This window comes from Coffea arabica, chromosome 1e (genome assembly GCF_036785885.1).
Source record: "Coffea arabica cultivar ET-39 chromosome 1e, Coffea Arabica ET-39 HiFi, whole genome shotgun sequence".
In the NCBI taxonomy this organism is placed as follows: Eukaryota; Viridiplantae; Streptophyta; class Magnoliopsida; order Gentianales; family Rubiaceae; genus Coffea; species Coffea arabica.
Window position 1 is genome coordinate 12,577,441 of NC_092311.1, and position 60,948 is coordinate 12,638,388.

The window sequence follows — 60,948 nt, forward strand, 5'->3', positions numbered from 1 at the left end:
GGAGAGCATCTGGTCCACTTCCCCTTCCCCTTGGTTGCTTGTTTTTGTTGCTACATGTTTAATTGCTTTATTAGGCTCTGACATCTAGTCGAGCATGCTAAGTGCTATGTGCTATGTGTTTACGAGTGTTTTGGCATGTCTACTTGCTTTCATAACCATGAATGAATGGAATTGATGAATGTACGTCACCACACTAGTCCAACGCTAGTTGTGGCTCATTATTTCATTAGGAATTCATAGAAAGGGCTAGTCCAACACTAGACCCAATAGGATTTTTCCTTTGTTTTTCATTAATGCATTATTTGCCTGTTCACTACATATCAAGCATTTCCCTTAGTTTTATCATTTGGCATGCTCCTCGACTCCCTTTCCCCTCATTTTAGGTTTTGCATCCCATACTAGCTATAGGGTTCATTTTGCTTGAGTGTCCCCTTCTGATAAGGGAAACGAGCGAGTGTGGCTACCCGATGGCCTTAGCACGCTAGTTTTGCCTTCTAATCAAAGGGTAAATCAAAGTCGAAAAGTTAGGAGTCAACCCCCGTACCCGACTTGTTGCATTCCTCTAGGATCATGCTTTCATTTTTTATCACCTACATACTCTTTTAATCACATTTTTTCACATTTCTCAAACCATACCTTTTTACTACATGTTACCTATCACTTGCTTATTTTCACTTCACAAATGAAATTCCACTTTACCTTCTATTTCTATTATTCTATTTTCATACACTTGCACACGAAAATACTTGAACTTTATACCATTTCACACGAGCACCTTTATACAATTTCACACAAGCACTTGCACTTACACTTCTTTCATACACCTTCACACTTGCGCACTTGAATCTCATTTGCATTAACCGACCTCTATGAGGTTTTCCTTTGTTGGCCGCCACAATTCATGTGGTTTGGGACCAAAAGCCTCACGAGAGACATCGTAGCATCTAGGATTGCATTTTCCTTTCCGTTTTGCATTCATATAGTCATATCCAACGTGCGAACATACATTGGGTAGAAAACTAGGAAAGGTAAGGTTAAGTCGCGCAACTAGCCTTAGCTAGGTCAAAGGGGTGCCTTGGATTCTATCCTTGCCTTCCCCTTTGTCAAACGTGACTCCCGAACCTTTTCCTTTGGCTTACGTAGACTAGGAGTCGTTTTAAAAAGGGTTTATTACTACTTGACTTTAAAACTCATTTTTGGGTGACTTGGTACACCCTAAACCATTACCAAGTGGCGACTCCAAACTTTTCATTTCAAAACCCTTTTTAAAACTATTTTTTGGCCAAATCGTCGCTTTCCAAAGTCCCATGGCCTTTACTTTTATTTTGCACACGTTCACACCACACTTCACACACACATCACACAATTCATCCACATATTCATTCGAAAAGTGGGGCGCGACAGTCTAACAGCGACACTGCCAGCATGATGGTTAGAGGCAGCCATGCCTGTTGCCTTATTTTTGTTAGGAAAGTAGAATGAAGAAGAAAAAAATATGAGGAACATTTTTTTCTTTTTTTTCCTGCGATCTTTTGATTTTTCCTCTAAAGTTTGTAAGGCATGAACTACATCTGATTTTTCTCCAATAAGAATAATATTAAAAATGAGTCAAAAAATGTACATTTTTCTTATAGGAAGGATGTAAAAGGTACAAATTAATACTTAAGTAACTATTTGTATGATTTTCATTTGGCATAAAAATGTTAATGACTCGACCCAAATGATTGTACTAAGTTTTTTTCTGTAAAAAATGATCATACTAAACCGTTGTCATCCTCACTTTTTTGCCGCCAAGGAACTGTACCATGTCCGCTAACAAACTCCATGTGTCACATCCTAAAGGCATGTTGCCACCTACAAAAATAGACAAAAGACATCTCCCCTACTTTCATGGATGAACGAGGTATTCGTACAATTCCAAAAGACAAATTCCTCCTCATAAAACACTGTAATAATCATTAAACTCTCCTCAAACGATGAGTGTTTCTGGTAATTCATATAAATTACTTTTGTTTTAAATGTAGTAAATCACATAAATTACGGAGACAATTAAACTGACATTTGGATTTGTCTTTTGTCTTATGTTTTCATCTTTATTTTTTTCTTTTTCTGCTTGCTAAGTAGAATAGCTTTTCTTTTCTCTAGATCGAATGCGACACCTGAAGGACTCGCAGAAAAGTGCTTTAGCAATGAACTCTCGTCGTGAGCAGTGTCTCCGCTGGCAATTTCGAAATATTCTTTGCTTTCGATTCTCCCCTCAAAGTTCAAAACCTTCCACTCTAATTCAGTGTGCTTCTTTTTCAAAGTGTATTACTATGAGAAAAGAAAAGGGTTGACAAATTCCATCTCGGCTGAAAAGAAAAATGGTAGTTTACAGAGCAGTCAGTTCCTTTCTCATCCTTGGACTAATTTTCTTGGTGATTTCTACACCTCTTGCTCATAGCTTCCATCTAAAACCAAAAGCCGTTCCACAAGAACGGGAAAATTTTGTCAAAGCTTCAACACAATGGTACAATCTTTTTTTCTTGCCTTTCCCAATTTCTTATTTTTTTTTTGGGATGTAGGAAGATTTTTAAAAGGGATTCTTTTCCATGATATATCCGGTGTAGAATGTAGTCAAAGATTTGATTTTTGTTTTTGGGAATTTTGTTTGAATGTGTAAAAAGGGTTGTTAAGAGCAACAATAGCCAGATGCAATAGTAGAAAAGCAAAATGATGAGTGAAAGTTTTGGTAATGTGGACAACTCTACAAGAGAAGTTCCAAAAGGACCTAACCCTCTACACTAAAGGAAGGGCCCCATTGGCCCATGAAAAATATCTCTTCTTTTTCACACTATGACGTCAAATTTTTCAACCATCCCAACCATCATTTTCCTCAGGGAAGCCATTCAAGAGTTGGCCTTTTTTTTTCTTTCTTTTATGGTATGTAGTTCATCATGAGTATGGCAGTTTATAGAGTATAGAAGGTTATATGAATTCTTTTCTATTTGTTCTTCGTATACTATCAGTTGATGATTGAATTTTATAACAATATATCTATGTATATATAGAGGAATCAGCATGCTATTATTGAAACATGTATGAGTTTTTTGTGTATCATAATTTACTCTTTTGCTAGCATAGCTTTGAAATTTTACATTGAAATTGAGAATGGTATTGGATTTATCGAAATTGTGGTCCAAGGGTGTTTTGATCAAATAAGCCTTTGATTCTTTTTTTTTTAACTCTTTTTGTCTTTTCTGAATAGAGGAAGTTGAATATGATTATATATATGTATATATATATATATATGCCATTTGTATTCTGGAAGTATGTTGAGAAGGGATGTGAGTCATTTATACAAAATAAAATTTTTAAGAAAAAGAGAGAGAAGGGTTAATAACTCCAGCATCCCTTGAGATTTGGCCAAACTATCAATCATACCCTATATTTTGAGTGTCTTATATCTACCAACTCTCTGTGTTGGCGCCTAAACCGAAATAATAAATGTACCAAAATGAGGAAGTGCTTGATTTAAAATATATGAAAATAGAATCTTTCGAGCTAGAAACTCTCTCTCTCTCTCTCTCTCTCTCTCTCTCTCTTCTTGACATTTGTATAGTTTTATTGTTTTGCAACCTAACTAGGGCTAGAAACATCTTTTTATTTTATGAGGTTTTTATAATAATTGAGCCATAATTGTAGGTAGTAGTTTTTGTAGGTTCTCACTGTTTGGCTATGCTATGGCTGCGAGGGTTCTAGACTTCCAGTGTTTAAATGATGGATCAAAAGGGGAAGAAAAAGAAAGAGGAAGAGAAAAGGGAGATAAAGGTTCAATCATCAACGGGGAGTTTAGGGGTTATCATCACTTATGTGGTGTACATGTCAAATTTTTCTTTGAAGGTGTTATTACATCCTCGTTTAAAATTGTACTAGATATTTGATGGCATATCAAGCCAAATTTTTGGCATTCTATGTAACTTGTTATAAAAACCATAAAGAATGATGAATGAGGTTGAGGGATAAAAAAGACAAAGAAAGTGAAACTTAATAGGATGGGAGTATTCAGCTTTCTCAGAATTTTAGCCACTTCTTTATTTGTATGAGCAAGGTATTTATGGAATGAAAACTAATGGGATTTAATTCACATATCGACCCAATTGAACTCAGCCACTTCAATAATCATTCTTCCAACTCTCGTTGCAGTAAAATTTCAATCAAAGTTATTCCAATTATTAGATAACAATTTTGAAGAAACTAGAAAGAATAATGGTTGTTTACATGCATATCCTATTAAAGATAAATTTGCACAACAATAAGTACTTCATAAACGTTTATAGTGATAAAGTTATATTCTTGCTTTAAAAAAAATAGAAAGGGGTCCCAAGTAGTAACTTGTTATGTTCAAATAGTACAATTTCTCCGAGTCTTTAGATTTGACTTTCATATTTTTCTCCATGCATATAACAAGTTTAGGATACAAGTTTTTCTCTCTTTTTTTAATATTCAAGGGGAGATTCTAAGCCTAAAAGCGGGTTCGAAAGTCAAACCAAAAACCTTTTGATCACTAGACTAATATTCCTACCAATTAAATTAAGTCTAGGGAACAGCAGACACAATTTAAATTGAATTGAATCACATTTTAGAGCTTTCCTGGATTGCAACACCCCAAAGATGCAGCAGAAGCCCAATACTTGTATCTTCAGCTTTTCATTTTGGATGCCAGATGTCCTTAGAATATAAACCTACGAGTTGGGCCTCTAAAATATCTATAAAAATTGGATTAATATCAAGAATTATTGGGCCTAAGAACCTGATTATCCATTATGATATCTTTACAAGTGACTAGTTGGTGTGCCATTTTCTAGATTTTCCTTTCTACCCCTCTCTTCCCCCTTTTCTGCTACCCACTCCCACCTTTTGCTCACAATGACTAACATTATTAGTGTAACCAATTTTCTTTAAAATTAATTTTGAACTTATCTAATTACATGTTTCCAATACAACAACCCATAAATAGTATATTTATCAAACCAACCATAATCTTATAGGGGAATTTGTCAAAATTTATATATAAATAAAAATAATTTATACATAAATATATTTTTTAAATTGTGCACATGTCGAATGTTCCTTAACACTAGCTATAATTATATACATGCCATAAAAACTACAGTTATAGTTTATCTATCACAATAATAAGCGGGCCAGATGATATTTATTTTCACAGAAGGGTAAATTTGTATTTTTTGATGAAAGTGTTACAACTTAGGGGTGATTATTCTGAAGTTTTAATAGTGATCCCATATTCTTTTTTAATGTGTTTATCTTATGTACTCTAAATGGAAAAAACTGAAAAGTGCTTTTTGTATGTATTAACTGAGATGAAAATTTTTATTTGAGATTGTTAAGTCACTTTTCATCTCATAAAAAGTAATGTTGAAGGACAAATAAAAATAGAATGATTTGCACCAAACCTTGCCAATCAGTTGCTTCCATTAGATGCGTACCAATTTTTCTTTTCTTTTTTAGGGGGCTAAATGCTGTACCAATTACTATACATTGTAAAACTAATTTGATAATCATGACTAAATCCTATGACTTAAGAAAAAGGGAAAATGATTAATTTCATCCCTGAACATTTTTACTAAAGCCAATTTAGTCCCTAAACTTTAATTCTGACTAATGTGATCCTTAAATTTGATTTTTACATCTAATTAAATCCCTCCACAGTGGTGTCACCGCCTAAAATCAATCATACTCCTACTTTATCAGCTAAAAAGGATATTTTAAAACTTCAAGCGGCTTCGTATGATTCAGGGCAATTTCTAAAATTTTAGGGTATTTTTAAAATTTTATAAATTATTTTTCACCCCACCTCCTACTTTAATCCTTCCTACCAGCCCTCTCCTCCCATCCCATCTCCACCATCTCATCTTCTCTGCACTTTCTCCATTTCCCACTACCATCTTGTTGCCCACACCATACTCACCATCCTCTTCACTCCTCTACCACCGCCCACCGCCCCTCCCTTCCCCCTTCTTCTCCCCCACCAACCACCACTGCCACACTCTCCTCCCTTCCTTTCCCTCCCTTCCTTCCTTCCCCATTTTACCGTGCTATACTCGTAACTGGCAGTAGTAGAATATACAGGTAAATTCTTCAAACTTTCTTTGATTAGAGTTCAATTCATTGGTAGTTAAACATACATGGGAACTTATTAATTTTTCAATCAATATACATCCTAAAGATGATTTGATTCTTAAACAGGCTTGTGTATATATTGGATGCAGATCAAGGGGTACAAGTTGCTATAGTTCATAGGGTATGTCGTTGCATACAGTAAAGCGATTGTTATACGAGCACGCCGTGGAATTTGGAAGAAACCAAAAACCAGCCATCTCCTTCAATGGTGGAGCAGGCATTTTGAGAACTTCCATGTTCATAAGGGATAAGACCGTATAGAAAACTCCAACAGCCACTAGAAAACTCCAACTTACAATCACGTAGCTAATCTTTGAAATTTATACTCCAGCTGGTCTGAGAAACTTCCCTCATGGTATTTTTTTTTCTCAGATTTTCTCCACCAATGCAAAAGAAAAAGAGTTCAAACATGGTCAAAATTTCATCTATAAAAACCTCAACACCTTCACCATCAGAACTTAACCAATCTTCTCAACAACAAAAATCCAGCTAGTGGAATCACTAGGCGATCAAAACTTATCTTTGGAAGAAAAAATTGTCGATACCGGAGAAGATTAAGATCAATTATTCTGTTATCTCATTTCGTAGCTCAACCGCCGGTAGTGAGCTCAGCTCAAATTCTAGCAAGTTTCACCTGAACCTGGGGTACCTCCTACAAGCCGACAATGAGATGTGCCTTGCTCCCACTGTCTCCGCAACCCAAGCCAAAAAAAACAAAAATATAAACATTTTTTGTGGAACTCATGACGACGTTAATAATGGGCTAGGGAACATAACTGGGTTTGAGAGAGTTACCAAGACACGACTCGTTTGATTCGGGGCTCCACGAGCGAGTCACTAATGAGAATAATTATGAGTGCCAATGGTAACTAAAATTTCGTGAATGTTGTTGGGTTGTTCAATTGTTTGATTGTTCGCTTGAGCTTGGTGCCGATGACAGAGAATTTGTGACTGATGAGAAGATCGACAAGAATCCTCTCCACTTGCCCATGAAGATGGTCTGAAGGCGCGGTCGGATGAGGAGGTGGTAGGCAAAAATGGGAGGTAGTGATGGCCGGAGTTGAGAATCAATTGGGAGAAGAATAAGAAATAGAAATGCAGCAGTGACGTTCGGTTTAGCTGCAGAAGATGATATACTCTTATTATTAAAAATTGCAATTTTGGTCCCCCTAGCTTTTTCCTTGTGTTGTGTTTTGGCAATTGACTTGTAATTCCTAATTTCCTATAATATCCTTAACATGGTTGTGACTTTTGTAGTTTCTAATTTGTGGTGCTGTCTAGAGGCGTCAATCTTAAACTAATTATATTGATCGTTCAAATCGCCTAACAATAATCTATCCATTAATTTTGAATGGGTTTAAATGGGTGTCTAATTAAATTTATTTAATTGATGGGTAGTGATTCGACTAGACTCACTTTTTTATATTTATTTAAAAATAATTATACATTTAAACTCAACTTTTAATAAGTGTTAAGTAAATAAATTTAATTTTTTTATCAATTTAATAACAATAAAATATTATTATTTCTTATCAAACAATATGTGAAAAAATAGAAAAAAATAAGTAAAATTTTAAGTGACTCATAAAGGGTAATTTGGTATTACCTATACCTATATTCATTAATTAAATGGATATAAATATGTTGATTCAATTATATCCATTACCTAATTATGATCGGTACAAATCCATCAAATCACCTATTTTGACACTTCTAGTGCCGCCATAAAAGGATGAAATTGGCTAGTAAATTTAAGTTTAGGGGCTAAAAATATCCAAATAAAAAAAATAACGAAATTGGTTTAAGTAGAAAAGTTGAAGGATTAAAATGACCATTTATCCTAAGAAAATTCTCATTAATCATGCCTCTCAAATGACAGCTAGGAGAGGCGTTGAATATTGGCCGTGATTTAATTAATCAGCTGTCAAGTTGATAAAGTAGGACAAACCAGAGAAAAAGATGAGGTTGCTGACGTCAATCACTACGTGGACAAATGTAGAACTAGTATTTTAACGAAATGTCGATGCGCAATCATAAAGAAATTATTTGATCGAGTAGGAGTGCATTAATTGCGGATAATCTGGCCCTTCCACCTCAATAATTTGCTAGCTGCCTCTGAGTTATCCTCAAAACGCACAAGACGGCAAGTTCAAATGGTTATGTGAGAAAATTGTAGCAATTGATAACGTTTACAATAAATTTCATTAGTTTTTTCTAATAGGTGCCCGATGCTGCACTTGTTAACACAATTAAATTTCATTTAACTTACAATATATATAGAATATAGACATACTAACAAGTATTACTTTTCTTTTTTTGTATTTATATAAGTTTTTAACTAATTTTACTTTTTTAAAAATTTAACACTTGAAATACATTTTAATGGATGCTCGTTAGGCAGGCCCAATTTCATTTAGTACTTTATTGGTTTACTTGTCTTGTAATGTTTCCCAATTAGCCAAGGTGCGCCAATTTGGCTTCGTTTGATTCACCTGTTTTAGGAGGACAACAAGAAAAAATGTTAGCATCTTTGTACTTGGGAATTTTTACGATGCAGATTTAGAATCTTTATCATGCCTTGGTAATAAACCAAGTAGCTTAACCAAGCTGATAAAAGGAGAACATTTGAAACTCTCCCTTGGCAGTGAAAAGTTCGAATTCTTACCCTAGGTGCCACTTAAGTATAAAAAATGTAAAAATTGCAATAGTTTAGACTAAAAGTGAGGTTTGGCTCGTCTAGTTTTCCTTTCATGGAAAATTCTATTGGGATATTATAGAAATATGTTAAGAGTTGGACTATTGCTGATAAAAACGTAAAGGGGTTCGACAAACAAGTGTTTAATGGACATTCGTTAATAAGAGTTTTAAATATTAATTTTTTGAAAAAATATAATTAATTTGAAAAATATATAAGTACAAAAGCATCCATTAATTGTGAATGTGTGTATCAATATGATAAGTTGGATGTAAATTAAATATCTATACTATATATAATGGGAGGGGAGGGGTTTGGGGCAAACAATTATTGTCACTTTATAAACTCCCATTTTTACCCTTATAAAAACTACTTTTTCTTTAAGTACCTATACACATGTTGTCAAAATAATTATCCATGAGCATTTTTCACCTTTAACTATTTAAGCCTATATTTTCAACATAACCACCTCTAAGTATTATGACTACCAATATAAAATTATTTTGTCAAAGAAATTTAAACAACCTAATAAAACTTTTTAATAACTGTCCATTATTTTTCTTATATATATATATATATATATATATATATATATATATATATTAATTTGCATACGCATAGGGTGTGCATTGAACACTAGTGTTAGTAAATACCTATTGGACAATCGTTAAAAATATCCAAAGTGAAAATACTAAATATGTTGAAATTAAAGAAGAAAAAGAAACTATAGTGGAATGAGGCCATATTGTCTAAGAAACTATTATAATTGCAACTTTTACCTTGAAGAACGAATTTGCCACTTTAGCAATCATTTCTTTTAGAGCATACTAAACTTTTGTAATCGTTGAGTATATGCTATTAAATTATTAAAAGTCTAATTTTGATCATTTAAATGTCAAAAATTAAGATTCGAAACCACTCCGTTAGATTTAATCGTTAAGTATGTCAAATCTGACTATCCACGCATTCCTAGGACAAAACAAAATGGCAATTTAGGAAGTTGCACAAACAATTTATTTTGTCCATTTTTTAAGCCAACACTGTACCCACACCTTCCACCGGACCTGGCGCACTCATTGCATATACTAGTATCCGCTTTCCATCTGATGTCGAACCCTTGCCGGAGGACTTGATCCGAGCCAGTAAAATTAACGGATCCTCCATTACCCGTTTGAAGGACCGGATATACCACAAGGGCCCTCAATTTCCAGGACCAACTTCTCCAGGCAAGACAGGCATTATTGCTTCCATTGCTCCCACAGGAAAGAACGTTGGGTAAATTGACTAGGCAGCCATAGAGAGGCGTGATGTTTATATAACTCGCGGAGTAATCAAACAAGGTGTAATCTGGACACGTCTTCTCTAGCAACTCTCAAAGTCTGGGTGGTTGGATGGATATCCAAGACCCAATATGTCATGTTCTTGATCTCAAGTCTTGTAACATTACTGCTCTGATCGCATCTTAACTCTAGCCCCGGATAGCAACAGTATGCCGGATCTTCGTATCCCCGGAAAGGATATCCTATTCCAGTGATGCTGCCGCAGCTGAATAAATTCCCACAGGTCTCATAAAATTCTGCCAGATTACTTGAAACAGGATGAAGTTGAAGAAGTATAGAGGCGAGAAAACAGAGAACAGTGGGGAACGACTGTAAAGGGCTGTGGGATTTCATTTATTTTGGAGGAGAAGATATCATGAAGAGAACAGATTTATTTTGCAAAGAAAATCGCTAGCCACCGATGTAGTTGTTGGAGGGAGGAAATTTAAGAGAGGATAAAGACAAAATAAATTGTTTGTCGGACTTCCTAAATTGTCCATTTGTTTTGTCTTGATAATTGCACAAGCAGTTGACATATTTAACTATTAAATCTAACAGAATGATCTCGAATATTAACTTCTGATATTTTAATATTTAAAACTAAATTTTTAATAATTTAATGGTCAAAAATTGACTATTATAAAAATTTAACAGTCATTCCAATAATTTGCTCTTTCTTTTAACCCCAGACACTGAAGTTCAACAGGTAGTATAATGATGCATCTAGAATAAGCCCCAAATTTACAATTATTAGTAGCTATGTTTGTAAACTACTCGACCTTCGTTCTCATCCCATAGGCCAGTGTTCAAAATCAACAACATATCATTTTTTGTCTCTCTCCCTCTCTCTCTCTCAGTTAAGAATTTTAATGGAGAAAGCCGAAAAGGAAAACATTGTAATGTTCCCTTTTATGGCACAAGGTCATATACTACCCTTTCTAGCCTTAGCCCTCCAGCTCGAACAAAAAGGTCACAGCATAACCTACATAAGCACCCCTCTCAACGTCAAGAAACTGGAATCATCAATCCCTCCAAGCTCCTCCATTCGCCTTGTTGAAATCCCCTTCAACAGCTCAGATCACGGTCTCCCTCCAGATGCCGAAAACAACGATGATCTTCCTTATAATCTTGTCATTCGCCTTTTAGAAGTCTCCCCATGTCTTGAACCTTCATTCAGGAAGCTACTTGCTGATCTTATCGATCAGCAAAAAGGTGTAAAGCCACTTTGCATCATAGGAGACTTTTTCTTTGGATGGTCTGCTGATGTAGCGCACGAATTTGGGGTATTTCATGCTATTTTCAGTGGAGCTGGAGGGTTTGGCTTGGCATGTTACTACTCAATTTGGTTGAACTTGCCTCACAGACATAACAATGATGAGAAAGGTGAGTTTATGTTGCCTGATTTTCCTGAAGCTGGAAAGTTTCATGTGACTCAGCTTTCCTCTAGTGTACTTATAGCAGATGGTTCTGATCCTTCTTCAATCTTCCAAAGAAAATGCCTTCCATCATGGGTGAATTCAGATGGATTTTTGTTCAACACAGTGGAAGAGCTAGACAAGATTGGATTAACATATTTTCGACGAAAGTTAGGCATACCTGTTTGGGCGGTTGGACCAATATTGTTACCAGTGGATGGAAGAGCTAAAGCTAGTAAAACATCAGGGATTACTCCTGAAGAATGCATAGAATGGCTCAATTCAAAATCACCAAATTCAGTACTATACATCTCATTTGGTTCTGAAACTACAATTTCAGCATCACAAATGATGCAATTAGCAAAAGCCTTGGATGCTGGAGAGACAAGCTTCATATGGGTGGTTAGGCCTCCTATAGGTTTTGACACGAACACGGAATTTATAGCAGAAGAATGGCTGCCAGAAGGCTTTCTGCAGAGAATCACAGATCAGAACAAGGGCTTAATAGTTGAAAAATGGGCACCCCAGTTGGAAATTTTGTGTCACAAAGCTGTGGCTGCATTTTTGTGTCACTGTGGATGGAATTCAGTACTGGAATCTCTCATCAACGGTGTGGCCTTAATTGGTTGGCCTATTGCAGGTGACCAATTTTACAATGCTAAACTTTTGGTTGAATTGGTTGGAGTTTGTGTAGAGGTGGCTAGAGGAATCAGTTTTGAGGTTAGGCATGAAGATATAAAATACAAAATAGAGTTGGTCATGGGTGAAAATGATGAAAATGACAAAGGGAAAGAAATAAGAAGGAAAGCTGTTGAAGTTAAGAACATGATTAAGGAAACAATTATGGAAAATGATGGGTTCAAGGGATCATCTATCAAAGCCATGGAAGAGTTCCTCAACGCAGCACTGCTTATGAAGGAAGGAAGAAGCAGAGCTGATGGAACAGAGTAATTAGTTTTCTTTATTAGTTATTTTGCTTTTGGAATTACATGAATCCAAATCAGGTATATCGACTTTCTACAGAAGCATTTTGCAAATAAAGTTTGTGTTAATAGAATTGGCTGTAGAGAATGTTGAAGATCTATACAAATGTATAGGCAATTCTTTTTGATGTAGAATTGGTGCTCTCCTATAGTTTTGAAAGAGTTCAAACAAAAAGTTTTGGACTAATTTCACTTTACACTTTGAAATTATCACATATTATTCAATTTACTGTCACAATTAGCACATCATAATGATGTATTAACTCCATATTTGACTCATGGAAGAAATGGAGATTTATCCCTATTCCAAAATGTTATTGATGTTTTCCTTTGTTTTTTTTTTTTTTGGTTCTTTCTCTGGGTGGGGAGGGAAGTGATGAACAATCAAGTGTGGACTTAGGAAATTTGAAAGCTCGAGCAAACTAACAACCATTTTTGGTCTTATCTTAATCCATAACATGTAATCTGTTGAATAAAATGCCAAGAAAGATATGCTTTGCTGCCTGCAATTGCAAGCACCATATAGCTTGTTTGAATATTATGACTTCTAATCGATTCCCCTCAAACTTGTTTTCCTTGAAATTTCCACCTTGTGAGTCTCACCACCAAGGTATATTTATCACAATAAAAAAATTCTATATAGAGAAGCCAGAGAGAGAGAGAGAGAGAGAGTGCTAATAAACGTGCGCCCATGCACCACCATTATTGGTGGTGGTCCTGAGATTGGTGTCGGTTGTTGTTGCTTATTTTACGAAGCAAGCTGATACCATCAAGCATCCAATGTCTTCCTTGGCATTCCAAGTGTGCATGCAATTTGTTCATGTATTTGTTTATGATATACATAGACTAGTCAGGGAAAGGATTCCTATTGATTCGATATCTGTAATTTTTACCGTTAAAGGATCCTGCATTTTGGGTTCTGTTTCAAACCCAATCTACAGACAAAACCATAAATACCTTCAGGTCAAAGTTGGAACTTTCTCCTAATGGCTTTTGAAAACTACAGTAGTTTCCCTGTAGTTCTTTTTAGTCCGTAAACGACCTGGTAAGGATAATTAGAGGGTTTAGATATTCTTGATCCAGAGATAAAATGAAAAATCACCAGCTAAAAGATCTCCCAATGTCAGTGACCGCTCACTAGAGTGCTTTTGTCTCAAGCGTACCCAATCATTTCGCATTTAACTGCTGCATTGAAGTTTACCAATTAAACAATTGGTTTCCAGCTTTGGCAGTTTCCATCTCTTCACCAGTATTCACAGAAATAGGAAATTCATATAGCTATAGAGGATATGGCGATATGCTACTTGATAAGCAATATGACAAATAGTTGCAAGATTCATTGCAAGTTATTATCAACTAACTGAAGATTAGCAAGTCATTGGAGCATTAACAACAGACAAGATTAGACAGCATAAACAAATACCCTAACCAGCAGACAGCTATCACGAACCAGATATGCATTGACAAATGCCTAAAAGTTACATCCTGTTTTACCAAAGCTTAAATGAATCTTTAAGGACAATGTGTGGACCTTGCTAGAAGCTGCAGAAAACCCACCTTCAAATAACAGCTTCAAAATGGTTTTCCATTATTCATCAATATTGCTTTCATAGACTTCGAACCAGCGGCAAAGCTGCATCCAACAATTACTCCAAAGAGAAATTTGACTTAAAATTCAAAGCTGAGAATGCCAGAATTACCTAATTCCTGCAATTCCAAGAGACAGGCATAACAGGAACAAACAATTTATATCCACCTTTTGAAAGCTTAGTAATGCCGCACTGAAAAATTCATACTCTATGTCAATTACTTTCCACCTATTCCTTTCTCTTTTCCTTTGCAATGCATCAGTGAAGAGACTCTAGGCTAACGCTGAACAGTTGATTAGGTGTTCAAGAAAGGGTTGTGATATGAGAATATCCAATCTCACTAGCAGATGGTTCAGGGATGTATGAAACTACCAGTTTTTAAGCACTGCTTTACAGCCTCAGACAACCAGCTTTTCCTCATCTAATTCGGGAACCACAACATCTTCCCTCATTACACCATTGTAACTCTCTCCAACTTTTGCTCCAGCTTGTGCAAACAATTCCACCACAGCAGGCAACTTTCCATAGTACCTCTTCAAAGCATCTACAAGTACAACAGGATGATGATCTCGAACATGCCAAACATATACTGGAGGAACAACATCATCAATTGTTGACTCTTGCCAAGCATGTTGTCCATCACGCATCTGATGCTTGAACGCCTGACATTGCCTCACTCTATGACCATTGGGCCCAACTTGGACCTCAGAACAATATCCGCATGTTTGAACCGCATATTTCTGCATTAATTTTATGGCTCCTGAACGCATTTTCTCCCATGCTTCCATGCCTTTCTCTGCAAAACCTGCAAAATGTTTCTGCTTTAAATTCAGCATGCATGCAGCGGACCTGATAGCTATTAAACTTCTGCAATAAAAGTGGAAACAGTATTGCTGGAACTCAATTTATAAATTTCATCAAGACAGGGAAATCAACCGATTCATTACAACTTTTCCAACAAGAGAATCTGGAATACTTAGTGTACTTATCTCTATATCATAAATGGCATAAGGATTTTTTTCTGTACATAAACACTAGAGGAAGCACCCTGGAAGGGAAAACACAATAAAACTCAAACCTTTTATATCATCAGAAAGCAAATCCAAATTTTTCTCAACTCCACCAGACTTTAATGGAGTATCCCAAAATCCAAAGGCACTGATGTCCTTTCCAGATGAATAATCCTTTGGGAATCTCTTTTCGAAATCAATCAACCTGCCAGCAACACGATAAATAGGATACTCTCTCCTCCTTGTCGGGTGCTCGGGGATGTCCACTCCAGCCTGAATACATAACTCAACTATTGCAGGAATCCGATCCACTTGAAGCCGCTCATCATGAGAAACAGCTCTCCCCGATCTGTCATATAAATGAAAAGAGTCTACTACAGGTAGTAGATGTTCGACTTTCCCTCTCTCCCAAGTGTGCTCTTTAGTGCTCTGACTGCCACTTACATCACATGTTCTAATCATATGAGGAGTACCACCTACATGAACTTCGCCACATAAGCTGCAAGAACAGAGTCGTGCAAATTATCAGCATATAGTTACTCAATTTCCTACCGGCTGTCATTCCAGAAAGAATTCTTTTATCCAATGATCAATACTTTCATCCAACTTTCTAGTAATCTGCTAAAAAGGAAAAGAAAAAAGACTTTCTACTAGTCTTGATCACAATTTTGAATGCATTAAGAGATTACCAAATGATGCTAGACACTAGACAGGAGCAAACTATTGCAGATTCTCACATACATTTGTTTGAAAGCGGTGATGATAGAAATGACTCAGAAACAGAAGAAATCTTATATTCAATACGTGGTATGCAAAAAGCAATTCCTCATTGGTCAAGCACTCTAAAATTGCTGAATTATATAATCACTGAGTACTACACTCCTATTCAGCTTCTCATTTACACTATAATTTGATATTCCAATTCATGTAGCCTTCTTTTGATCACTATGTCTAAATTTTCCAAAAATACTCCACTTGCACTGGATCCTATCTCAAAAACTACCTGGTGATAAAGGAAAATTTATGTGGTCCAGATCATTATTCTCATAGCCATTATTTCAGACGTCACAAATATTTTGATTCTTTTTTAGTCAACTTAACCAACAGAATGTTATTATACACCAACTTTGCTGACCAAATTGACACAAAAGGCTTAGCTTCTTCCCTTTTTGCTTTTGTGCAAACCAATGTTCTACTTTTTGCATTCAGTTTCAAATAAAAACAGGGAAGCAAACTCTTAATCTCTACATAATTCAATTATTGCAATTTAGGAATGAGACACCATTAGCATTATGACATATATATCCTTCTAAGAGTACCACAAAGCAAAACCGATTGTTCACATTAAAATGACCAATGCAGCTCTCAAGAACAAAATACTAAGTCAAAATTATTGAGGAAATCCTGTTATTGATTTACCTGCAGAAATAAATAGGAATACTATCAGCAACTCTCCTAGCACAAGCCAATAATTCAGCTTTAGCAGATAAAACATGATGAGCGACTGGAACTAGTGATTTAACCAATAAACCATTTTCAGGAGCATTAAGAGTAACCTCTTGGACAAGCCTCCTTTGTTGCTTTTCCAACCTGGCTCTTTGCTTAAGTTCATTAACATTCGTCACCAATGGTTTTCGCTCAGATTTCTTCAGTTTTCTAGGTAGCTCTGTAAAGCCACTCTCACTCGAGTACAGTTTGAAGCACCCATTGCAATATTTTACCATCATCCCATGATAAGGATTAAAAAATTCTTGGGCCTCTTTACGAAACATTTAATCCTGCAATCAGATGTGGAGGGACTTAAATCGTTTTTCCTTTTTGGCAATGGTCTATCGCTTGGGCATTTTAACAAACATGTGGCATGCAGACAAATGACTAGAAGAACAATTGCTCACAGAAATTGCTAAAGTGCAAAAGTGGGTTACAAATTTGAACACCAACGCTTGAACTAAGTTTTGTGAGCGAAAACGAATGGAGGAGAGTTCAGGAATCGCAAATTCTGGGAAAAACTATAAGGTTTTTGGGAAGCGTTGGCCGTTGGGGCAGTTGGGGCGGCCTGGCAGGTGGTCGGGAAATTTGAATTCAGTTGCATTTCTTGTTTTATTTGCTTTTATTCTTGGGACAAATATCAGAAGCCCCCCTGAGGTTTTTCTTAATATCACTTAGCGCTCCTGAGATTTTAAAAATACTACTTACCTCCCCTAATAATTGCAAAATGATTATATTAATCCTCATTTGGTACATAATTCACATATCAAATAAATAGAGTTCATAACATTAAAGAAAAAGAAACAAAAATCACTTTCTTTTCTTTTTTCTTTCTTCAGCATTCCCTTTTACTCATTTTTTTGGATGACTATGTAATTTTTTATTTGCAAATTATAATAAAAAAATTAAATTTTGTTTATCTTTTTCTTTTTGTGATTCTAATAAGATGCGGTATGATTTCTTTATTTAATTTGAGTTGACTTTTATAATGATTTAGTACAATTTAAAGGTTTAGGCCAGAGGTTGAGAAAAGGTTGGGCAAAAAAATATGGTTCATAAGAAATTTGTTTTAAGTATATAAAGTTGAATTGGTGCTAATATATTTCTTTGCAAATATCTTTTTATTTTATATTTTTATGGACTATAGTTCTGTGATGTAGTTAGTGGTGGCAATAAGTCCCAAGTGTGAGGACCCGAAAAATTTTCTTATTTTTATTTTATTTTACTGGTTTATTTAATTATTTGTTCACCCGTTTACCCTAAATAATTTATTTCACCCGTTTTAAGTCTATTTCTATGCAAAAATGTCCCTTTTATATTTTTAAAACGTTCCGTTAGCAAAATTAATTTTTCAACGGCTCGTTTAACGAGAAATAGCGAATACACATTTTTCGAGATAAATTCGATCCGAAAGTACATTAGTTTTGGAGAACTAAAGATGATTAAGAATAGACTAAGAAAAGTTAATTGATGGATTAGATGTGAGTGAGTTAAAAAAATTAAGCTTTTACCACGCGCATCAATAATTTCCCGAAAGTCGCGCCAGTACGACTAATTGAAGATTTGAGGAATTAATCCTAAACTACTAAGGGTGAATAATAATTACCATATTAAAGGAGTTACATTGGAGGTTTAGTGCACAAGTGTATCAAACCCGAGAGAAAGTGGTAGTACAAAACCCCATTTAGGCACTATTAAGAGTTGACTTTTTACCCAATACTTATGGCTACTATTTCATTCTTTCTCTCCAAGTTTCCATCACACAAAAACCCTCATCTCTGTCTCCTCACTCCCTCAATTTTTGGCCAGACCAAGAGACAAGAAAAGGAAGAAGAAAAAACTCCATTGTTAGCTTCAAATCACTCACCAAACCTCCACCAAATCACCCACAACTTGGAGTACCACTCTAACTTGAAGGGAAGAGAGGGCCGGCTGGTTAAGGGTTGTTTTAACGAGTTTCTCACAACAAAAATATAGAGTTTCATCTTGAGTTCTGAAGGTATAAACATCTCCACCAAAGCTTTTACTTTCTTGTTTCATTTCTTGGTTTTGAAGCTTGTAGCTTCCTTATTGTTGTTGTTGCTTGGAGTTGGTTGGATGAAGTGGGCTCTATGAACTCCCACCTTGGTTATATAAGGGCTGCCATGATGTTTATGTGTGTGTTAGTGTGTTTGTGATGAGTTTTACTAGAAGAAACTAGAAGAGGAAAAAGAAAGAGAGAAAACCGTGAGAGGAAGTAAGCTGGCTGAATCTGTCCTGTTATTGCCTTGCCTATATTTCAAATTTTTGATGCTCAAATGACTGTGAAACTGATGTATATATGTGGTATATTGTATGTGCAAAATGCCTTCCGAAAATCATGTCATTTGGTTGATTAAAACTAGAATTTTCGAAACTGCAAGAAATCTAGAAATGGTCATCCGAAGGCCTGAATAGTGTATCTTTGATTGAACATAACTCTTTGTACAAAAGTCGAAATCGAGTGCCGTTTGAGGCATTTGAAACTAGACATTCTTTAGCTTTAAAACGGTGTAAATCACTGTCTAGTTCGTTTTGTGTGAACTGCAATGAACTGATAAAGTCAGCTGGTCTGTTCAGCCTGTTCATTCAAATGGAAATGAGAAGCTGTAACTTGTGGCTTGAATTTGAACTACTTGTGAACTGATTTTGGAAATGATTTCTTCTGATAAAATGTAGCTTTCGGAACCTAGATTCCAACGCCACCAATAATTAGTAATTTTAACTTGTATTGAGTGAGATATGGCCTGATTTTGAAAGTACGATAAAGCTGGAAAACTGGAAAGTTTCTTCCCTCTTGCTGGCCGAATGGTCAAACTTGTTTTGGAATGTTTTGTTTCGAAAAATTTGATGTCAATTACCTCTAAATTGCTTATTGGATGTTTATGGAACCTTAGTTTCAACATTTGAGCTAGTTGGGGTTGATTGTGTGGGACAAAACGTTTGAAAAGGAAAGAGAACCACGGACGGCAGATTTGCTTTGAAATTTTCCCGAACTTTGACTATTTTGTTAACTGTCTTCCCACGTGAGTTTTTACGTGAAATTTGGTAGATATACATTTCACATATGGAAGATTTAGTGTACCAAATTTGGTATATTTTCAATGCCATTTCGATGGCTAAATGATACTTCAAAGATAGCTTTTCAAATCTGGAAAATGACTGAACAGTTTGCAAAACGCAACCAACTTTGAACTGATTTATCTCGACACTCAAAACGCTGAATTTAGTTTCATTTGTTGTGTTTGAAACCTTGTTTAGAACTCTTGTTGTGTTATCAATTTCAAGGGCTGATTCACTTTCTGTGAATTATGCCGAATTTCCAAAATTTGCTGAAAAACCAAGACTGGTTCAAACCTGTCTTCTTGGAACTGAAACTTTGAGCTAAATTTTGAATGCTTTCTAGTTAGAATCGTGGAAAAGTGTCTTCTGAGAACTTTTAGTACTCTGAATTTAGTTTTCAACGGTATAAAGTTTTCCATTTTTGGACTTACGAAACTTGAGATACGATTTTTCAAAATAATGTCACTCTAAACTGGAAAATTTCTGTTTCAACCAAATTACTCCTTTAAGAACTTTCCACCTTCCTTTGTGATTGTTGGATTGTTTTAAATTTGTTTTCATGGTTTAATACAAGGTCTCTTGGAACTTTGAACTTTCATTTCAAATCTTGGTCTCCGAAGGTTAAACCTCTCTTAATACATTTACTTGGTCATATAACTCTCTTGATTAATGGTACTTCTCTTCGTACTTAAATTAGGGACTTCAACCCTATTCTTATGGCCTTGATAATTGTACTAGAGTTGGCAATTATACAAGTATTTTAAAAGACTGATTTGAAAGGTTTCTTGTGAACTTAATTAGTAATGCCCGGAATGCTTTGGCCAAGCTTCCAAGTAAATATATCCATCTTCCTCGGTTTTCGTGTCAAAACTTAGAGATCTGTTTAATCTTCAACTTGGAGAATCCTGGACATGACTTGACTTGGATCAATGTATTCTTGGGTATTTTCAAATGCTACCCTCGTGGATTAAGTTAGTGATATTTGCATTCGATTTGCACGCGTTATCTCTTAAGTGAGAGTAGCAGGAATACTACTAAACCTTGGCTAAATACCTAAGTGAATTGTAATTGTACATGTCTCAGGTGATCAAGAGGATCCCGAGGAATTCGTTTGATCTTGCCTCGCTCTTGCTTTACACTTTTGATTTGGTGAGTGTTCCTTATGTGTTTAAGTGTTAAGTGCTACTTATAATTGCTTCTATGAATTTCACCGTTTTAAGGCGAGTGTGTACTTTATCTCACTCGACCTACTAAAATGACAAATTTCTACCGTTTGACCGTGAATTTCTACCGTTTACTGATTTACTTGATTACTTGCGCATGTTGTAAGCTCTAAACTGAACTGGGCCATGCCCTTGGTTACTAACCTGCTCGAGCCAGGATTGGGCTCGGTCGGTTAAGTTGGAACCCTGGGCCGCCGTTTCGGTATACTCGAATATTACCACTGGAGGAATAAGGTGATGGCCAGACAACCGGGGGAAATTATTGGGGTTATAAGGTACAGCTGACCAAAACAGTTCCACGTGAACACCGTATCCTTTTAATGTGTGTTTATTTCTGTAAAATGATAAATGTCTCATTTTAATGTGCCAATGTGACATCTTGAACCGTACATGTGTTATGCTCAATTTACTTGATTATTAGAACTGTTTAGAAGTTTTGGAACCTCACTGGGCTGTTTAACTCATTCCATGCTTTTGTTTTTCTTAACAGGGTTCAAGACCGAGAGTACTCGCAAATAGTACTAAGTTGTTTTCTCTTGGAGATTTTAAGTTGTATTATGGCAGATGACTGTAGTAGATATTTTTTGGATTGTATTTAAGTTTGAAGATTGAGGTAATTTTGATAACTTGTAATGTAAGATTTCGAAGTTTAATTAAGGAAGAGATTTTCCTTAATTTGAATTCTATAATTGGTTGTGTACCTTTAAGTTTAAATTTGACTTGTATCGAGTCCTGACGAGAATTGGGCAGGCGTTCCGCGGATACCCTTGGGTTCGCCCTTGGGAGAAGTGGGGGCGTCACACCAAGACCTAATGGGATCCCATACCTAAATTTAATTTGTACGGGATGGGTATGTAAGTTATGGGATTGGACCTAATTAGAAGCATATCCATTAATACCCATCTAAAATATGGGTCTAATTGGGATCTATTTGGAATGCCCATGAGTCTTTCTTTTCAACCAAAATCTAAGAACATTAATTTGCCTAAAAGTCGAAAACCACCAAATTCCCCAAAACAGTCATATAGTATGTGCATCTAGTAGTAGTAGCAGTAGTGCACTGTTGTTTGTGTGTGTATTTGGCAGTAGAAGCAAATACACAAGTATTACTACTACTGTACTAGTGAGTGTGTGTCTGTGTGTGTTTAATCAGTAGATATAGAAAGCGAATAGTGGTGGTAGTGGTGGAATGGATGCTCCAATAGAGTAGTAGAAGACTAGTAATATTATTGATTATGTAGCAATCCTAATAAGTAGTAAATATAAATGTTTGGATTTTTTAAGAACACAAAGAGTGAATGACGTGGTAGTAGTATTCTTACTTCTAGGCATTGTTGTTGGAGGGTGGGGTGTGATGGGTTTGGAATAGACAAGATGAGACTCAAGAGTTGAGAAAGTAGGAAGAGAAGTGTAGGGCAAACACAACAAAAATAAAGTAGTGTCGAAAGGTGGGAGTATGGTTGGATTTGATTCACTTTTTGTTCTTAGTCGTTTTGTGAAGCTTTCCATGTTTTAAAGCTAGAAAGGTTGTTTATTGGTGTAAAGTACTAAATTAGTTCTTATCTATGTATTTTTATTTGCATTAGAATTGGTCCTTTGTGAATTTTATATCTAGTAAATTTTATTTAGCTTGAAAAATTATCGCACAATATATATGTATATGTATATGTATATATGTATGTATGTATGTATATGTATATATAAAGAGAAATGTATAACTTTTACAAAGCTAAACCAACTAACTAAATGTTATTAAACAGAGCAATATTGTGATATTTGATTAGGAAAAAATAGTTTTAATAAAATAAAATGGGATTTATAGAGTATTTGAGCAATATTAGAGTGGGTCTAACCCATTTTGGCCCCTCCCATGACCAATATGAGACTGTTTCAATATAACCCATATTTTATAATCCTAATTAAGTCCCATCTATCCCCGCTCAATTGCCATCTCTAGATGTGGTGGTACAACTAGAGATTGTTTTTAAGGTGGTGATTTTTTTGGAGTAAATAAAATGATTTTATGGTATTTTTATTTAACAAATAAGCAAAAGGGTAGTTTAAGGTTTTTCTTTAATTCTGTTATGCATATAACAAAGGGATAATATCATATACCTTCCTTGAGATTTCTCCAAAGAACACCTGGCACCCTTAAGATTGCAAAAATATTACTTACCTCCCCTAATAATTGCAAAAAGACTATATTAACCCTCATTTGAAACATATTTTACATATCAAATAAATAGAACTAAAAATTAAAAAAGGAAACAAAAGTCACTTTCTTTTCTTTCCCTTTTCTCCAATATTCTCTCTTACTCATTTTTTGGATGACTATGTAATTTCTTTTTGTATATTATAGTAAATTGAATTTTGTTATCTTTTACTTTTTATAATTGTGATAGAGTGGGGTATGATTTATTTGCTTATTTTGAGTTGTGTTTTTATAATGATTAGTACAATTTAAAGGTTTGAGCACGAGTTGAGAAAAAGTTGGAAAAAAAAGATAAAGTTCATAAGAAATCAGTTTTGAGCATATAGAGTTAAATTAGTCAACTGTATTTCTTTGCAAATATCTTTTTTATTTTTCAAATATATATTTTTATGGACTATAGTATTATGATGTGGTAGTACTACTAGAAATTATTTTTTAAATGATGGTTTTCTTGAAATAAACTAAGTGATCTAGGAGCATTTTTATTGAGCAAGTAGAAGGGTAATTTAGGGTTTTTAAAACTTTTGTTACACAAACAACAAAAGTAAGGGAGGTGAGTGATATTTTTAAAATCTTAGAGGTGCCATGTGACATTAAGAGAAATCTCAAGGGAGGTTTCTGATATTATCCCTATAACAAAAGTAAGGAAGGTAATTGATATTTTAAAACCTTAGGGATTCTAAATGATATTAAGAGAAATTTTAGGGGAGGTTTCTAATATTCTCTCTTTGTTCTTCGATTGTTGGGCACATAGTTATTAAACCTAACCCGAGGAGGAATTCAGTGAAAGAGGTAGGTCATTGGGTTATTGGTTCAACCAGTGAGTGAGTGGTCCAACCGGTGGGTCACTAAATATACTTAAATATTAGGGAAAATGATCGGTTTCATCCTTCACATTTCACAAAAATATTCTTTTCGTCTCTCACTTTTAAAACGAAGCAATTTCGTCCTTGACATTTAAAAACTAAAGCTCTTACATCCCTGAACCCAAATTTCAATCTGAATCAAACCACCAATCAACCTGATTACAAATTTTGGGGGTGTAATTGGTAGATCACTTGGTTAACTCAACTTGATATTCATGTAAAATTTAATGAACCCAAAAATAAAAAATAAAAAATTATAATATAAAAAAGAAAGATTAATCTTTCCTATATTATCATTATATACACTGACGGTTTTATATACCACCATATCATTTCAATTTAAATTTAAACATCAAATTTTATATTTATGATACATATCTAGATTTGCAAGCAGATATACTAATGGTCTATGAAAAGATTTACCAAAAAAAAATTCTACTATTCCAAGACAAAGAATGGCCTTTTATGTTATAATTTTTATTTTTTTGATTTAATAAATGTCATGTGAATATAATGAAATTGACCGAGTGATCTATCAATTCTATTTCTGAAATTTATTACTGGGTTATTGAATGGTTTGATTCAGATTGAAAATTAGGTTCAGAGATGTAATAACTTTAATTTTTAAATGTCAGGGACGAATTTGCTTCATTTTAAAAGTGAGGAACGAAAAGAATATTTTTGCGAAATGTGAAGGATGAAACAGGTCATTTTCCCTAAATATTATGTCTCATAATTTTTATATGGTTGAAATTATAATAAACTATGCCACAGTAACTGTTCAGTTAGTCTTTATTATAGAATCATTAATTCTTATAAGAATCAACAAAACCTAAATTTAATTAGTAATCCATCGAACTTCAAGTATAAAATTTTATCTAAATGTAATTATCTAGTTTATTTATGAATTTTAAGTGCAAAAGGTTATTAATAACGATATTTGTCTTTAAAATGAATTGTGTAATATATTATTTTTTAAATCCATTTCATAACTTATAGAATTTGGGGAATAATAAAATTTTATTAAAAGATTCCAAATAAATTTTGTTTTGAAGAAATAAAATAAAAATAAAAGTCTAATATATAATATAAGAAGGACCAACCAACAAATGGGCTGTTGGTCCAGTGGTGATTGTACTTTACTCCTATATGTGAGGTTCCATGTTTGAACCATCACTTCAACATCTTCTAAAAATTTTTAACACAACAACCCGGGTTCCTTACAAAATCGTTTGGTTTACCGAATTGACCAGTTGAACCTCCGATCCGTTGACAAGTCAACGACTCTATTGCTCAAACGATCCAATTAGCAACCTAGCCCGATTTGGTTGAATCACTAGGTCGGGCCGGGTTTAATAACAATGGTTGAACAAATAACCCTTGCACTTTATTGCAAGGAAGGATAGTAGACGAAGGTAAAAATTAAGGATTAATTTCAGTTCATATTTGGCCTAGTTGTATGACTTTATCATGAATAGAATTTTGTGATGCTACAACTTTTGACCTCTATTTTGATACGAACCTAGTACATAAGTAGATCATTAATTGGGTTAGTCTATACATGCCTCTATTTTGATATGAATCTAATACACATGTAGACCACTAATTAGGTCAGACATGTTAATATATCATCGCTTTATGAGATAGTAGCCGAATCCATATTTTACCCTTCCTTGTTTTTGTCAACTCTATGTTTTGATTGTAGTTGTTGCACATGAAGGATGTTATTTTTTATTTTTTTATTTTTTCATATTTTTTCTAGTAAAGAAGGGTGAGATTTAAGAAGTGGAGGAGAGGGGACAGGATAAGGGGATTTGAACCAAGAACTTTAAATCTTAGGATCTTAATCTTAACCATTAAATCAAGGACACATGAAAGATGTTAAGTATTCATATATTATCTCTTAAAAAACCCTATATCAAATAGTTAAAATTAAGTATGATATTGGGTTTTTTGAGGAATTTTTTTAAGGCAAAGGATAATATAAAATTTATGTTATAACGAACTTTTAATCTAGTAGTTAGATTGTTTATGTACATATAGACAAGTTAGAACTTGTGATTAATCAATTATTGATAGTTAAAAGAATAAGTAAAACAAAGTCTGTAATTTTATCGTGAACAAGTCAATATTAGTATGGGTGAAGGAAATTGTTAGATTAGAAAAGGGAGAGAAAGAAAGTAAGAAGAAACAATTAGGAAAAGAAGAAATGTTAAATCATTAAGTTCAAAGAAGTCATGATACAATCATTTTAGATAGAAAAGCTTATAGACAACCAAATATGTAAGTATTGTCGCGCCTTATTTTTTGAAATATAAAAAAGCTTGATGAAAAAATGTGTTTTTGATTTTAGAAAATAAGAAACCGGCCTAAAATGGGACTTTTAAAATGCGACAACTTGAGCCTAAAAAGATAGTTTAAAAGGGGGGTTTTTGCAAAAAACAGTTACCACTTGATAATAAATTTAGGTGTGCCAAGTCACGGGAAAAAAGGTTTTATAAAAATAAATAAAATAAAATCACAGTAGTAGATTGGGAACTCACAGTAGTAGAAAGGGAAGGCAAAGGTTCAATTGATTCAAACCTAATACACCCTTTCAATTTAACCTAAGTTAGTTGCGAGGTTTAATCAAAATTTTCCTAATATAACCCTCAAACTTATCATATTCAAATGTTTTCTACATGGATGCAAATTTAAATCTAAAGAGATATCGGGAGGAACAAAATATTACTTCAAGATCTAATTGGTATAAATCACATTAATTGCGAAACCGAAGAAAAATCCCTTAATGCGTCATAAGTATGCCAAAAAAAAGATTCAAAGAAATAAAAATTATAATGTGTATATATATGGATATATATATACATATACATACATATACACATACACACACACACATATATATATATGTATGTATGTATGTATACATGACCAAATAGAGGGAAATGCAACATAACAGGTACGGAAGACTAAAACAAGTGACACAATTTTCTTTCTTATAGAGGGGTAGTACCGGGTTACAGTTAAAAAATCCATACTCGTTCATTTCCATATTTGAATGATGACTCTTTTAATCTAAGCAAGTAAATGTACTAATTTTTTTTCTAATTTCTTAAGTTAAATGCAAGTCTAAATAACATGGTTCACGCATATAGGGATAAGAGAATAATATAAGAGGAAATATTATGCAAAAAAAACCTAAAATAGGAAAAATACATGAAAATGCAATGAATGACACACAACGGATGAATCTATCACGTGGATGACCTATGGATTTTGCATTGGACTAACTCATTTTTATAAGTTCTCACTAGCATTAGACTAATAAAAAATGAAAAAAAAATCATAACTAACATTGGACTAGTATGGTAATGTCATGCACTCATTATTTATAATAATAAAATACATAAATTATAATTAAAACAAATAAACACATATGAGCACAAAAGACATATATCACATATGATATCTAGATACAAAATCCTACAAAGAGCAAATAAAACACGTCAGTACATAAGCTAAAAGGGACCTAAATACAATCTAAAAGGGGTGGAACACAAGAAAATAAATGTATCTAAGCTATCTATTACATTTGGAGATATAAATACAATATAAAGGGGGGGAAACACAAGAAAATAAACATATCTAACCTATCTATTACATTTGGAAACTTAATTATAATCTAAAATGAGAAAATATAGTAAAATATACCTATCTAACTTATCTATTATATTTATCTATCTAATTACAATTCTTGCAAAAAGAAAAATACAGCTTATCTATTACATCTTGGGTATTTGAATACCCCAAATAATTATAAAACTTAAATTAAACTAAGATAAAAATGAATATAACTAAAAGTAAATAAATGAAAGAAAATACATAAAAATATATAATCATATAGGAGTATATAGGACCACATAATCGGAATTAAAAGAGTAACATGGATTCCTCCTCTTTGATGTAGTGGACTATGATGAGGAAATATTGACCTATTTATACTCAAGAATTAAGAAAAAGATCAAGGCACCAAATTAATAAAAAAAATACTTTAAAAGCATACTAAATTCGCATTATCATGCCAAAGTTGCAAATAAACTTAAAACACCCAAAATTGAAAGATAAATGCACTTAAAAAAAGGGCACTTTGTCCCCCCAGACTTTGGACGATTATCCACTTCAGTCCCTAAACTTCAAAATGGGACACTCAAGTCCCTAAACTTATAAATACTTCCCACTTAAGGAAAATTGTTAACAAATCCTAAATACCGTTGGTGGTTTTAGTGTCCCATTTTATAAGGATTTAGGGATTTAAGTGTCATATTTTATAAGTTTAGGGACTTAAGTGAGAGGTATTTATAAGTTTAGGGACTTAAGTGTCCCATTTTGAAGTTTAGGGACTGAAGTGGGTAATCGTCCAAAGTTTGAGGGGACAAAGTGGTATTAACCCTTAAAAAAAGCATAATTAGCAATTCAACAAGGGAAACAATTAAACTCCCTCTGTCCCATTGAAAGTATCATACTTTCTTTTTTAATCTGTCCCAAAATTATGTCGTGTTACCAAAAATAACAAGTGAAATTTTCTTCTTCTTCCACTTTTATCCTCAAAATTACTACAATCATTTGTGCAGGTCCAACAAAATTTATCAAAAATTATCATACATTAAAGCAGTGCATTACCAGTACACATCAATTGGTTTTATGCATGCAACATACAACAACAAGTGGGTTGGTACCTTTTAACTAAATGAATGGTGTCCACACTATTGATTTGATGGCAAACACAATTCGAGCAGCATAAATGAATCATTTTGTACAAGTTTTGGGCAAACCAATAATGGGCATTTTAGGAAGTTTAAGAAATTATTTGTTCTCTTTCTTCACTATTCATAAAAAGCTTCATTCCCAAAAAGTGACAAACTTTTCGAGATGGAGAAGTAATTGAGAAATCAAAAAATAGCTAGGGTCTAATTTATGAAAGTGAAAAATTTTTTAGGGTCAAAATATAATTTTTGAATAGATTAGAGGTTAAAAATTGAATAAAGGCAAAAAGTTTAGAGGCCAAAATGCAATTAAAATAAGGACCTAAATGAAAGACATCCAAAGTTTTTGGGCTACAATAGAATTACTCAAATGTTTAAGGGCTAAATTGTAAAATCAAATTTTGGATCATTTTTAGTATTTGGGCCACACTATTTTTCGTGTAGAATCACCTCCCACTTTATTTTTCGTGTAGAATCCATTTTTAAACTTATTTTTTCACAAAAATGCACAAAAAGGGGTAAAAAAATCAAATTTACAACAGGGATTCCATTTTTGAAATTCAACCAAACCATTACCAAATTTCATTAAACAAAATAGCAAAATAAACCTTTTCGATTCTACAATGCCACCATGATCTTAATTTAAAAAGAAAACAAAAATGAATATGGTAAATTAAATATAACATGCCCCAAACTAAAAACCCATTTTCATTGATTTTGGTGTTAAAAAAAATTCAAAAATCAAGCAAGCATTTCCAGGCCACGAATTAACTATTTTGGCCAAATATTTACACAAAATTTACTTCTTTAATTTGATTTTTCATTTAGGCATTTTGTCAAATATGTGTTAGACATGATGGATTTGGAACCCATTTCAATCAATTCATTAGAATTAATCCCTAAAAGCCCAAAGCTATTCAACCAAAACCCACACACCATATGAATATAGATAAGAAACAAAAAAGATTCCTGGCAAAAAAAAAAAAGAAAAAGGAAAGATTTAAAAAAAAAGAAGAGGAAATGGACAAAGCCATACAAGCATGTAAATGTAATCAAAAGCCAATTGATTATGTCCTCAAAACAGAAACATAAATTCCAATTCCAGCCATTACATTCTCTCAACAGACGAAAAGGAAACTGAACAATATGACATGACTTAATAGAAATGGGAACATAAGAAAGAACCTTAATGAAATGGTGAAGGCCTTCGAATTGCTATGAACAAATTTTGAAGGGAAAAAAAATTCCTAGAGTGAAACATTGTTCCTCTACCTTCATCTACTTTTTTTTCTATTGAGAGAGAGAGAGAGAGAGAGAGTTGGTATGTATATATGTTGGTGTGTATAGAGTATGTCTTGAGATAGTGAGAGAAAGTGCTTGTGTGTGTTAGATTGTGTTGGTGATGATTGTGTTTTTTTTTATCAAGAAAAATCAACAAAAAAGGGATGGGACGTGGAGTGTTGAGTTGGATTAATAGTATATTAGTTCGAAAAAAAGAATGATTAGGGTGTGGGTTTATATAAATTTTGTTAGGATTTTTCCTTTCATCTTTTTATATTTTTATTTTTATTTTATTTTTCTTCTTCTTTTTCTTCTTTTCAGATAAACCTACAAAAATGAGAAAAATATACATTAGAATGCATAAAAATAAATGACCCATAAATAGATAAAATTTTCAAGAAAATATTGAAATGGTTGGGATCCAAGTGCGGAACAAACGACTTTTGAGATATTAAGTACACAACAATTTAATGATAAACAAGTTACAAGTATGAAAGATAAATGACACACAAGATTTAATGCAGTTCATCTCCATCATTGAACCTTTGTCCAGAGAGAGAAAACTTATTCTTTATTATGAGAGGAAAACTCTATATAAGAATACAATTTGAATCCAAACCCAACCCTTGTATACCATCTTTCATCTTCCAAGAACCCTCTCTCATCTCATGTATAAGGTTATATGTTGACTTTGTAGTATGTCAACTCCTACCTATTTATAAGATACATTACTTGACCAAGAACCAAATAACAATAGGAAACCAATGCTAATTTCTAAACTTATATAGAATAGAAAATAATTTCTAATTCCTAAACAAATACAAATATGAAATAACTTGACAACTATTCTAAGTAACTAAACAATTAGAAAATTAGTTATTTGCACACAAAATAAAAAAACCTGTCTAAATGAAATTAGGCCAATTTTCTAACAAATTTCCACTTTTGCGGATATTTTTTTTAGCAGCCATTTGTCTTTAGCTACCAAATAATATGGTATTGAATTACACATTTGAATCAATACAGTCCTGGCACTAATTGATTCAATTGGCAAATGAACATGTGTAGTTATTCTGAATCTAACTTCCAGTTGACTCATAAGAAGGTGTCTCAATTCAGCATCTCTCTTTCGTAGGATTTTTTCTTACTACCACTTGCAACTCGAGATCCCCTTCTGTGAGCTCTATTTCTATCCATTAAGGCAACCAAATGGTAAAATCACCATACTTCTTCTCATCCTGAAAACTATTTCACCATGTGTGATTTTTAAAACTCCACCTACAACCAAAACCTTGTAACTATCAGAGTTTCTGGTGCTTAGAAATTAGATCCCTTTGTTTATTTAGGACATATGGCACACTATCTAAAAAACATAATCCGAATCTAAAAACCATTTGGAATAAAGTATCAACTATTGAAGTTGTGAGAAAATCTCCATTGATTCACGTTCAAAATCAACATTGGACTTCATCTTTCCTTTGACCCTTGAATCACCTGCTTAAATTCACCGTCAAGTGTCTACATGCTATTCGACTCCCCATCCTTCACCATCAATGCTTCTTGGCCAGCCATTGAAACAAAGATATCAACTATTAAATTGTTGAATTAGTAATAGTCACCAATCCATTTGATCTCAATAATTAACCAAGATCCAACTATGAACCCCACTCTGATTGTTGGGATCCAAGTACGGAACAAATGACTATTGAGGTATCAAGTACATAACAAATTTAATTATAGTAAGTCATAAGTATGAAAGATAAATGACACACAAGATTGAACGTGGTTCGGCTCCATCACTGAGCCTATGTCCAGGAAGAGAAAATTTATTTTTTATTATGAAAGGAAAATCCTATACAGGAATACAACCTGAACCTAAGTTCAACTCTTGTATAGCATCTCTTGTCTCCCAAGAACCCTCTCTTACCTCATGTATATGGTTACATGCCAATCTTGTGTGCCACTTTCTAGTATACCAACCCCCACCTATTTATAAGATGCATTACTTGGCCAAGAACCAAATAAAAATAGGAAACCAATGCTAGTTTCTAAACTTAAATAGAATAAGAAATAATTTCTAATTCCTAAACAAATACAAATAGAAAATAACTTGACAACTATTCCAAGTAACTAAACAATTAGAAAACCAGTTACTTGCACATAAAATAAAAAATTTGTCTAAAAAAATTAAGGGATAATTTCAGAAACCTCCCCTGAGGTTTCTGACATTTACACTCACCTCCCCTATGGTTTGAACAATTACACTGACCTCCCCTGAGGTTACTAATCCTTTACAAATTCAGTCCAAATGATTAAAATATTGTTTTAGAGAGTGAAATTAGAATTTTGTACCTGATTTGCCCTTTGTGCTATATGTCCAATGAATGACAAAGTATTACAAATTATTTAATAATTAATAAACTTTAAGGAGCGTAGTTTATAGGCAAATACGTATTACTTATTTAAAGTACCAGCTCTTTACGGGTATTTTACTTTCAAACATTTACTTTATTACAAATATTTATTCTCAAATACAGATTTGTATTTACTCTCAAATATTTAATTTTTGTTAAATAAAAAACCTACCAGTTTTTCTTCCATAGAAATAGTAATATAACACTTTTTCAATTTTAGTTATAAATATTTATGTATTTAGCATAAATTAAATAATTCAGGATAAAATACTCATAAAGAGCTAATACTTTACTCATGTAATGGATGAAAATCATAAAAAATTAATACTTTATGGGCCATTTCTTTTTTAAAAAAATATTTAATTTATATTAAATAGATAACCTACTGATTTTCTTTTTCCGAGAATATTACTATAACACTTTTTAATTTTTAATTACAAACGTTAATATATTTATCATAAATTAAATATTTGAAAATAAAATATCTGTAAAGAGCGGGTACTTTAAATAGGTTATGTGTATTTGCCTATAAACTACACTACTTACTTAAATCAATAAACTACACTCCTTAACTTAAATCAATAAACTATACTCCTTACTTTAAAGAGTATAGTTTATAGGCAAATATACATAATCTATTTAAAGTACCGACTCTTTACAGATATTTTATTTTCAAATATTTAATTTATGATAAATATATTAACGTTTGTAATTAAAAATTAAAAAGTGTTATAGTAATATTCTCGTAAAAAGAAAATCAGTAGGTTATCTATTTAATATAAATTAAATATTTTTTAAAAAAAGAAATGGCCCATAAAGTAGTAATTTTTTATGATTTTCATCCATTACATGAGTAAAGTATTAGCTCTTTATGAGTATTTTATCCTGAATCATTTAATTTATGTTAAATACATAAATATTTATAACTAAAATTGAAAAAGTGTTATATTAATATTTTTATGGAAGAAAAACTGGTAGGTTTTGTATTTAACAAAAATTAAATATTTGAGAGTAAATACAAATCTGTATTTCAGAATAAATATTTGTAATAAAGTAAATGTTTGAACGTAAAATACCCGTAAAGAGTTGGTACTTTAAATAAGTAATACGTATTTGCCTATTAACTACGCTCCTTAAAGTTTATTAATTATTAATTTATTTGAAATAATTTGTCATTCATTGAACATGTAGCACAAAGGACAAATCAGGTACAAAATTCTAATTTCACTCTCTAAAAAAATATTTTAATCATTTGGACTGAATTTGTAAAGGATTAGTAACCTCAGGGGAGGTCAGTGTAATTGTTCAAATCACAGGGGAGGTTAGTGTAAATGTCAGAAACCTCAGGGGAGGTTTCTGAAATTATCCCAAAAATTAAACCAATTTCCTAACAGAAACAATAATAAAAATTTCATGCCTACAATTTGCCCTTATTTATTTGGAATTTCGAAAAAATTCAAGATATAGATACCAAATTACTTATGTGTGTCTCGTTAGTTGCAGGGCGAACCAAGATAAACAATATGAAATATTAGGCATTACTTATCAAAGTGATATGGTGAAATGCAAAATGTCAACAAACTCGTGCACAACTGCCTATGTATCCCGCCATGAAAATCAGGGTGAAACGTAATTCAAATATAAATGAATTATAATCAGGCAAGTGTCTGACCAGTCGAGGATCTTTGCATACAAAGAAGTCTGAGCACTCAGAACTTCTGAACATGAAACACAATGAGTATGATGGAATACAATTACTAAATAAATCAATCAAGAAAAAATGAGTTCTCATAATAAGAAAAAGGTATGTAGAGGGAAGCGATTACGCTCTACTAGAAAATAAAAGGATGCATGGAAGGATGCGATCACGCTCCAAGAAGGGGATAAAAGGGTGTGTGGCAGTTGTTGAAACTTGGTAACATCTAATTAAAAGTGTGATTGCCAAGAAGAGGGATAGAATAGTGCACGGAGGATGCTGAAACTCACCAAAAAGAGGAGAGATAGAAGGGTGCATGACAGATACTAAGACTCTTTAACAGTAAATTAAAAATGTTTTCTAAATCTAAACTATTCAGTGGGATTGGAACCAAACCCAAATGTCTAGTAGGAGAAATGCAAAATGTACTCCAAGCCTAAACTGTTGGTGGGATTAGGTTCGAGTCCAGACAACTAGTAGGAGAAATGAAAACGCAAGTTTTGGGTTACTAGACTAGAAAAATAAAATGTCGTGTAGACTAAAAATTAAAATGCAATACCATGCTATTGGGATAAATGAAATGCAAAATATGAGGCTACCAACCGTGAAGAAAAATAAAATGTAATCTGCTCAAATATAATAAACGTAGAACACATGCAATGACACACTTGGTGGACTTTTGCAATCTTTTGATTGTCCAATATTTAGAAGAAGAAAAGTTAAAGAAACATATTTTTTCTATGAAAGAAAGTCAAAGTAACAGTTTTGAAATTTGAGAAATACAATTGGAGTATAAGTACAATACACTAGCCTCCTGATTTTCAAATTTTCTCCCAAAACAAATTTTGAATGCATTATTGAAGTCAAAGATCATTTCTTTTTAAGAATTACCTCAATATAAACCATGATTAACTAAAATAATTGTTGCATTTCTCACCCTTCTGAAAAAATATGAATAAGAATCACATAATCCCATAGATCTAAACGGGACGGCCTTTTGGTGAAGAAAAATGCCACCTTTGACTCTTTGTGATGCCATCCATCAGGAACTTAACGACGACAGAAAAACAACAGTGTGAAAAAAGACATTTTGGTGAAGAAAAATGCTGGCTCTGATCCCTTTTACTGTCATCAATCTAGAACTCAATGCTGGCACAAGAGCAACAATATGAAAGGAAATCAACATAGTCGCTAGTTTTTTAAATTTGAGCACCTTTTGCTTTCCATTCATGACTTTCTTGTATTTCAAAACCCTACTTCAGCGCTCTTTCAGATTTTCACTGAGGTTACCCCCATCCAATTTCACTTCTTTTTTTCTATTTTTTTCCTTTTTCCGTTCTTCTTTTTTTCTTTTCCCTATTTTTCTTCTTTTTTTTTTCTATTTCTCTTTTGTCATTGTTTTAAAGAAAAGTTGCCCTTTTGAGTTTTTACCTTGAGAGAAAGATAAGATTCCAAGAAAAGACCAATAACTTTAACTGTAATCTTTATTAGATCAGACATGTATTTTAGGATTGATGGCATCAGTAAGACAACCTACTCTTGCAAGTTTGGGAAAAGATATATTTATATCATTTGCCACTTAATTAAGAAAAATTCTTCTCAAAATATTGCAAAAGGCAGAGGTCGATAACATTTTGGTTTTTGTAATGGGGTTCAGTAAGGTGTAAAAGAAAAGTCAAAATTTTAAAGCAGATCATATAATGGGTTTGAAATATTTTTGGGATCGTATTTTTCAAAATTTGCCTCATTATAGGGCTGATAAGAACTAAAAACTTGCCCTAGTTTAATTCTAATTAGCCTTCTTTTTCTTCTCCTTTTTCTTATATATTTTTCTCTTACTTTTTCATTTCTTCTTCTTCTTCTTCTTTTCTTTTTTCTTTTCTTAAATAGAAATAAAGAAATAAAACCAATGTGGAGTTTGCGATTTTCACGAGTTGTCAAGCAAAAAGAATAGTTTATTCTGAAAGTTCAAAGGAAAAAAGCGAAAGGTAAAATATTCAAATGGAAAAGAAAGAAGGACCGCCTTTAGTCCAACATTTGTAGCGGTTTTAAAAGATAATTTTCATAATCAAATGAAAAACTTTTTACACGTTTCTGAATTGATTGGTTGAGAAAAAACTTGTCCATCCATTTTCATGAGAATAAGTGTTCTAGGTAATGCTCTTTTTATAATTAATGGTCTTTGCCAATTTGGAGTGAATTTTCTTTTTGCCTCCTCTTGAACTAAAAAAATTCGTTTCAAAACATTGTCTCCTACTTCAAATGGGCAAGATTTGACTTTCTTATTGTAAGCACGGGTCATTCTTTGTTGATAACATTGTCTATGGCAACTAGTATTTAACCTCTTTTCATTAATTATAAATAACTGCTCATGACGTTCCCAAACCCATTCAGAGCATTCATCAAAATGCACAACGATGGAATCATAATTTTGGCAAGCAATACTACTTCCATTCTATATATGAGAGTATAAGAGTTGCCCTGACTTAGAAATGCAATCCCAAAATGAATATGCTCTAAAAATTCAATGGCAAAATTTGCAGAATTAAAGGAAAAATTTTTTTCCTCTCTTTTTTTTCTTTTTCAAAATTGGTTGTTGAAGTAAGTACTCTTTCTAAATGGATAAACCATGCCTGCATTTTGCAATGCAGAATTATTATTATTTTATTCATGATTGGCCTTTGAATCAGCAAACTTTTGACTTGTGTTTCTTGATTTCAGTCATGAATACTTGCACATAGTATGGGATTTGCCAATGTACAAGATGCACTTGAATTTCTCAAGAAAATTTCTTTCTTTATTCGGAACAATGATGTAGCAATTACTACTCATGTAAAGTGTTGACTTATCAAAGATCAAATTTTGAGTAATAGATTTGAAGGTGTATTAGTTGACTCTTGTGCATACCACCGCAAATGCATTACAAAAAAATTACTCCAAATTGGGTTATTTAATTGCAAAAATTTTAGTTCAAATAACTTTACAGTTGATAAGAACAAGAATATTGTGCTCCATGAAATTTAGAAAACAATCAAATGCTAACATGTAATGTGTATTGGCGCATCACTAGTAGCATGCAAAATAATAGAAATTGCATTCCTCAAATGAACAACAGGCTTAACAAAATGTCATGTTTAAACTCATGCAGAAAACCTATGATGAACCTCTTAAAATCAGATCCAATTGCAATAAGTCTCTTCCTCTCTTAGGAATAGTGTTTAGGGTAAAGGACCACTCTTTCTTGTTAGCTCGCCTTCAAAACCAATCAAGTGAGTATTATTTTGGATTTTTGGGTGAATGAAAGAAACAATAGCTAAACACTGTACATTAGGATTCTTCTCAATTTTTTGCCCAGATTGCATCTAAGTCATTCAATACCACATCTTGAAAAAAATAAATAGTTTCTCATCCTTATTTTTTATAAAAATCTAATCAACATATAAACTCTATGGGCTTGTAATACATGAGTAAAAAGATAGCTAAATATAATGAAACAGGTTATGATCTTGTGATCATGAGTGATTGATAAATCCTATAAAGCTATTTCACGTTACCATGAAAAATAAGTCAACAATGGGTTTTGTGAACTTGCAATGTGGTTTGAAGATGATAATTAAAAGAAATACGATTTTCAAGAATGTTGCACTTAAGATTGCATTTCTTCCAAAATTGGCCCAATCTTGGGTTTGAGCTCAAAGATCATAGACTTTATTTGACTTCTGCCTTCATTATTGGAGGGATTTGGGCATTAAATCTCTTTTCTTTTTTTTTCTTTTTAATCTCTTTTTTTTTTGCTCTTTTTTTTCTTTTGCCCCCTTTTGCTGATATCGAAGTCCAAATATTGATGGTAGAATCATAGCCCTTAACTTTTAGAAAATAGATAAATTTTTTATTTGATTTTTTTGAATACTTCATGTCCTTCCCAGAAAATTTAGCATCTTTGCTATTATTGAAAAATCTCAAATCGCATACCCCAGTGTGGGAGTACGATCATAAATGCTTTTGAAACAAACCATCAATTTAGTCACATGATAATCAAAATAAAGAACAACTCATTAGAAGAATCTATTCCCTTGCGACATTTGGAAATTCATTCAATAGAAGGGTGTGATCACCATGGCTCTTATTTGAAATGAAATTGTACTTCTAACAGCTCAAATGGGAGAACAAATGATAAAATCTGTATAGATATGAAAACGAACGCCCAAAGCATCATTCCAAATTCTCAAAAAAAAAAAATAAAAGTAATGAACTTTTGCTTTCAACAAGATACAGATTGAATCTGGTTAGATACATTAGAGCTTTTGAAAGTAAAAACTATTCCACTTTGAAGTGTGCCAACCAAGGTGACTGATTCTAGAGGCTTGATAAATTTGGGCAAAATATGAATAGCAAAAATGAAAGAGAAAAGGCATCATGCTTGGTCTGTTAAGACAAACTAACAAGATCGAGTGGCCCATTCAGAATTTTGGATTTTAGGTGCTCTCATTGAACTGTTTAGGCCACAAATTTAGTGCATGCAATTATTTTAGAAAGTGAAATATGCACTTATGAATTTCATGCCAAAAAATGGCAAAATTAAGAATCTCAACCTAGTCTTGTATTTAAAATCCATCATGAAGTCTCCGTATGAGTAAAGAGAATCGAATGCATATAAACATTTACAAATTTGCAAAGTAAGAATAGTCTAAATGACAAATTTATTAGTTTAAATGTTTGAAATAAAAATTTTGCTCAATTGGAGTACAAATGAGAAAAGAAAAAGAAAAATCTCTAAAGAACTCCTACCCATACACACACACACACACACTCTCTCTCTCTCTCTCTTTGTGTATGTGTGTGTGTGTGTGTGTGTGTCTCTCTCTCTCTCTCTCTCTCTCTCTCTCTCTCTCTCTCTCTCGGGACAAAATGTGTTTGGAAAAACAACAGCTTTTTGATAAATAGATTTTTTAACCACTATGCCACAAAATTTCTTAGATGCTATAAACTTGTACTTCCAGATGAATCCTTCATATTTTGCATTGCAGGATCACCCAAGGATCAAGTAATGCTTCCAATTTTCAAAACTTTATTAGACCAATTTTGTTGTCAAATATAGGAAAAACATTTCTACTGTATTGAAACATCTTTTATAAATGCAGAAGATGGGCAAAAAGAAAAAGAAAAATACCCAAAGTTAGTAAGAAAAACTGCAAAATCAGTATGCATGTCCTATAGGGAAGCCTTTATATACCAAGATTTGGCCTAACATGAAAAATACAATCCTCTAAAGTATGCACCATACAATACTTGATGAATTCGATCAATTTATTGATATTTGACTGAAAAATAACCTAAAAATTGCCTATTTAGAAAGGCATGTGGGATGAGGACAAAATTTAAATGGATTGATTGCTTCAGTCAGTACATGAAGAGATGTCAAAGGTCAATTTAGTATGAAAGAACCTATTCTTGACAGGATTGCAACGACTTGACTGGTTTCTTTAGTGAAGCATGGATTGAGACTCTGAGAGAGAGTAAACTTGTTCAAGTGGATTAGATGGGATTAACGGTTCACTTACAAATCAATTGGATTTTCTACCGATTTATGGCACAAAATCTCACAATTTTCATTACAATGTATGTCGATGAACCTTATAAAATCAAAATTTGGCCTCAATATATTTATTATCTCAACAATGAGAAATCATGTTGAACTTCATCAACTTAATGTCCTTGTGAAAGGAAATTTACCAATTTTTACAAAAATAGCCAAAAAGTGATTATCAGATACCCATATTCTAGTGTACAAAAGTTGCTCCATAATCTTCAGTGCCATCATCATGGAATGGACCGGATCCTACCCTTACTTTGCACACTATTTCTTTGGATGGTACAAAAAATATAAACGTGCAGGTCTCATTGGATTATATTTCCAAAATAAAAAAATAGTTTATTCCTGACATGAAATTCCCTAAATGGCATTCTCTCTATGATTAATGCATAATGACAATTTATTAAAGCAAGTAAATACGTGAAACATTATAATTGAAAATATGATCTAAAAGTACCCCATTTGGATGTCGAGTTAAACCTAGCAAGGAAATGCAATATATATATACATAGTTTTAATGCAATAAATTTAAATTTAAATATGTAATAACCTATCTAGAGAGACGGTTTGCTCCAAATAAGTACCATACCAAGGCTCTTAGTTTGAAGTTTATGAATGCAAGAAAGAAAACGAGACAAGATTAATTGATCAAATAACACATAAGCACACTAGAACAACAAATGGCACAAAAACATGTCTAGTGTTCCTAATAAGGTAAAGGGAACTCTATCCTAGGTAATTCTAAAATGGATGCATGAGATTGAGATTCACTAATGCATACAAACTCGATTAAGATTTCAGGTCCCCAAGTTTTTAGACCAAAGAGCAAAAGGTCATCAATTCCAAGGTGTCTAGTTGGTGGCTTGAGTAATCCCCTAGGTGCTGCTATGGGTGCAAGACACACCATCCACGTAGCTAAAGAAATCGATCCTAATCCTATAAGGAAAAGTGCGATAGCACCCATGAAAAATTAAAATAAAAAGGGATAAAAGTAATGCATGCACGTATGGAATGTTCTTTTGAGGGGAGCGATTAATACCATTAAACACACACTAATGCTCTAAGGTAACATCATCTCCATCTCAAATGCAAAGTGCGATACAAGTAAATAAAGTAAATAAATAAACCATTCATCACATACACGGGAAAGGAGAAATGAATGCGTAAAATCCAAAATGAAAAATCCCAAAATGAAAAATGCAACCTAAGACATCCAAATACAATATATGAAAAGGATTAAAAAATAAAATGTGAATAAACCAAGTGCTCACTAGTGATCCCCAGTGGAGTCGCCAAGTCACCGAACCCCATTTTTTGAAATAAAAAAGGTTTAATAGAAAAAATGTGTTTGATTTTAGAAAATAAGAAACCAGCCTAAAATGGGACTTTTAAAATGTGACAGTTGGGTCCAAAAAGATAATCTAAAAGAGAGTTTTTTGAAAGAAAAAAAAAAGCAATCACCTTTTGGTATTGAGTTTAGGTGTATCAAATTATTAAAAAATTATTTTATAAAAATAAATCAAATAAACAGACAACTCCAGATTTTTTAAAATGAGAGAAAAACAGGTCAAGAGGTACGATTGAAAAAAAGAAAAGTAAAGGTTCAATCGACTCAAACCTAAAGCACCTTTCAATCTAACCTAAATTAGTTGCGAGATTTAATCAAATTTTTTCTAATATAACCGTCAAATTTATCACATTCGAATATTTTCTACATGGATGCAAATATAAATCTAAAGGGGTTATAGAAAGGGACAAAATGTTCATTTAAGATCTAGTTAATACCAATCGCATTAATTTCAAGAAAAATCCCTTGAAGAAGTCACAAGCATGCAAAAATATGAGACTTAAAGAAATAAAAATTATAATGCACATATATAAGTATACATGACTAAAGAGAGGAGAATGCAACATAACGGGTATAGGGAACTAACACTCGTGACATAATTTTTTTTCTTATAGAGAGGTAGCAGCGGGCTAAAGTTAAAAAAGTCATACTTGCTCATTTTTCATATTCGAAGGGTGACTTTTCTAATCTAATCAAATAAATAAACTAACTTATTTTTCTAATTTCTTAAGTAAAATGCAATTATAAATGACATGGTTCACGCATATAGGAATAGGAGAATAATATAAGAGAAAATATCATGCAAATAAGAAAAATAGCATAAACAAGAAAAAATGCATTAAAGTGCAATGAAGAATACACAAAGGATGAATTTAATACGTGGATGACCTAAGGGTTTAGTATTGAACTAACCCATTTCTACAAGTTCTCACTAACATTGGACTAGTAATGAATTGGAAAAAGGCCATAATTAGCATTAGACTAGTGTGGTGATGTCATGCACTCATTATTTATAATAATGAAACATATATAATATAATTAAAACAAATAAATACATACGAGCACATAGGACACATAGCATACAAGTATAATATTTACTTGCAAAATTCTAAAGAAAGCAAGTAAAACACGTAAGCACATAAGTCACATAAACACACCATAACCCTATCTATTACATTAGGAGATCTAAATACAATCTAAAGGCGGGAACACAAGAAAATAAACGTATCTAACCTATCTAATACATTTGGAGACTTAAACACAACCTAAAGAGGAATACAAGTAAATAAACATTTCTAATCTATCTATTAAATTTGGGGATTTAATTACAATCTAAAATGGAGAAATATAAGAAAATAAACCTATTTAACTTATCTATTACATTTGTTTATTTAATTACAATTTTTGCAAAAAGAAAAATATAACCTATCTATTACATCTTGGGTATTCGAATACCTCTAAATGATTATAAAACTTAAATTAAATAAACATAAATAAATATAAACTTAAAGTAAATAAATAAAAGAAAACACATAAAAATATAAAACCATATAAGAGCACATAGGAACATATAATCAGAATTAAAAAGATAATATGGATACTTCTCTTTTGACATAATGGACTATAATGAGGAAAGAAGATTAACCTATTTATGCTCAAAAATAAACAATAGGATCAAAACACCAATTTAATTTGAAATACTTTAAAAGAGAATATAAAAATGTACTAAATTCACATTATCATGCTAAAGATGCAAATAAATTTAAAACACCCAAAATTGCAAGCTAAATGCATTTAAGAAAAGCATAATTAGTAATTTAAAAAAGGAAACAATTATAATTGAGAAATCAAAAAACTGCTTGGGACTAAATTGCAAAGTTAAAAAGTTTTAGGGTCAAAACATAATTTTTAAAAAACTAAGGTAAAAAATTAAACAAAGACAAGGTCTAGGAGCCAAAATGAAATTAATATAAGGACTTAGACGAAAAAAAAAAATTTTTGGCCACAATATGATTACACAAAAGTGTAATGCCTAATTGTCAAATATAATTTCTAATTGAAGTGAAATAAATAAAAAATAATTTTGGATCATTTTTAGTGTCTGAGGCACACTACTTTAGCCCAAAAGGAAAAAGGCAAATTATCTCATTTAAACCAACGAACTTAATCGAATGTCAAAGTAGGCAACGTTTCCGGGAAAAAAAAAAAAAAGAATGTCAAAGTAGGCTAAAAATAATAACAAATGTACCTAATTTTATTTCTAAAGCCCAACATCAAACCCAACAAAAAATAAAAACTCAGCCCAATACTTGTTTCATTTTTCTCTCTTTTTTCTTTTTTTTTCTCTTTTTTCTTTTCTTTGCTATGAACAAATTTTAACGGAAAAAAAAATACTCTTGGAGTGAAACACAGCTCCTCTACCTTCTTCTACCCCTTTTTCTTCAGAGAGTTGTATGCATATGTGTTGCTATGCGTAGAGCATGTCTTGAGATTGTGAGAGAAAGAGGTTGTGTGTGTTAGGTTGTGTTGGTGATGATTGTATTTGTTTTTGGTCAAGAAAAATCAACAAAAAGAGATGGGAGGTGGAGTGTTGGATTGGGTTAATGGTATCTTAGTTGAGGAAAAAAGTGATTAGGGTGCGTGTTGATAGAATTTTGTTAGGATTTTTTTCTTTTCTTTTTCTATTTTTCTTTTTTCTTTTTTATCTTCTTCTTTTTTTTTCAGATAAACCTACAAAAATAAGAAAAACACACATTAGAATGCATAAAAATAAATGACCCAAAGATAGATAAAAATTTAAAATTTGGTGTCTACATGAACAAGCCAAAAAAAAAAAACTTATGAGGAAAAATTCGATCAGAGTGGTCAAATAGGATAAAACGATGATAATATAAAATGAACTTGGCATGTAAAGTGCAACTTATAAATATAGGGAAGTTTAGCATAAAAAAGCCTTCTTATTTTCTTCATTGATGGAAAAGAGGATTTTTACAATTACCCTTATCTATATATTGGGAATGTAACTAGGATCAATTGTTGTCATCTCTTCATGAACGGGAAGATTGGATCGGCTTATCTTGGAGTTGATTAATGTAGACTTCTAAGACTAACGTGCAAATTGGAGTTTATGATTTGCGATGAGATTAGCCATATGAGGTAAATTAATATAAACAAAACAAGTCAACCCCTTTTATATTCTTGAGTATAAATAAAATGCTAATGAAAGTTCTATTTCTTCTCCTTTGAGGAAAAAAAAAAAAAACATTGTAAGCAATACACTAATATTAGACTTTAATCCGAGAAGCATCCTTGCGGTATTTTATTTTTCACTTCTAAATTTTGTTAGACGTCATTTGAATGACTAATTCTAATGTGATTATGGTGACAACCATTCTGACGGAAGTTGTTAGTATTAATTTTGCGAACATATTAGGTACAACTGTCATCACCTAACCAGAAAGACATCACCTAACCAGAAAGACAGTCCATATACTGCCACTAGATTACTTGGTAGAAATATGTTCCTTTACATAATGATGAGCCAATGTTTATAAGCCAAAAAAATGAGTCTAAAATTGTAATAGTAGCGCATGATATACAATGAAGCAATAACAGCATCCTTTGTTCATAGATTTCCTGTGTAGTAGTATTTTTGTTCGGTATACAAGAAAAAGTTATATGAAAGGTAAAAAGAAGAATAATGTGTTCTAGTCAAGAAGCTGATGAGTTTGCAATGTCACTCCACCAAAAGCTAACCGAAAAGCTGGTAGTAAGCGACCTGACGTAATGCCACCACCTGGGAGGGATGTAAAGCATTTCACCTTCATTTAATATGCAGTCCAAAAATTCCAGATTGACAACCTTCGGGAATTCTTTCTCATCAACATTATCCAGATCAACCTTCAAAGAAAAGTATAGAAAAAGTCAGGATGGGGATACACGAGACCTTTTACGCACCAAAGGCCATCAGTGAAAGCACCATGTACCATGGAACATGAAGCCATGAAAAGAAATCATCTCGAGAAAAGGATCAGAGAGGCAGAAGAAATGTGCATCAATCATAGGCCAAAATTTGAACACTAGACTAATGAACAAAAGAAAGTATAGGAAAAAGGAATATTATTCAAAGTTTAATAGGTGACTGATCCAACTATCCCATTAACCAATGTTAGTTCCATGTGCAGATCGAAAGCTCAACAGCTTTACCACACGTCTTGCATTTACGTCTTTTTCAAATCAACTGTAGTCCATAAGGGGTTATCTTTTCTTTGAGTTAGAAAACATCAAACCATCTGATACAACTCAAGCAAGTGAATATATAAACACAAAGTTTTCTTCTACTATTTGAAAGGTCACCATGATATCTTTTATAGGAAGATCAGATAGCTACCTGGCTGGAGTTCCGGAGCATGGATTCAGCATGTGGGTAAAGCTCTTCCGAAAGAGAAGCAGAGTAAAGCCTGACATATTTTTTGCCAACAACCTGCATATATAAGAGGCAGAAAGTTGTCCATAATAATCAGACACAAAGTGGAATAGCAAATATAAGCGAGACAAAAGGCAAAAATCACTTCATTGAAATCCTGAAACCAGTCAAACTTTGCCCAAACATTGTTTTAAGGGCCAACAGCATGCGGACATAATCTGGTAAAAAGCAAAACAGTTCATGTAAAAGAAATGATTATCCTTACCATAACATGGGAAAATCAATAGATTTTTTTCACATTGGTTAGACTAATTATCTTTCAAGCTCCCAAAAAGAGTGCCACACCTCTCATTTCCGTTTTGGTAGATATTCACATGTAGCACACAACCACACAATGACAACAAAAACACACCATCCTGAGCCGAACATTTATATAATCTCAGAAACAGAAAACCCTTCAATGCAATTAAAAGACTTCTAAAAACAAATAATAACCACGCCCAATTAGAACCTCATAATGCGTGCGAATCTTTTTAGTGTTATCTAGTCAGGAACAAATGAATTATGCTGCCGATCTGAAACTACCCAACCCTCATCAAAAGGAAGAAAAAAGAAAACCTTTGCCATCAGAATTTAAGAACTATAGTTTAGTAAAAGTTTGCTCGTGGTCTGCATTTGTACATTTCATAAAACTACTAAGAAAAAGCAATCACTTTTTCTAATCCGCCATGTAGCAGATGAAGTTCCCTTCTTTGCACATCTTATGTATAAAATCCCATAAAATAACTGGATGCATTCAGCAAATCAATGGGGAAATGGGCAATGGATTTGCATCATTACTTGTCAGAGATTTTTTTTTTTTTTCCAAATTCTACTTTTGAACAGAAAAATATCTGTACTTGGACATATGAATCATGCTTCAATGAAGATATTTCAAATTGATGATTTATATCCTTGCTAGAACCAAACAAAATTGAACTTTAGCTCAAAAAAAGATTGGCCTGTCTACAAACACTTGCCCATTCATTAATGGTTTAAATTTAGTAAGCAGAATGGACACAATTTTAGTGATGCCTTATCTAGTTTGCCAATATGAACTTACATGACATAAAGATGATATGCATGTACATTTGTGGTTTGTACTTATACTGCATGAAGTCAACATAATGAGGAATTCCTACAACTTCTAATGAAGCTAAATGCAGAACTTTAACTATTGCTACATTGTCATTTTCTGCATTAATAAAGATAAAATCAACTTTTAGGGGATTTAAAGCATGGAGATTTCTTTTGTCAATTAGGACCCTCTGTAAGACTTCTTTTTCTACCCCTGGGACAGTAATAAAGACACCTTGAGATTATAGAAGAGTTAATAATTGATTCATTTCATCAACAAACCTATATATACATCAATGGTAACACAGCAAGAAATGAAATTGTGTTCCCAGCACAATACTGAATTCACCAAATCTGAATCATCAAAGATAATTAGTCAACAGGATGACAATCTTTCATATCCATTCACTGAAAGAATAGCGTAAAAGAAAGGATGTGAAAATACGACTGAGAAGAAAAAGAAAAAGCTAATAAAAAGAAATTATAGGAATCAATTGAGAATCAATGAGAAGATACAATCCAGTTTCATAAGTTAAATTTATGACATCTACCATACCTGAGCAAGTATATTATGGTGTGGATCATGATGCAATGGTGTCACAGTGCCAGCAGGACCAAACCAAGCATTAAGAGACCTCATCTCTCCACCACCAGCAAAGCAATAGTCAGGAACAATGATATCGTGGCGCAACTCTTGTATCTATCGTTCAGATGCCGATCAGCCAGTAAGAGAAATAATCATTTTGAAAAAGGTAGATTCCAAGAGGGGGGGGGGGAAGCTTACCTGATCAAACAACGGATGTTGAGCTAAATATGTTGTGTCAGCAGAAGTACAGTCATCTGACTGAATCCTGTCAAGGAACTCAGAAAACGTAATAAGTTCCTGCTTCCAATCCTGGCATAGATAGTTTTTTCCAACCTGCAAGTTGTTGTAACCTTGCTTTAGCAATTAAAGAGAGAGATTTTATACTAAAGCACCTATCCAATAAAAAAATCTGGATGGTAAAAAAATCTGGCTAGTAATGTTTTAAAAGATGTGTTTGGTATGTGCAGATTAGTACTGGGCACACACATGTAGGGATTTCTTTTCACCAAACAGTACTTTACATGAAATCTTTAACAAAGGCAAAGCATAAGCTGCTGCACTAAATATTTTAATTCCCCAAATCTTTGTGTCAATCTTGCATGAGTTGCTAATGTTTCTAAACAGTTCAACTCATTTAATGAACGTAAATGCCACCTGATTTAGAAGTGAACAAGAGCAGAACCTGGAATTTGTTATAATGCAATGAACCAAAATTTACCTATTTTGTCACCTTTGAAAATTTATTATCTGGTTTCAATATTGTGCATAAGCCCTAGAAACAAGTAGGAAAGCAAAATTAGAGACATTAATCTAACTAAAAATTTAATTTGACGGTCGAATTTTGCTAGACATGAAAGGGAAGCAATAACATCTTAACAGTCATCACGGACAACGCAAGCAATTGCAGCCTCTGTTTCTTGCTCTATCAGTTTAAAGGTTGGCACTTTTCACCTACTATCACCGAAAATGAATATGCAAGGTGAAAAAGTTATATGAGTCATTGAAATTAAAAGAACAAAGATGCAGATTTCAGGAATTGCTATGAGGGAATGAGTGAAACATATTAAATAAATGCATAACAAACAGATGAGTGATCTGAGAAATACAAAATTTCCCCAGTGAATCCAGACACAACATGTAAAGGAAGAGAGTTTGAAATTAGCATTTCTTTTTTCTTATTTATTTAAATGACTTGGCACCATTTGGCTTCAGTAAAGCCTCTTAGGCTACTATTTTATTACCTTCAAGGAAAAACCTCAAGGAGGTTAATAACTTCCAAGAGATGACATATACTGATAATTTCCTCTAATTGTGCACCAAATATACCACATAAAGTCAGTAGTAGAAGTGTAAGGGGACCAAGAATAAAATCCTCACACTGACCACCAAGTAAAAAAGTGAACTGCAGCAATGATAACAAGGAATAGACATCAGATACTCCACTGACTGAAAGAACAATACCTCAACCGGAATGGTGCGAAAACCAGCAATCCTTTTTAGGTAGTTCATGTTGTTCCACTTACTTTTAGCTGGCCAGTCAGCCATACAATCACTGATTATCACAGGAAAGCCAGGTAGAAAATAGTCATGCAGGAATGCCTCCAAGGACAGAGATGATCTTCTCCCAACCATCTTAGAGGACAATGACATGACTGGTAAAAGATGCTGCAACTGCAAAAATTTGAATTCAAAGGGGAACAGAATAATTTGGTCACATCCAAGAAAAGCCAAGTACAGCCATATTAACCACTTATTTCACAAGGGAAGCAAACAACTTTCTAAAAAACATCAAATAGACATTGACTGGAATGCTGCAAAAGGTCTTTCATTAAAAAGATCAATCAATTAGCCATTATGATTGCAAACATAATCAATCCAAAAAATAGTTTTGGAAGCTAGCAAGAATCACCAAAAAGTCACACTCATCAGTAATTCCAAGACGATAATTTTTTTTTTAAGCAAGGGATGAGATTTAACAAGTGGGAAGGCACAATGGGGATTTGAACCGACAACCTCTGATTCCTGGGTCCTCAACCCTAGCCACTAGATCAAGGCCTCCTTGGCTTCTTTTGGTTTCAAAAACCGAAATTATGCATCCAACATTTTGCACTTTATCACTATAACAGGGCTTTCATTTTTTGTTACAACAAACACAACAAGATCAAAGAGTACCGTGCGGCCAAGCTGACTGCAAACCAGCACATGGTTTTAAATGCAGAAGATGCATAGACATCAAAGGATAGAATTGCCCAAAACAATGAGTTTCATTTGCATGTCGAAATTGCAAAAAACTAGACTGCTTCATTCTAGCAGGTTCCAGTTGAATATATTAACTTGACAGATTTCAGTATCACTCTAAAGTTTCTTAAAATTTTCCTTCAAGCCATCCTCAGTATAAATAGGCAGTCTTCCAATTATAGGCTTCTCAGAAGTTTCAGTAGTTTGATTTATGAAATGCTTGCAAATCAAATTGTTTAGCTGGAATTCAAGAATGAATTAACTATCAACCAGAACATTAAAGTCCTTGAGAATCATTGTAGTCATAACAATCCAACATGTGTGGAAAAGCCTACAGAAAAGTACCAGTCAACAATCCAGTTGATGACAAAGTTGATAAAGAATAACAAGGTGTGTCAAACCTGCAAAAAATCAGTGTTTCTTGCACATGGTTCTCTTTGGATTTATTCCTTCTCAGAATTCATGAACCAAACGTTTACAAATTTCCAAGTTACAATCTCAACAAAAGAAGCCATATTAAGCACTCGTTATTCCTTAGAATGTTGACGCTTCAAAAACTCATCTAACATCTAATACAAGTAAAGCCATGATGCCATTCGTAGACATTCTTAGATCCCTTAGCCACTATGCCATTGTTTTTTCCCCAAACTGTACTTGCTTGTCTTTAGATTTGAACATGACTCATGAAGGTAACCACCAATAAATGGATGCCTTATTCTTGCAAGTCAGTTAATACAACAATAACAATAAATACAAAATGCAAAAACAATCCGGGAAAATGACAATTAAGCATAAGGAACAAAATATAATAGATTACCATTACTCATACGAATAACCAAACACAGCCCACGTATTTAAACAGCACAATTATGAGAAAAACAGGTACCTTAACGATCAAATCAACGACGATTGTACCCTATGCTTTATCAATTGGACATCTCCACAGCATATCGCTATTTCCATTAAAGAAACCAAATTAATAATAAAAATACTAGAGTAACGAAAACGAACCTCACCTCCGCCACGTCAACTTCTTCACTGACAAAAAGTTTCGACTGCTTATCGTCCTTCCCATCATCTTCGCTCCCAAGCTTCGAAGTGGCAATTGTTAAACGCGCTCTCTTCGACGCTGTTTTGATAGCAGAATTCAAATCGTCTCTCAAGCTCAAACCACCCATGATCAGCCCCATATCGAGTGCTCTCACAGCAAGACTAAACTCGCCGGCGGCGTAATGCAGCTTGGCCACGTGGAGGCACGCCATTGCATAGGCGTCTCTCCAGACGGGGACCACCGAGTGCCACGGCCCGCTGTGCAATTGCTCCCACGCCATCTCCTTCGCCGCCTCCGCCGCCCTCATGTCCCCACCGGAGGCTAACATCGCCATCCTGACGTAAGCATAGCCACCCTCCTCCGTTATCCGCTGGAGCAAATTCGGTCGCTCCGAGTCGAGAACTGGAGTTTCGAGGACATCTTTCTCCGCCTCCACGCCACAGGCGGCGGAGCCGGTGGTGTCAGTGGCGGACATTGGTGGTCGCCGGTGGTTCTAGAAAGTTCTCTTGGGGAGTGTCTGTTAGTTGTTTGTTGAAATGACTGAGAGACAGAGATATTTTTTGTGGGGAGCGGTTGGGTTTTGATTGATTGGTCCTTCTAATGATGAGTAGAGAAATATATTTACATGCTGGAAATATCTAAGCGGAAAAAGATCTGAGGTGGGGTCAGGTGGTACTGGTTGTGACGTGGATACAAGCTCTTGTTTTTTTTTTGTCGAAACGATAAGATGATTTCATTGCTTTCATGGTAAAAAATTACAAGTGCGAGCAACGGCTCGATCGGAACTCTACAAACTAGTGTTCAAAGACACTGAGGAAGCTGTCGCTCCTCATCCACAATAATGCTTAAAGCATCAACACTCAGTGTTTTACTGACTATCATATTTTCTTCCCTATCCAAAACAAAAGAGCACATGCAAAACAATCTCTGTAACTGAGAGATGTCTTCAAGTACTGTTGCCATTTTGCTGTTTGCTGGGCTCTGATATTTTAATTGTCTCCACAGTTCCTTGTTACAAAATCTCAACTTAAGATTGCTCCACTTGCGTTGTACAGCTTTACACAACACCAGCTTCAGTGCCAAAGCTTCATCTAGGATTTTGTTTCCAGAACTAATGTCTTTCAGTGCCCACCCTATCATCGTGTTACTTGCAAAAAGCTGAACTGTGACTCCAATTCCCACAAACAACTGCCCTTGCTTTGTGGTTGTATTCACCTCCATTAGCACTTCTCCTTCATTTACATAATTCTGATTCTGAGCATCTTGCCTAGGGACTGTTTCAAACGTGCTCTCTCCTTTCTCTTTGTACTCTATCTGCTGCTGCTCTAACCATTCCGAATGAGCTTTCCTTATAGATTTGAAGGGGGGATCAAAGGTAGCGTTCTCGAATTCTCTTTTGTTTCTTTCTTTCCACACCTGCCACAGGATGTTTGCAGTTAATCCAATGTGTTCCATCCCTTCTGACCTGTGCCTTGCTTCAGAGATTCTTCGCCACCACCTTTTGAAATCTCCCTGCTGCTCCTTTGCTCCATCCCACTGAATGGGAGATGCCTTCCATATGTTTTCCGTGTGGGGGCAATTCAGCAGAAGATGTTCGACTGTTTCCTGTGCTAAACCACACATCTTACATATCGGATCACCCACCCCCGTTCGTCTATTTACTGCTGCTTTCACAGGCAGAGCACCTTGAATGCATTTCCAGATGAAAAATTTGATTTTATGTTTGATGTTTAAACTCCACAGTGTATTCCACATCTGAGCTAACTCCGAATCACTTGCTGTATAGCTAGAGCTAGCTCCTTCCTGCCTGTGCCTGCCTCTCTTTCTGTGATGCTTCATCAGAAATTTATAACCAGAATTGACAGTGTACATCCCTCCCACCTTTGGTTGCCAATAAAAGCCATCTTCCCTATCAGCTAGACTCAGAGGAATAGCTAAAATTTTTTGTGCATCATTGTCTGGAATATGAAAGAATCTGAATATGATGTTTCTGTTCCACCTATGCTGACAAATAAGCTCCTCCACTTTTTCCAGCTCACAATGATTCCCTCGACTAGTAGTTGGCTTCCCTGTATCAGTGTCTGGAATCCACTTGTGGCTCCATATATTTGTACTCCTTCCATTTCCTATCCTTCTTATTATTCCAGCATTGATTAAACTTCTTGCCCCCATGAGTCCTTGCCAAATCCAGGATGCATTTCTGGGGAGACTACACTGTAGTATCGATTCCTGAGGAGAATATCTGGATTTCAACACCTTACTAACCAACAAATTTGGTTTAGTAAGTATCCTCCAAACTTGCTTTCCTAACAGTGCTTGATTGAAAGCTTCAATATCCTTAAAGCCTAGACCTCCTGCACTTTTTGCCATTGCCATTTTTTCCCAAGACAACCAGTGCATTTTGTTCTTACCATTAGCTTCACCCCACCAGAAGTTGGCCATCAATGCACATATATCTTTACACAATCTTCTGGATAGCTTAAAACAAGACATCACGTATGTGGGCATTGCCATAACAACTGCTTTCAGCAACACTTCCTTACCTGCTGGACTCAATAGTTTGTTTTTCCAATTCTGACATCTTTTCCTTATATTATCTCTCACAAAACCAAAGATCTGCTCTTTAGATCTTGATACTACCATAGGGAGTCCCAGGTATTTGCCTTGCTTAGCCTCTGCCATTCCTCCAAATGCCAGGCATATCTCCTTCTTCTGCTCATCATCCACATTTTTGCTAAAAAACACTGCTGATTTGTCCAGGTTGACTAACTGTCCCGAGGCATTTTCATATGTTTTCAGCACCTTCATAATTTCCACAGCCTCATTCTTATTAGCCTTACAAAATATGATAGAGTCATCCGCAAAGAACAGATGTGTTAGCACTGGACCAAGTCTGCTGATTTTGAGTCCCTGGATTCTTTTGCTTTCCTCAGCCCTTCTTAGCAAATTGGAGAAGCCCTCTGAACATATTAGAAACAGATATGGAGACAAAGGGTCTCCCTGCCTTATCCCTCTTTCTGGTGTCACAAAACCTTTAACCTCACCATTACAGTTGAAAGAGTAACTCACTGTCTTCAAACAGCTATGAATCCAGTTAATCCATTTAGAGCAGAAACCCATCTTTTCCATCATTTTCAACAAGCATTGCCACTCCACCCTATCATAAGCCTTTGCCATGTCCAATTTGATAGCCATGTATCCCTCTTTCCCTTGTCTTTTATTTTTAAGAAAATGCATGTACTCATGAGCAATGATCACATTATCTAGAATCTGTCTTTCTGGGATGAAAGCAGATTGAGTTTTGCTAATACACAGATCCGGGACAGATTTCAGTCTATTTGCCAAAATTTTTGATATGATTTTATATAGCACACTACATAGACTGATAGGCCTGAAATTTTTCAGATTGGTTGGGTGCAGAATTTTGGGAATAAGGGATATAACAGTGTGGTTGACTGATTTGAGCATGTGGCCTGAGTGGAAAAAAGCTTTAATAGCTAAAATTATGTCACTTTTAATAGTATTCCAGAATTTCTGAAAAAACAAAGGAGTCATTCCATCTTGTCCAGGGGCTTTTTCTGGATTCATAGAGAACAAAGCATCATGAATTTCTTCCTCCATAACTTCCTTGGTTAACTTATCATTCATCTCCTGAGTAATATAGTGTGGAATTCCCTCTAAGATTTCTGTCATATCATCCTTCCCACCACTCGTAAACAGGTCCTTAAAGTACTCAGAAAGTTCAGTTACTACCTCCTCTTCATTCGCAGTCCAAGAACCATCCTCTCTTTGTAACCTGTTCAATCTATTACTCACACGCCTCCCCTTGACAAAAGAGTGAAAATATTTAGTATTTTTATCCCCTTCTCTCAGCCAGCTGATTCTGGACTTCTGGCTCCAGAAAGCTTCTTCCTCCTTATAAGCATTAGCCAGCTGTCTTTTGAGATCCTGACATTTCTCTTTTTTGTTAGCTAAACCAGCATTCCTAGTCTTCTCAAGATCCTGCTTAAGGCCGTCAATCTTACTCCTAGAGTTAGTCTGGGCATTATTTCTCCACTTCAAGAGTTCAATTCTGCAATTCCTAATCTTTCTAGTCACTTTGAACAATTTTGAACCATGTTTCTCCCTACTCCAGGCTTGCTCCACTACTTGCTGGATCCCCTCTTTTTGGAGCCACCTCTTGTCAAAGTAAAACCTCTTTTTTTTCCTTTCTATCCCTGGATTGGTGTCTAACAAAAGCAACGAGTGGTCAGACGCTAGAGTCTCAATGTGGTGACACTTAGCACTCTCAAAATCTTGAAACCAATCCATACTACCCAAAGCTCTATCTAGCCTTTGACGAATCTCCCCCTCATTGTCCCAGTGATTGCTCCATGTCCAAGGGTGGCCTTCAAAACCAATATCAACTAGTCTGTTCAGCTCAATGAAATGTCTAAAGTCCTTAAAACTTCTCTCCTCCCTAAACACACCCCCCCACTTTTCTTCATTGGACAGAATGTCATTAAAATCCCCAGAGATCAGGTATTTAGATCCCCACAATCTACTTCTATCCGTAAGCACTCTCCATTGTTCCTTCCTGATCCATCTATCACAACTAACATACACTCCAATGAACCACCATGCCGCCTGAGATTCATTACCTTCAATCTTAGCTTCTATAGTAAAAGCAGTAGTGACCACCTCTACAATTTGTGTATCCTTAGTCCAAAGTAAGGCCATCCCCCCTGTTCTATTCATAGCTTCCACGGACACATTATTGTCTAGCCTTAACCTTCTAGCTATTCTATCTATGACCGTCTTCCTGTTCTTGGTTTCACTTAGGAAAAAGATATTTGGAGAGGAGAGGTGATTAACCTCCCTCAGCTGGGGAACTGTCAAGGGACTCCCCACCCCTTGGCAGTTCCACACCACTACCCTCATTTACACCTGGAGGTCCCATTAAGGAAGGACCTCTCATCCTTTTCCTTATCCCCCTCAAAATACAGCTCCTCCAACTGTTTGGTTTTTTTCCACTGACACATATCCTGATATGCTTCCTCCATCACTTCATCTCTAAGCAGGATCTTCCTCTTTCCCACGTTCACCTGAGGATTAGCATTACCATGTATCACCTGTAAAGGTCTTCTGGTTCTAGCTGGAGTCTTTAACTTTCTAAAAGTTCTCCTGGTCTGTCTGTCCAGTAACCCCACCATCTTATTTTCGCCTTGGGTTTCCTGGTGAAACACTACGAGCTCTGATTCTTTCTCTAAGACTCTTGACTCCTGGATTTGGTTGTGCACTACTTCAACTATATCCCCCTCCATCTCTTCCTCTATATGAGAAAGCTGGAGGTCTTCCCCTTCTTGATTAAACTGAGGTAGCTCTAAGTCCTCCTTGTCGCCTATCACCTGACCCTCTACTCTATTATGAGAGACTACCTTAAGAGACTCCTGTTGAGTAGAAGGCCCCACAACCCCCTCCATACTATGATCCTCCCCTACTCTTTCACCTTCCTGGTTACTACCCCCACCACTGCCAGTGGCCTTGAGGACCTCCAGCAGACTCTGATTGCTATGCCTTTTAATTTTCTCCTGTTCGACCAACTCCCCATTCCTAAAGGACCAGTAACGTCTATCACTATGATCAGAGACTCTAGCATTTTTTTTCTGAGGGGAGACCCTGACATTTCCGGCTCTCATCCAGGGACCATACTGATTCTCATCAGTATTCCCTCCTAGCAATCTCCTATCTTTGCAAGACCTTTCACTATGTCCCACAATTCCGCAATTATAACATAAATCAGGACACCTTTCGTATTTGAAGGCTATCCATTTGCCAGTTCCTGCTATTCTGACCACAGTACCTCTAAGAAGAGGTTTAGATAAATCAGCCATGACTAAGACCTTCAGATGCCTACCCTCTTTGCCACCCACCTGAGGGATCACAACATCTCTAACTTCCTTAAACACTCCCCCTATCTTTCTACCAATCTCCTTAGACAACCAATGAACTGGCAGATTCCAGAGCTGCACCCAAAGAGGTGCCGTCACGAAAGCTTTATAGTCATCTTCAATGCCTTCCACCCATCTTTTAAGAACAAGCATCTGGTTATCTATAACCCAAGGCCCTCCCTCCACTATTCTATCTTTATCTTCTGAGTTTTGTAAGTTAAACTGAAACACATTTGGTCCCAGTTCCACCACTGACAAATTCCTGGGATACCCCCAGGCAACAGCCACAAAGTTTTTAATACCAGTGAAATTAATGACTTTTTCTCCTAAAACTCTCCCAATGATACTGTTTTCACAAGCTCTCACGCCAGTTTGAAAGTCTTCCCCCTCTAGCGTGAGTCCTACCAGTTCATTCCCTTCAAGGGAAACTTCTGTAATATATCAGACAGCTCTCCCTCCATGGAAGGCTCAGCAAATCTAAGATGGAAAAAAACACTCTACCCACAGGAGATAAAGACCAGGACCAAGCCGTAGAGAAGGAAAAAGCACAGAAAAAACAAACGGAAATGCTAAGAAAGAGGATCGAGACAGAAAAAAGAGCCTGCTGAAATAACGGATCACAACAGGTAAAATATCATTGCTCACTTATACGCTTAAGAAGACAGGGAAAACAGAGCACTGACTCTCCTTGTCCAGACGATAGCTTATCATAGCTGAAGATTGCGACGCTTGAACTCCCTTCCTTCATGCACTGACTAGCTTCAAAGAGATGTAGCCACCCTTAGCTTTGAATCAAACAATCTCCCGTTCAATTACTGGCGGAAAATCAAGCTCCGGGAGTGCGGGAGAAAGCAATTTTTGAAAGAGTTTGAAAAAGAACTAACTTCCCACCAAAAGGGTGGGTGAGCTCTTATCCCAAGAGAGAGCACAACTACTTTAGAGTGAGAAAGCCTCTACGTTAGAGAGAGGATTCGCTGAGGACAAAGGACGGATACAAGCTCTTGTGGCAGGCATGAATACGTGGAGAAATCTCGAGCGCTGGGAGGCTTCTTTTACAAGTGTCCATTCGAATTGGTTATTTTTTCAAAAATGATTTTATAATAATATATAAATAATAATAATTCAAAAAAAATTTCATTCATATAATATATCAAATATTTTAAAAAATATTTATAGTAAAAGTTTTTCATATACACTATTACAGTAAAATTTTTCAAAAATACCTCCAAAAACAGTTAATCCAAATGGAGCTTCCCAATTCAAATTCCCAATTATTCAAATTTAGATTAGATATTAAGTATGAAAAGTTACATAACGGAGCACCAAAATCCTTGTGATTGTGTTTTTGTAGTTGTATTAAACAGTGAAAATAAACCATAATTTTAGTTTGGTGACTAAGCGACGAAGAATCTTTTTTTTTTGCTTTGGGTACTAATTGAACAAGAGTGGCAATGTCATTAGTTTCAAAATAATATATTACCGTGTAACTCTGTGTTGCTTCAACTTGTTGTGTTTGTAATGACTTGTTGTGCACCAAAAAGTGCCGCTCATGAACAAATTCAAAAGGAAACTCAATCTTTTGTGAGCAATACTAATATATGTCAAATAAAAAGTTTATTTAATTATAAAATATAGGAATAGTTATAGAGCAAGAGATATAGGTGTGAGGACCCGAAAATTATTTTATTATTTTATTTTATTTTTTTGAATACATTTTCTTTACTTTACTTTATTGTCTTAATTTTCTAAATATTTTTATAAGAGAGTCAAGATTTTTAATCATTTTTCTTCTATAAGTTAGTGCATGATTAGTTCGTAGTGCGTTTTAGAAGTGGAACACACTAGTGAGGTGCGTAGTAAAATTTAGTGAACAAAAAGGGGTATTTTATAATAGGGTTTATGTGATTAGAAGTGCTAAGAGTGAATTAGAGGAAAACAATAAGGATTAGTGAAGAGAGACAAAGAAATAGACTTAAGTTGGATGGGTACCACTTATCGCCCATCCAAGAAGTCTTGCCAACACTTTGACCAAGACTAGTCTTGGTTTTATCTTCAAAAATTGAAGCAAAAATTCCTTCACTTTCTTCCTCCTCTTGGCCAAACTCCCTAGCAAGGAAAGAGAGAAAATAAACTCCAAATTTCACCTTGATTCATTGCTTGAATCCTTGAGAAATTCATCTTACAATCCAAATCCAATCCATAGAAAGTTGTATCAAGGTGAAAAGAAGGGATTGTGTGGAGTCATTTAGGAAAAAGGAAACTCTTATTTGCATTTCTCCTTAGGGCATGAAGGTAAACATATCAAGAAACCATCTTTTCTATTTTTTCTTGCACTTGAGTAGATTTAAGATTTGATTATGGTAGATTTCATGAAAAATTTCATAGTTTGTATGGTAGTTTGTAATTTCCAACTTTGATTTGTGAATTTTCAACCTTGAAATGTTAGTTTCAGTTTTGCTATGACCCATTAGCCTTGCCATGTGGTTTTTCTAGTTTTTATATGCTCTTTTAGCTGCATTATAGAAATTTCCAACTTGTGATTATGAATTTCAGCTTAGGGTTTGCATTTTTCCAACCTTGGTACGATGTTATATATAAGCTGGATATTTGTATATTTTAGCTAGATTTATGGTTTAGAACTAGTGTCTTTTATAACCTAAAACTTAGGGTATTGATTGTGGGGGATTGGCCATGAAGTTATACTTTGAGTTTGGAGGAAAATCCAAGGAAAAATAGGGGGAAACGCTGTCCGATTTGGAATCATCTTGGTTTCCTTTGGTTGTGGAGTAATTTTGTGGTAAATTTGCCTAAGATACTTGGTGAACCTTTAAGCTTTACTTGTGTGCTGAATTTTGGTTGAAATGAAGAGGTTTCATTGGTGTTTCGCTCTAATTTTGTTGGCTGCGAATTGTTTGTTAGCAGAATTAATGGTGATGCATTTCACTTTGTTTTTCATCATGGTAAGTTTCGGCCAAATCTTGTTCTAATCACTTGTTAAAATTCTAATGGGTTGAACTTGAGTAAAAACCATGGGTTTTGAAAGGAGAAAACCTCATGTTGCGCTTGTTTCTTTTCTAAAAAAGTTCTGGTTGGATGGCAGTTTAGTTGCCCTGCTATTTTAGCCTTAAAGTCTCCTTATTTGGTGGCCTTTTGAACTCAATCTTGCTCATATCACTGGCTAAAACCTTGAACTACAAGGGTGTGTTGAATTGGAATGAATCCAATAACTTTAAAAGGGTGAACCGCCTTGATTTCTTCACTGTTTTGCTGCTGGAAATTTCGAGCAATGAAATGAAATGTGGAACTCTTTGGTTGCTCATGTTGCTTGGGTCCAAATGCTCTCATTCCACTCCAAAACCATATTTGAATCATTGCCCTAGTATGTACTTGGATTTTTCCTTGATTTGTACTTTCAAATTTGTCTTTGAACCCTTGTTATGTTAGGAGGCCAACTTGGATAAGTGTATGGCCCATATTTGAGTCTAAAATGTGAAATTGGTTCACCTAAGTTTTGGATGGTTGGATCATAATATTTTTGTCCTGGTTGCTCTTAAGGTTTGACGGTAAACATGAGCCTAACTCAGAGACGAATGGTTATCATTGCCCTGCTTTGAACTGGTGAGTGTTCCAACTGTATATTCCATGCTCATTGTTGCTAGAAATTACTAGACACTTGACTTGTCATTTCATAGGCTAGTATGTACTTTATCGCATTTGACCTAACTTGACTAAACTTTTGATATCTCATTTATGCATGTACAAGTAACTTGATTTATATGTGACTTGTATCTTGACTTAAAACACTTGAAATACTTGAAAATGTGACATGCTGAGCTTACCTGTGACTGGGTTTTGGCTAGGCGAGTGTGTCCTTATTCGCACTCGACCTCCGTGAACTTGAAAGACTTGATCTTGCGTGCGGATTTGCATGTATATGTGCATGATTATAGATCGGCTGTATATCCTCTTGCATCGGTTGAACTGGGCCCTTGGACTCTTGTCCGAAACGTCGGGTAAGTAGGAACTTGGGTTACTCATGCGTATGCGTTAATGTAGATCAGTAACGACTGAACTGAACTCTCGTTGGACCTCTTGCTTGAGACCAGCCTTAGAGCGGTCGGGTAAGTTGGGCAATCTTAGGTAAAGGACAAAGTTCCTAACCTGTTTACTCGTGACTTGAATACGTGACATGCTTGATACGGAGCGTTAAGTGACAGCTAACGGTTCAAATCATTATCTGCATAAGCGTTGGTTGATAACCAACGACCCAACTTGTAAATATTTGAATACTTTGGGCTTTAAACCCAACTCATGAATACTTGAATACTTGGGGCTGTAAGTCCAACCTATGGCTAGTTGGTCGAATCGAGCCAGCAAGGGTTTGGTCGAAAAAATCGACGAATTTTGGATACTTGATTGGCATTCGGACCCGGTAGGGGGAT

At 34.4% G+C, this 60,948-nt stretch overlaps 3 protein-coding genes and 2 long non-coding RNA genes across 6 annotated transcripts; 2 read left to right on the forward strand and 3 right to left on the reverse strand.

The window, feature by feature from the left end:
- Positions 1–5,864: 5,864 nt before the first annotated feature.
- LOC140008640 (uncharacterized) lies at positions 5,865–7,431 on the forward strand. Its single transcript, XR_011816118.1, has 2 exons — positions 5,865–6,132; positions 6,250–7,431. It is a non-coding gene; the product is annotated as an uncharacterized lncRNA (long non-coding RNA).
- On the reverse strand, positions 6,172–7,123 carry LOC113700890 (uncharacterized). Its single transcript, XR_003450756.2, has 2 exons — positions 6,979–7,123; positions 6,172–6,873 (listed from the first exon to the last, which is right to left on the reverse strand). It is a non-coding gene; the product is annotated as an uncharacterized lncRNA (long non-coding RNA).
- Positions 7,432–10,900: 3,469 nt separating the features above from the next.
- Positions 10,901–12,907, forward strand: LOC113700898 (UDP-glycosyltransferase 92A1-like). Its single transcript, XM_027221328.2, has one exon. It carries the CDS (start codon positions 11,067–11,069, stop codon positions 12,561–12,563), a length of 1,497 nt encoding a protein of 498 aa, XP_027077129.1. The 5' UTR covers positions 10,901–11,066; the 3' UTR covers positions 12,564–12,907.
- A 1,005-nt stretch (positions 12,908–13,912) lies between these two features.
- Positions 13,913–17,259, reverse strand: LOC113700907 (APO protein 3, mitochondrial). The gene is made up of 3 exons (XM_027221335.2): positions 16,614–17,259; positions 15,263–15,693; positions 13,913–14,989 (listed from the first exon to the last, which is right to left on the reverse strand). Exons 1-3 carry the CDS (start codon positions 16,964–16,966, stop codon positions 14,583–14,585), a joined length of 1,191 nt encoding a protein of 396 aa, XP_027077136.1. The 5' UTR covers positions 16,967–17,259; the 3' UTR covers positions 13,913–14,582.
- Positions 17,260–44,723: 27,464 nt separating this feature from the next.
- On the reverse strand, positions 44,724–51,184 carry LOC113700917 (lysine-specific demethylase JMJ30-like). 2 transcript variants are annotated; one of them, XM_027221346.2, is made up of 6 exons: positions 50,542–51,184; positions 48,749–48,958; positions 47,486–47,620; positions 47,258–47,401; positions 45,550–45,642; positions 44,724–45,059 (listed from the first exon to the last, which is right to left on the reverse strand). In XM_027221346.2, the coding sequence occupies exons 1-6, from the start codon at positions 51,049–51,051 to the stop codon at positions 44,871–44,873; spliced, it is 1,281 nt and encodes a 426-aa protein (XP_027077147.1). In that variant the 5' UTR covers positions 51,052–51,184; the 3' UTR covers positions 44,724–44,870. The 2 variants fall into 2 exon arrangements, 1 of the variants encoding a protein (XP_027077147.1); XR_011816120.1 differs by lacking the exon at positions 44,724–45,059 and adding an exon at positions 46,984–47,055 and having other exon boundaries at positions 45,625–45,642.
- Between the last annotated feature and the right edge of the window lie 9,764 nt (positions 51,185–60,948).

What these genes read in the sequence shown, in the direction of transcription:
- LOC113700898 (XM_027221328.2), top strand. Translation starts at nt 11,067, where the DNA reads ATGGAGAAAGCCGAAAAGGAAAACATTGTAATGTTCCCTTTTATGGCA.
- LOC113700907 (XM_027221335.2), bottom strand. Translation starts at nt 16,966, where the DNA reads ATGTTTCGTAAAGAGGCCCAAGAATTTTTTAATCCTTATCATGGGATG. An exon ending in ATTCCTATTTATTTCTGCAG is followed by an intron (nt 15,694 to 16,613) that starts GTAAATCAATAA and finishes CTGTTCTTGCAG; the next exon opens with CTTATGTGGCGAAGTTCATG. An exon ending in GCTTTCTGATGATATAAAAG is followed by an intron (nt 14,990 to 15,262) that starts GTTTGAGTTTTA and finishes AACATTTTGCAG; the next exon opens with GTTTTGCAGAGAAAGGCATG.
- LOC113700917 (XM_027221346.2), bottom strand. Translation starts at nt 51,051, where the DNA reads ATGTCCGCCACTGACACCACCGGCTCCGCCGCCTGTGGCGTGGAGGCG. An exon ending in AACATCCGTTGTTTGATCAG is followed by an intron (nt 47,402 to 47,485) that starts GTAAGCTTCCCC and finishes TCTGAACGATAG; the next exon opens with ATACAAGAGTTGCGCCACGA. An exon ending in ACCATAATATACTTGCTCAG is followed by an intron (nt 45,643 to 47,257) that starts GTATGGTAGATG and finishes TTATATATGCAG; the next exon opens with GTTGTTGGCAAAAAATATGT.